Below are 72,089 nucleotides of genomic sequence, written 5' to 3'. Positions count from 1 at the left end.
AACACTACCTATAGAGTACAAGGCTACGATAGTTACATATGATTGATCACTACTGTTACAACACTACCTATAGAGTGCAAGGCTACGATAGTTACATATGCATGATCACTACTGTTACAACACTACCTATAGAGTGCAAGGCTACGATAGTTACATGTGCATGATCACTACTGTTACAACACTACCTATAGAGTGCAAGGCTACGATAGTTACATGTGCATGATCACTACTGTTACAACACTACCTATAGAGTACAAGGCTACGATAGTTACATATGCATGATCACTACTGTTACAACACTACCTATAGAGTGCAAGGCTACGATAGTTACATGTGCATGATCACTACTGTTACAACACTACCTATAAAGTGCAAGGCTACGATAGTTACATATGCATGATCACTACTGTTACAACACTACCTATAGAGTACAAGGCTACGATAGTTACATATGCATGATCACTACTGTTACAACACTACCTATAGAGTACAAGGCTACGATAGTTACATATGCATGATCACTACTATTACAACACTACCTATAGAGTACAAGGCTACGATAGTTACATATGCATGTTTTCCCTCTTTCCGCAGGCAATTTGGAATACGTTATCAGACCATGGACATAAGAATCCATTAAGAGGATCAAGATGAAGGTTCTGTACTTTCACGAATCTATTTGTTTCTGAAGAGTGCTAAGAGAGGTTCTCTGGCTATCCTTGATATGGAATGAACATGAGAGTTGTACAACACACACACACACACACACACACACACACACATATACAAACAGTCCTCCTCTGTGATCATAAGTCAGATTTGACTGATGAAAGCTGTTATTGTCTATAGAAATGCACCTCATATGTGCTAGATGTGCTGTAGAGTGGCAAGGACAAGTACCGTGAGATTGGTTGTATCATGGTGATGGTCGTTGAGATGGGTGTTGAATGTGACGATCATGTCAGAGTTTGTCCCTGGGTAAGTGGCGAAACAGACAAAGAAAGACATCTCTGTCATGTTATAAAGTTAGGAAGGATGTTATGAAGTACTGAAGAGAACCAATTGCAAAACAACGTCCCTTTCAGTAGGAGACTTTACACGAACAACCATTCCAATAGAATGTATTGACCAACGGCGGTCTGTTATTAGTCAAAGCATGTGATATGATTCATGACATGATTCATCTAATGCAATCTCATTTTTTATGGAAGTCGATCTGAAGACAAGGCCCAGTAACCTGATCCACTAATCAAAATCTTTGCTCGGTCAACTCAGGTTTTTTTCACTTGACAATCGAGCACATGTCCCGGCCAATCGTTGTGCAAGATTATAGGGAAGCTATTTGCTATAAATTGGCTTTAAAATGCCTTTCTAAAGCTACAATACAACATCCCAATCATGGCTTTTCTTGAATACATCACTCCCATTGAATACACAACGACCTTGCTGTTTAACTAGGAAATCTACATCCTGAGTCCTCATATGGAGATTGTTAATGTATGTGTTTGGTAAATCTCTCTCTCTTTCTCTCTCTCTCTGTGTTACATAACAGAAGAGACCCCCTGCGGGAATAACACTAATCTTCCACTGGCTCGTCAATCCCCACCAGGCCCTAGCCTTACCCAAATCCTGTGCACAGGCGCTGCACCACTTTAGCCTTCTATGAATGGAGTACTTAAGGAAAATTCCCATTCCGGAATCAACGGGCCGGAATGTGAAAATGGACTTGTTTCCCCGGGTTACAGTTCTCCCAGTCCTCCGGTTCCAAGGGGTAATGTCGCCTAGATGTGTGGCGGGTGGCAGTGTTTTTGTTCAGTGCGTATGTGTGTGTGTGTGTGTGTGTGTGTGTGTGTGTGTGTGTGTGTGTGTGTGTGTGTGTGTGTGTGTGTGTGTGTGTTTGTGTGTGTGTGTGTGTATGTGTGTGTGTATGTGTGTGCGTGTGTGTTTTACTCTTTCCCTCTGAGAGTATTTGGCTGTGACCTTGAACGAGTCGGACCGTTGAATTATTCCATGCGCCTGACATTATTTAATTCAGGTGGAGAGAGAGGGACTGTGTACACGCACCTCTACCCAAATAAACACTGTTGTCAAGAATTAATCAGTCTTACCTCAGCTGTCCTCTCACCTCCCTCTGGGTTGATCAAACTTGGCCTGTGCCACTGCCAAATAGGCCTTTGAGTGCTTGCAGAGTTGGGATAAAATGTCCTTTAAAATGTTCCCTTTCTAGTGTACTATTCCAAAGCATTTCTCACCAGGTTTATGCAATGGCACAGCGCAGACCTACTTCACACTATTGCCGTAAACCACATAAGCATAATTGCTTTCAAAATGTCTGAATATCTTTTGAGTGGCAGAAATCAATAAGGATGAGGAGGCGTATCAGAGCTATTAGTCATTATGTTATATGTTTCTACAAAAAGCCCTGAGCCTCTGAATGCAGTACCGTTTACCTAAGCAAAGTGTAGTAGCACATAATGGTCCATTTGTTGTGCAAGAATTGATTTACTGACCGTCTGCATGTAAAATGCCTTGTTTGCTCTCAATGCAGCCAGTGTGTGTGAGTGTGTGAGTGTGTGAGCTGTGTGAGTGTGTGAGTGTGTACATGTGCCCAGTGCAGTGTATAGTGTAATGGTTAATACCTAATGAATCATAGGGGTTTTTATATAAGTCCTCTCATCCTGCCAAGATGTTTCAAAGCATGTCAATGATTGAACTACTGTACAAGGAACAGTGGTGTAGCTTTGAAAGGAGAAAAACAAGAGCTGGAGTTATGTCATGAAGGGAATATTACTCAGTCTACAAGGACAACGGCTCTTTTTGGTGACTCAACACTTTATGAAAGGTGGCATTGATGAATGCCTCTCTTTGTTTCATGTTTAATTAAGACTGAATTTGAAGTGTTGTTGATGCTGTGTGATATCATAGATATAATTGGAATCCAAGACCTTGACCCAGTTGAAAGACAATGTTTTGTCAGTACGGGATAAAGCATCCAAACAAAACTGAAATCGTCATTTATGTTTTATTTAATTGTTTCCTTCATTCTCTTAACATTTAGTTCACCTTTTTATTCTTCCATTTATGTTTAATTTCCATTGAAAAAAAACAACAGATAGCCCCAGGGTGCTAACGCTTAGAAAAGCAGTCCCGCAGAATGGCTGTATGCATCCTACAGTTAATTTTTAGGGGGTTCAATGAGTTGGCATTGAGCACTCTATGGAAACCAGTAGGGAATGGAGAGAGCTACATCTAAGCCACTGTAGCTGATCATTACCCCCTACTGGGCAGAATGAAGTACTCCACTTTAAACTGAAACTAACTTAAAAATTCATTTTGATCAATAAATCAATCCTTGGTATAAAATGAAATCACAACTTCCAGTGACTCGGACAATGATTGTTTTTACTTCAGTTTACTTTTGGGTGATGTTCATGCCTTGCATGTTCCTTGACCATGCTTCCCTAAGCTGTATTCAGCTAATGTAGTGGAGGTGGTTCTCTGTGATGAATATCCTTGCCTGGAGACTTGTAAGCTCAAATGTCACAATCAGACCATGAGGATGTCCTCTGGGTCTACTAGTAGATGCTTGGGTTTGACGAATGGGACACCGCTGGGGTTTGATCATCATCAGTTACACTTGATCAACAACTTGATCACTAGAGCCTCACCTCAGGCCTCTTTAGCCTCTCAACCACCAGCTGCCTCCCCTCTCCAGGTCCAGAGGCCTTATCCCAGCTTACAAAGGGGGACACTGTCTGCAACTGTTGACACACACACACACACACACACACACACACACACACACACACACACACAAATCAACACTTATGGTGCCTGGCAGGCCATCCAGGTTCAGCTTCTGTGCCATCCTCACACCCCCACTCAGCCCCTGCCAAAGCCAGGCAGAGGCGGAGGGTCCTTTATCTGACCAGCTTCCTGTTGACCTGGCCTCTATGACTGCCAGGGCTAGAACTGGGCTCTGTCTATGTCTGTCTGGCTCAGCCTGTTTCAGTGAATGGGAGTGAGACAGACTGAGACTGTTACAACAGAACATATCTTTCCCCCAGTACACACAAGTCCACCATCAATGTTGCCAGCTTGCTCCCTTTGTCAATCTCTCTGGCCTTTTCTAATGAATGAGATAGAGCCCCCCCCCCCCCCCCCCCCCCCCGCATTTACACAGAGCTGACCGGGAGAGAGTAGACTGAAGGAATGAAAGACTGGGGAAATGAATGACTGATTTGTCATGATTGTGTTTGTGGGAGATGGTGGTTCAAGAATGGTGTTCACTACAATGTATGATGTCTGTATGGAAAATCTGTGTGTGTGTGTGTGTGTGTGTGTGTGTGTGTGTGTGTGTGTATTCTAATGAGCCTGTTTTCCGATTTCTACCTCCACCAGCCTCCACTGGCACAGCTGGCCCCTGTGACTCACAACAGGCCTATGCCAAAGCCTCTGCAACCGGTGGCTATTTCACATCTCCCTGGTATGAATGTATCTGTACAGCCAGTCCCCAGCAGGTCTTCCAGCATCCTCCTCCACACCACCCAGCAGCTGGCCCAGGACAGACCCACAAATAGAGCCTTCTGGCCCAGGCTGCTGGAGGCTCTTTCACATCCCCTTGGTAGGGAAATAGCAGGTGTCCTCCACATGCCTGCGGCCCTGTCTGTGTGTGCTCTGTTAGCTCAGCTAGCGTGCCTGTGCACTGGGTGTGCACTGTAAGTAATCCAGGCCCATGCAGAGAAGGACCCCTATCTCTCTGTCTCTCTTTGTCTATGTCCTTGGCTCTGGGCTCTGGGCTTTGGGCTGGGCACGCTGGGTTTAGGGAATGTTCGAGTAGGACCACTGTGTTACTGTAGGAGGCTAAGCAGTGCAAAAACCCTCCACACTGCCAGAGCTTCCTCCCTCTCCTCTGTTCTCATTCTTCTGGACTTGTCTGCTGCATTTGACACAGTGAACCATGAGATCCTTCCATCTCTTCACTCATACCAGGTAACGTGGAGAGGGCCCCCAGATCGTCTGTTGTTCTACCTGTCAGTTTCACTCTTGGCCACTTTGTAGCATTTATTACTCAAAGCATTACTGTACTAAGTATTTACTAACAGCGCTCTCTCTGTTGTTCAGTGTCATTCCCCGGTTTCTGCCTGCCTACCCGCCTGCCTGCCCTGCCTGTCCTGCCTACCTGCCCTGCCTGCCCTGCCTGCACTGCCTGTCTGCCCTGCCTGCCCTGCCACCCTGCCCTGCTTGTCATTCTGCCTTGCCATTCCGTTCCCTCAACTCTTTCATTAAAACCGGGTTCCTGTGATGGACGTGTCCTGACTCTGTATCCTGCAGTTGGGTTCTCTAGCTCTGACCGTAACAGTGCCATCAGACCTCTGCTCATCCGTAACACTGCAGCCCGTCTGGTGTCCAATCTCCCCAAATTCTCCCATGTCACCCTCCTCCTCCACACACTTCACTGGCTCCCAGTAGCAGCTCGCATCACATTCAAGTTGTATAGTTGTATAGTTGATTCACTTACATGTAAATGTAAAAAAAAAAACATGCCCCCAAGCAATATCTCACTCACACACTCCCTCTACTCTGACCATTCTGTCTCACACACCCACTCCCCCCCCCCACCCCCCACACTCTCTCTGTCTTTCATTATCGTTCACCTCCTTGGTCCATTAGTTTGTGCATCAATGCTTCACTTCACCTCTTTTGTTTTGCTTTCTTTCTTTCATCGTCCTCTCATTATGTCTTCATGAATTCAATGTTTGATGACACAGTACCTGGCCTAACAAACACCAACCTCAAACTAAGCAAGGCTTCACTTCAATGTGTTATTGCAACAAAAGACCATTCCTCTTTTCTATTGACTTTCTCAGATCGACACAACATTGACTTTACTCTGGTGGTCAGAGTATGGGGAGGTTCTCTCATATTGTACTGTATCAATAGTGTAGGCTATGAAAAGTACATGTTTGTGGAAATGTGGTGGACTGTGAGAAATTCCAAGCAGCTTTGACTGAGCTCAGCAATGTGGTGGCAGTATAATAACCCTCTCCCGTTTCCTTCTTATATATTTCTTATATTCCGCCGTTGCTACCACACCACAAGCACCGCAGGCTCCAATTGGAGCTATTTTAGAGCTCTTACATGACAGATTCTCTCTATTTCTGGATTTCTGCTGCTAAAATAAGACTTGACGCAAACGGTTCCAGGGGTGGGTGATTTAGCTGACGAGCATGTGATGGTGTCACAGGTCATAGGCGCGTGTGACCCTGGCTGTTTTGTGGTCTATGGCTTGAGCTATGTGGTTAGAAAGGCTGGAAGCCGGTCACAAGACGAATAGGCATGAGTTGGTGAAACAATCCATTTTCACGCACGTCATCACATTTCTTTCATTTTTTTTCTCTACAGTGTGATTGTCAATGGGTCTGTCTGTGTGTGGGTTGCCCCGAGCCAGGTTGGGATGAGCGAAGGTATAAATGCAACCGGAAGAAGAAACCATAAGCGTCAATGACTTCTGATGTCATTTGTGGCATTTGCTAATTTGAGCGGATATTGGGGAGGGACGTATTAATTACCTTAACTTCCTCATTACCGCTCCTCCTCCTCCTCCTCCTCCTCCTCCTCCTCCTCCCCCTCCCCTTCACACTTCACGACTGTGACAATAAGCTGATTTCATGTTTGGCAGAACGGAGTTTCAGAGGGGTGAATGTGTCTAAAAATGTGACAGAGCCTCCTTCTCTAAACCCCCCACTCCCCCTCAGCCCATCCATGGAGGAGGATGAAAAGAAGGATGGATGGTTGAGGAGGAGAGAGGTGGATAAAGAAAGGAGGGGAGGAGGAGAGGAAGGGAGGAGAGAGGGAGGGTAGTAAGCCCTTGTATTGTCTGCTTGACCTATGTGACAATATCACGTAAGACGCCTTAAATGTCCCCCGCCCAGCTGTTACCCTCCCTGTAGTGCTATAGAACAATCTGTGTTGTGGTTTGAGGGATTCATCCAGAGGACAGGTCACCGTGAGGGAGATCATCTGCAACACTGGGGACAGAAGACACAAAGCAGGATTAGAGCCTCGAACTCAGCCCCTCTCTCTCTCTCTCTCTCTCTCTCTCTCTCTCTCTCTCTCTCTCTCTCTCTCTCTCTCTCTCTCTCTCTCTCTCTCTCTCTCTCTCTCTCTCTCTCTCCCCATGATGTACAGACAGATCTGAGTGTGTCAGTATGAATGACAGAGAGAGAGAGAGAGAGAGAGAGAGAGAGAGAGAGAGAAGGGAGGAAGTACTAATATTGACTCTGTAAATGGCCAATGGAACGGTGGAAGGCTTCCACTCAGCTCTCTGCAAACATGTGCTCTCTCCCAGGCCGGAGCACAGTGTGTTTGATAAGTGGCAAGGGCTGTGTGAGTGTGTGTGCGTGCATGCATGCGTGCGTGCGTGCGTGTGTGTGTGTGTGTGTGTTTATGTGTGTGTGTGTTTATGTGTGAGAGAGAGAGATAGACAGACAGACAGACAGAAAGGATGGGAGAGAGAGAGAGAGAGCACATCTGCTTGCATCTATTAATGTGTGTGTGTGTGTGTGTGTGTGTGTGTGTGTGTGTGTGTGTGTGTGTGTGTGTGTGTGTGTGTGTGTGTGTGGGTGTGGGTGTGTGTGTGTGTGTGTGTGGGTGTGGGTGTGGGTGTGGGTGTGTGTGTGTGTGTGTGTGGGTGTGTGTGTGTGTGTGTGTGTGTGTGTGGGTGTGGGTGTGGGTGTGGGTGTGGGTGTGTGTGTGTGTGTGTGTGTGTGTGTGTGTGTGTGTGTGTGTGTGTGTGTGTGTGGGCGTATGTGTGTCTGTGTGTGTCTGTTTGTGTGTGAGAGAGCCAATAAGCAAAACATGGAACATAACAAAAATGATTGCAACCATAACAGGCCCAAGAGAAACACATCAGTGATGCTATTCTCAGACAAAAAGACACTCCTCACGCTCACGCTGCAACACACATTATGTCCAATCTCTAAACGTCTCGGCTAATCTCTTGTGAACAACAAACAAATGACATTTGACAAGCCAGTTTGATCTCTGCTCTCCAAAACGTGCCTGTAGCTACTCTTCACTGAAGGCCCTTGTTGCTGTCACAAGATAAACACCCGGAAATAAAAATAACCCACCAAATGACTCTCATTTAGTCAGGGAACTGTATGTACCACAAATGAAATAATTAGCTACTGATCTTCGCTCTATGTTCTCATTTGGAAGTACAAGTGAAGTACAAGAATACAAGACAGGGTGTTCTTTTTGAGATGTATCTCGTTTGTAGACAATGAGGAATCACTGGATATATCACCATCTTCATAACAAGAAGAGGAGCAGATTGAGCTTTGAGAAAGTTCCTGTTTCTGTTCTGTTCTCATGCTATCGCCCTCTGGAGATTCAGACAGTTTCAAACATTTTAAGTGCATTTAAACACTTTCAGGGTACTTCTTCTAAATCCGATATCATTATGCGCCTCTTAAAGGGACACTTCACCAATTTTTAACATCTCCAGCACCATACCAGTGTCTACAAACAGTATGTGTGTCGTCAAAAAGATCCGGTCCGAAGGAAATGACACCCTATGATATCATTGGGGGTAAAAAGAAAAATAGAATTAATTGATTTTCAAAACTACAGCCACAAACACAATCCCACTGTCTGGAAACTCATTGTAGTTTTTGAAAATAACTGAATGATTTTTTACTTATTTTTACCCCCAATGACTTTTTACATGTAGACACTGGCATGGTGCTGTATGTAATGAAGGTGATGTTAAAAAAAGGATCAAGTGTCCCCTTAGCCATGGCTGAATGGATATAATGAATGGACTGACAATGACTTTTAGCTCTTTTTATAGAGCTTGGCATTTCCAGGCAGACAGGTTGATGGTCCTGAAGTATTTGTTTTGGAAAGGAGATGACTCACACTTACAGTGGCTAAAGGTTCATCATGTGATTCTGTATTGAGGCCAACTAAAATAGGGCAGTTCCCATGTGTTTTCTGCTGTTTTCTGTGTTTTACTACACAGTAAAGTCAAACACACACACAGACACACAGACACAGACACAGACACAGACACAGACACAGACACAGACACAGACACACACACACACACAGACACACACACACACACACACACACACACACACACACGTGGAAAAACTGCATGAGCATGTTATTTCCTAACAGTTATTATCCAGTATCATTGATGTAATAAAGGGATCTCAGGGTTCACACAGCCGTCTGTACATGTGCACAAGGGTTTAACACACACACACACACACACACACACACACACACACACACACACACACACACACACACAGCTGAGACTGCCCTGCTGGTGTCAGACAGTGGAGACATATGCAGTTGCTCTCTGAGGGATTCAAACTACTGAGCAAGTAACATCATATGTTGGGTCATATGTTGGGTTATATATTGTAACTTGGTTTGCCAAATGAGATAAAGATAAAACTCCATTCAGCAATTTGTTTCCTTATTCGGAAAGCAGATAAAACAACATTTAAACAGACATGAATGTAGTTGTAGTTGTAGATAGCTGTTTATTCCAAGCTTTCTCATTTCCAATCATAGATAATCCTCTTTCCTGTGTAATCGTGTTGTCGGGGAACGAGATTGGAGCATTTTGGGAAATGTTCAGGAGGATTCCAGGTTGTGGTGTTACAGTAAACACCAATGTGTACCCGACATTCACCAACATCTCTTTCCTGGTCTACAACACTCTGCATCACTTTCATCATTGTTCCAGCTGTGCGGGTCGGGATGGATGGGGAGATTGGATTCCCTTCATATTAGTCTGTATGATGTTATCCCTTTTCTTGTTGACAGGATTTAAAAGAGGGGGTTAGCTCAGGGGTCACATGTGTCTGGACGTGTGATGGCAGCTGTCCTCTACACCTGGTAAATGTCTGTTACCGTAAAAGAGAGAGAGAGAAAAATGAGGGAGAAAAACAAGAAGAAATATCCACATGTATAGAATATAATCAACCAGCCCGGTCTCATTTCCTCCTCCTAAAACACCCATACAAACACGCATGCACGCAGACACACAGACACACACACACACACACACACACGGACACACACATATCCCTCAGCTCCAGCACCCTCTCCCTTCCCCTTCCCCTTCCTGAACCTGAGGAATGGTGCGGTGACATCATCCCTAGACTCCACCGGCTCAGGGGAATGTGAGGAGGAGGAGGAAGAGGAGGACAAGGAGGAGGAGAGGTCACTGGGAGGAAAGAAGGAAGCTGGTATTATGGCCAAATGATTCTTCTACAACATGTGCACTATATTACTGTCTGTGTGTTGCTCTACTGTTACGGCAGGAGACTAAATAGGAGAGATGTCATTTCCAGGGGATTTTGTACAATGATATTGCCCACCTCTCCAGCTTGTGATGCAAAGTTATTACATCCTGATCGAACATCTCTGTTTTTAAATCTACACTGAGTAATACTGCCAGTGTATTCATATACGGGTGTATTAGGTCATCAGAATAGCCAACATCTATCTGCTTTCAAACACTAACATCCGACCTCTTATGAGTGCAAACTGCCACATTTCCCTCTCATGCCCTTTTCATTTCCATTGTTTCCATTCAAATCAACTCCTTTTGAGTGTAACCAGAACAGGACGAAAGAAAAACACATCCTTTCTAGAAAAGCCACAGGCAGATACAACAGTGACATTTGACATTTGACAGGGGCATCAAAAAACCACTGTGAAATGCAACATTTCCATTTGGACTCTTGGAAGATTAGTCCGAATGAGGAGTAAAAAAGATACAAAAAAAGTGCTACATCTAAATGGGTCATTTCAGCATGGTAAGAGAGATCATGGTTTAAGAGAACATGGAATGAATGAAAGACACAGCACTGCCATGGTTTCTCATGGGGCTGTGGAGTTCAGAGTGAGTTAGGTAGATCAGGAGTCAGGAGAGGTATTTAATGTAAGAAATTTGGCAGGGGATAGAGAAAACAGCTAAAAGCACTGCTAGATTTAGTCTACAGCTTGATCCTCCTTATTTATGATCACACACATGTACGCACACACACACACACACACACACACACAAACAGATTTACTCATGCAAACATGCCGACATGAAACGCATGCACACATACACACAAACACACCCACAAACACGCATGCACGCATGCACAGACACACACACACACACACACACACACACACACACACACACACACACACACACATACACACACACACACACACATACACAGAGAGATTCACTCTACAGCCAGATCCTCTTACCGACCTTTATTGTAGAAACCAAATGTATTTCCAATTACATGGTGTCCTTGTGTTCCCTGTCATTGGATTAGACCCCATTGTGAGTCTTGGCTCACAGATACAGGATGAGTCATCTCCTTAAAGGCCACAAACAGATGTATTAAACTCCCCCAAACGGAGGGGACACAGAGCAGCAGGCAGCAGTCTGTGTGTGTGTGTGTGTGTGTGTGTGTGTGTGTGTGTGTGTGTGTGTGTGTGTGTGTGTGTGTGTGTAGGAACAATGGACACATTCAAACCCTGTAGAAAGAGTTTTCATGGATAGAGGAATAGGAGGATAGGAATGTATTTGTTTGAACATTGTGTATGAATAAAATAGCATAAAACCAACTGACTAACCTAGGACACAAGATGCTGAAAAGTAAAGCTCACTTTTTTTTCTTATCCATTTCCTATTGGTCCTTGCAGGGATGACCTCATCTTCGTTGGCCTTCTTCTCACTTCGTTCCAGGTTGAAGAGAGGCCATTGATCCACAGTATCCGGTGTTACATGTTCCTTCCATCTGCTCCTCATGCTCACAGTCACAGTGCTGCAGGGACGTCATGAACACTCCCACACCTGGGGTCCAGGCTCCAACACCTTTCTTCCACACGGACCCTAACAGGCTGGTCTTCACCACATGATCTTCACGGGTCGCGGTGCATACATTCATTTTACACGTGTTGCGGGATGGTTTGCCAATTAAATCTGCCCTGTGTGAAAATATCATGTTAACATGTTAAGTTGATGATACCAGTCATCTGGGTCTGTGGGCGTGCGTACGTGCGTGCGTGCATGCATGCATGTGTGTGTTAAATGTGTCATTTCCTCTGAAAGAGGAAAGAACAGTCAGACTGAAGTTCCTTATAATACACAAATGCATAATAGCTGTTGCAAATACAAATGTTGGTGTCAATAGATATTGTTGCTCATCTCCGTTTACCTGCACGGTATGGCACATTGTCGAAGGTGCAGATAGTTAGGAGATTCAATCTGTTTTTGTGGACAGGGACACAATACATCTCTGTCTTGCTCAATGAAGTTCTGTGGAAAGAATCTCTGAAAAGTCACACCCTTCACCCAAAGAGAAATAAAAAGTTCCTCTGAGAACATCACTCAGCTGTAAATCACCTGACAGAGCTATTTTATCTGTGTTTCACATGAATAGTGTTATTTTCCATTGTTATTTCTCACCTCAAGCTATTTCTAGACCCCCTTTTGGGCAGCTAGACAAGGCCTGGAACACAGCCTGGATAGACCTGCAAAAAGGTTCTGATGGCTGGCATTATGGTGAGAGAGAGGGGGGAGAGAGGGGGAGGGGGGAGGAGAGAGAGAGAGAGAGAGAGAGAGAGAGAGACAGAGAGAGAGAGAAAGAGCTGTGGAGAATGGCCCTGCATCAACTATCTAACACTCTCTGAAAATAGAAGCATGGAGATGCGAATTAAATGTTGAGGTGCTAAACAGCAGAGAGCAAAGCAAAGAGGACAGAGACTGGTGGAATGTCATTTTCACTAACAACAGGTGATTGTATACACAATATGGTCAGGGCGTGCGCTGGGCAGCTGGCCGAGGTCTTCACTGACATTTTTAACCTGTCACGGGTCCAGGCAGTTGTCCCCACGTGCCTCAAGTCAGCAACCATCGTGCTGGTGCCGAAGCATTCTGCTGCAGCGGGCCTGAATGACTTCCGCCCCATCATGTACTCACTCCCATCATCATGAAGTACTTTGAGAGGTTGGTCCTGGCTCACCTTAAAGACTACCCCCCACACTGGATCCCCACCAGTTTACCTACCGCCCGAACAGGTCAACAGAGGGTGCCATCTCCATAGCACCACACTCTGCCCTGACCCACCTGGATAACACCTACGCAAGGATGCTGTTCATTGACTTCAGCTCAGCATTCAACACCATCATCCCCTCCAAGCTGGTCACCAAACTCCTCCACCCTCCTCCCATCTGGGAAGTGGTACAGGAGTCTCTGGTCCCGCACCAGCAAGCTCAGGAACAGCTTCTTCCCTGCAGCTGTTCCTCTGCTGAACTCAGAATCCCAGCGGTAGCAGACAAAAAATATACACCACTTGTCTGTTTTTAAAGTGTATTCCCATCTCCATAGCAATGATAATCTTAGCAGTGTTTGCTATGAAAACAAGACAAACCAACTCTTACCAACTATCCGTCTTGATGGTTAATATGTAGCTATAAATTCACAGACAATGACTGGACCCTGCTTAGTAAGACCTCTCAGGAAAGGGGGCGGCTGAGGTCATAGGGAGTTTTAGTTGCCTTATTGAAATACCAGAGAGGGCTATCATGGGCTATTCTACTGCTGCTGGCTGACTTTGTTCTATTTCGTCATGACACACACACACACTCACCTCCACAGTGTGAAACTTCAACAAGGAAGTTGTTTTATTTCTACCTTTCTTTTTTCTTTTTCCTTTCTTTTGTAGGGCTGTGTATCTGCGAGGCCCATGAAAGAAAGGATGGAGGATGATGTCAGGCTGGGTTCAGACTGGGTTCTATTGTTAAACATACCACCACGGTCAATACATGCATTTCAGAGGCAGACAAAACAATGAATACAAAAACAGGAAGACTGGGAACTAACAGGAAATGCCATTTTTTCATGATCGTTTCATGAGATTTGTGCCGCCAAGTTATCAAGTTGTAATGTGACCTTATTTGGAAGTTGTTACAGTAACACCTAACCAACTGAAGCTGTGTCTTACGCTGTGTGTCTCGAGTGCTGTGGTCTCTCACTCTGATCATAGAGAACAACTACTGGTCCTGACCAGATAATGATTATAGAATTAATTTAAAATTTTTAATTTCGCTTTTTTTAGGCGCTTAAAAAGAACATTACATAGTATTGAGGGAAGGGAACTCACCTCATAGACTACTAATTAGGACATTCAATTAAATAGTTTGGCAAGAGGTATTTCCTTTGTGGTGGATTTGAACAGACCTGCAGAGGTACCTTGAGGTGACCCTGTCTGATAGCTATCTTATCTCATACAGCCCCCATCAGCACAGTGAGGGGGCTATCTCTGGTCTATTCAGGAGAGTGTCCATTAAATCCACACTCAATACACTCCACAAAGGGCCTTTTCCATGTTCTGGAGGTGATAGGGAAGGGCAGGTCTATTCAGCATAAGTCTATACCCTCTAAAATTGCCCAGATGACTGATTTTGAGTTGACCTGAAGCGACAGGGAAGGAAGTTACGACAATATACAAAATTAACACCTTAGTTCACAGACCAATTTGAACAAATTTTGCAGATTTGATAAACACATAAACATAGGTACATACTCTTGATGTGGAAAAACAAATGTGTTTATTGATTTCCCACATGGAGGATGCAGGCATTCTCCTGTCTGTCCAAAGTGCATCCGCTAACCGAAACCGCTAAACCTTGCCTCATCAATGACTTAATGGCTAGCCAAATTCTAATGACTCTGTCCCACTCATTCACAGTTTCCAAAAGCTTAACATTCAGCAATAAGCCTTCATGGTGTCAAAAGTTTTATTGGAGTGTTTTTACACCAAACCCATGGTGGTAAACACACCCTCAGCAGCCCCGGGGTAGACACAGCTAGCGGTCGTGGTGGAGTAGCGTAGGCTAGGCTAGGCTAGGCTACCACCCCCTGTCTGTGCCAGCTCTCCTTCACACTGTCTAGGTCTGGGAGTTCAGAAGCCCGCCGTGGGAGTGACTAGAGTTGTAAATCTGACATATACACAACAACCCATTGAACTTCCAGCCTTGTAATGTTGATTTGACGTTGTGGCTTTAGTTCAGCGGTAGTGAAATATGACACAGCGCAACAACATCTAAATGTGGACAGTGAATAACTACAATTAACTGCAGACAGAACTAGAACCATAATCAAAGAGACGTTGTATCACCGTGTGGGTTAGACTTTCTTTAAATACATCCTCCATATTCTGTATTTCCAATGTAGATTTCCATCATAACAATGGCCGCCGTGGCATCACCTAATTAGGTGCTATACGTTGGTTGTGATGAGTTGAGTCCTCCTCCCCCCTTACCATGTGAGTGCCTTTGGTGTCTAGAAAGGCGCTATATACAATCAATCGGTATGGAGTTGTGAACATGGTGGTGGGTGACCCCTGGTTGGTTAGGGAGCTATGTCAGATCCCTTCTGTTTTAGTTTCTGCCTTGTCATAACTGCAACGATGACCCCTCTCTCTCTCTCTCTCTCTCTCCCTCTCTCTCTCTCTCTCTCTCTCTCTCCCTCTCTCTCTCTCTCTCTCTCTCTCTCTCTCTCTCTCTCTCTACCTCTCTCTCTCTCTCTCTCCCTCTCTCTCCTCTCTCTCTCTCTGTCTCTCTCTCTCTCTCTCTCTCTCTCTCTCTCTCTCTCTCTCTCTCTCTCTCTCTCTCTCTCTCTCTGTCTCTCTCTCTCTCTCTCTCTCTCCTCTCTCCCCTTTGCTAATCAGATGTTTCACGTTGGTTCTAAGATGGGATATGACGTAATGCAATCACAGCCTTCTTTGTGTTAGGTTATTGTGACCTAACTAGTCATTACGAGGGCGACAGAAGAAGAGGCTTTGATTGGGTGATGGTTGGGGTCACAACCGCACTATACTAGAATAAACAGGTTGCTACTCAGCAGTCCAACTCTGTTTTATCCTAGCTTAGGCCATTCAAAGTAGCTGTTATTGGAACAGTGCTAAGTCCCTGCTCTGTTATTACTGACAGGTGGGGTAAGACAGTAGCGTTTAATTTTGGCTAAGTGTTGATTTACATTGGCGACTGCCTACTGTATCAGACTCCCACTCAACTACTGCAGGCTGAAATTACCTACTATATTAATCCTTACTTCTAAGTCTTTACAGTTGGCATTGAGACGCACTGTGTTGTTTCTGAAGGCGCTGGCCTGTAATTAGTGACAGGTGGCTTAAGACAGTAGCATTTATAGTGTTTAAACCTTTTGGCCGTGTGTTGATGTTGATTTACATGGAGGAGTGTTCATCTGACGCGTTAATCCTCCTCTCTCTTTCATCCGAGCACGAATGACCCGCTATATCGAGTTTGAGTCCTTCTGAGGAGGTATTGTATTACCTTGAAGTAAAACACTTTGAGATTGTTTTGGCAGGCTTCCTGGATAACTCAGTGTAAGAAAGTAATACATTGTGAAGTGTGAGGTCAAAAAGATCAAATGTGATAGATGCAGTCTCTCTCTTGCAAATAACATGGTGCCCATGGATAACGCAGCCGTGTCGTGCTGCACTAGGCCCTACACTGTAATTACTATCAGAAGAGCCTAGCCAATGGACAGCAGCGGTGAGGGCATTCTCTTGCTTCTGCTGCTGGTGTCTCTCTCTCTCCTACACAACATGTTCCAAGGAAAATAAAGCAGGTCAAATGTAGCGAGCGAGAAGTACAAAGGTACACATCACTGTTCTACGCCCTCCATCATGTGCAGGCAAGAACAGGTGAAGGGAAAATGTGCACTGTGGCCTCAGATGAATCTCTTACTTTAGGACAGAGGTATGTGCACGTGCGTGGCTGACTGGGAAGAAAAGAGGCTAAACTGTGTCTGTATTCTGTTATATCACTCTGAGGACGACTTCATACCATGTGTGCTACAGCCTCGCTATCTAACAAACAGACAGACAGCAGGCAGCAGGCACAACATGTGCCTCATATCTGTCCATACTGATTGGATGAAACTGGAAAGATAAACTGGAGAGATAAATCTTGACAGTCTGGTTGTTGTTGTTGTTGTTGTTGTTGTTGTTGTTGTCTACACATCTTTATTTTGAAATCCATTCAATCAATTTAACATGATTGGCTTGTTTCTGTTTCTAAAATGCATGTAGCAATACAAGTATGTTGCGGCTTGTATATGTGTGATTTGGATTTTTACACATAGAGTGCTACATCACACTTTGAAGACTGTGGGTTTGAAGACTTCTGCTTTCAATGTGTGTGCGCGTACATGTACACACACACGCAAACCCACACACACACCCACACACACACACACACACACAGACACACGCACGCACGCACGCACGCACGCACGCACGCACGCACGCACGCACGCACGCACGCACGCACACACAATATCTGGTTCCAATCACTAGCCTATTTATATACTCTGGCATTACCTGATGGGCCAGCTTTTGTTTTAATAAGACCCTTCTGCTAACCCTGACCCTCTGTTCTCTGAAGCTGCTGCCCAACACTGGCACTTGAGCACTGTAAAAACACACTGCTGGTTATGTAACCAGTTCTCAAGTCCACCTACGTGAGGAATAGCCCTGTCTCCCAGTGAGAAGAGGTTGGCTTTTACTCCAAACAGAAAAAGGCCTCAGCTATTGATGAGGGCTTATGTTGAGACTTTTCTTAGGATGTGGATGGTGTCCAAGGGTCAACTTGGAGCACACGTTGTCATAGTATAACTTTGTGTTATTACGTCTTATGTTAGCAATGTTCACCAATAAGAATTGTTTATTTCTCACGAGCTATACTACAGTCTGTTGGAGTGAATATCCTGAACAGAGTGTTATTATGTAAGAACAAACAGTTTATCTTGTGAACCAGCACTTCCCCATGCAGATATGCTGCGAGGGTTGGGTGAGTGCATCCGGCCGTGTCTGTACACTACAGGAAAGAGAAAGTCAATACGCAAACCCGGGATTTCTTCTTTCTACATTTCTGTCTATGTTTTCTTTCAGCGGCCAATTAGTGGTAGTGTTAGTGTGTGTGTGTGTGTGTGTGTGTGTTTGCATTTTTATTCCTCTGTGTTTGTGTTTGTTTCTGTCTGGGCCTGAGTGGACAGTGTTTGTGGATGGGCCCCTCTGTTTGTGTTGTGGTTGAGGGATTCATCCAAAGGACAGGTCACAGTCACATCTTCTGCAACCATAAACACTGGGGACAGAAGACAGAGCAGGATTAGCCCCCCCCTCCCACCATTTGCATGAATGTGTGTATGTGTGTGTGTGTGTGTGTGTGTGTGTGTGTGTGTGTGTGTGTATGTGTGTGTGTGTGTGTGTGTGTGTGTATGTGTGTGTGTGTGTGTGTGTGTGTGTGTGTGTGTGTGTGTGTGTGTGTGTGTGTGTGTGTGTGTGTGTGTGTTGGAGGGGGGGTCAGCGCTGACCGCTGTAACCCAATATTGTGTTATCTCTGGGGGAAGGCTCTGCAGGAGCCCTGTCCCTGGCGCTGCGTGGGGCTAACGGGGAGTTGGAGCTGGAGACAGATCATTGTTCAGGCTCAGCATGGCACTGGGTCAGGGAGGAGGAGATGAGCCGTGCCCAGAAGACTCTCTCTCTTTCTCTCTCTCTCTCTCTCTCTCTCTCTCTCTCTCTCTCTCTCTCTCTAGTTGTAAAGTGGGCACTCTATGTCACCTGTCATTTGGTCATGTAGGAATTACTAAATTGTCTACATTTACATTTATGGCATTTAGCAGATGCCTTTATCCAAAGTGACTTACAACAAATACATGTGTTTAAGTAAGTGAATCATCTATCCATCAGTCATCATAAGAAAAAGCAATCAATGCTCGGACCAGGGGCTATTGGCAGTCACAATGCTAGAAAAAGGAAAAAAAATGTATATATATTTTTTATAATGTTTTTAACAGGAGAGAAACTCGTACAGGGGGGTAGTGGGAATGAAGAGGTCTTTAGGAGGGACCTAAGAGGGATGTAGCCTGAAGAGATGGGTCTTCAATCTATGGCGGAAGATTGTTAGTGACTCTGCAGTCATGACAGCAGTGGGAAGCTTGTTCCACCAGCGGGACGCCAGGACAGTGAAAAGCCGTAACCGAGTAGTGCGGCTGCTGAATCCACGTCGAGGCGGCGGTGCCAGGGGGCCAGCCGAGGTGGAAGAGCAGAGTGATCGGGCAGGGGTTTGGGGGCTGACCATCGCTTGCAAGTAGGGAGGGGCTGTTCCCTTTGCTGCCCGGTAGGCGAGCACCAGGGTCTTGAATCTGATGCGAGCTGCTACCGGGAGCCAGTGAAGGGTGCGGAGAAGGGGAGTGACATGGGAGAATTTGGGGAGATTGAACACCAGACGTCCTTCTGATGTTGTAGAGGAAGAAACTACAGGAGCGTGCTGTCACTGTGATGTTCGCCACACAGGATGAGTGGTTGTCAAGGATCACCCCAAGGTTCTTGGCTGTATGGGAGGAGGTCACAATAGAGTTCTCTACTGTGATAGCGAAGTCTTGGAGAGGGCAGACTTTATCTGGGTGGAAGAGCAGCTCAGTCTTGTTAAAGTTGAGCTTGAGGTGGTGGGCTGACATCCAAGTAGAAATGTCTGCAAGACACACAGAGACACATGTTGCCACCTGTGAGTCAGAAGGGTGTAAAGAGAGAAAGAGTTGAGTGTCATCTACGTAGCAGTGGTAGGAGAAACCATGTGAGGAAATTACTGAGCCAAGAGATTTGGTATAGAGGGAGAACAGTAAGGAGACCCCAGTGGTGAGGGTTCGTGGAGAGGACAGCAATCCTCTCCACGTCACCTGATAAGAGCGATCAGCCAGGTAGGGTGCAAACCAGGAGAGTGCAGAGCCAGAGATGCCCAATTCTAGTTGTTGATGATGTGACACATGATAAGTATGCTGTGTCTTTGTTCTCAAAGCTACCAGAAAAAAAAAGCTAAGCTATGCTAAAGTTGACCATGTCAAATTGTAGCACTATTATATTGATCTAAAGCTAGGGTCAGGGTTAGGGTTAGCCCTATGTCATATCAACATGAAAGTATGAGATAATTATCATATTGTTCCGTTATTAGAGGGGAATCCACTCATATTTTAGGTGTCAGATTATTCTCTAAAAATCCTGCCAATATTTGTCACTTTCTTCTTGACAGAGCATAGTCAGCCTTAAGAGAAGACCGTTTGGGTGTAAAGGCATGGTTGTTGCTTATTCTGTCCTTGATAGACATGCCAACAATTGTTCTCCTTTTCCCTTTCCCCCCACTGACATTGAATGAAAGAATAGCAAACTTCTCTCTCTCTCTCTCTCTCTCTCTCTCTCTCCCCTGTGATAAATGCTCTTAAAGGCCAGCATTAGAGCCATGTGAGAGGAAAAGGCCTCTTGGGCAGAGGAATGTTGTTTTTCAGACATGGGGGCTTCCCTCCACAACAATAAAAAGACAAGATCGCTATCCTCCTATCACCCTTCATGCACATTCTGTCATTCTCAGCCCATGTCTCTCCTTAACCTGTCATGTGAGCTCCCAGTCTCTTTTGTTTTTGTATTATTGGATATTTTACATTTACATTTATGGCATTTAGCAGAGGCCTTTATCCAAAGCGACTTACAACAATACATTTGTTTAAGTAAGTGAATCATCTATCCAACAGTCATCATAAGACAAAGTAATCAATGCTCACACCAGGGGCCATAGGCAGTCGTAATGCCAGTAGGCTATATATATATATATATTTTTTTTTTTTTTTTTTTTTTTCATTAGCAGGAGAGAACTTGTACGGGGGGGGTAGTGAGGGTGAAGCGGTCTTTAGGAGGGACTGTTAAGATGTAGCCTGAAGAGATGGGTTTTCAATCTACGGCAGAAGATTGGAAGTGACTGCAGTCCTGACAGTAGTGGGAAGCTCATTCCACCAGCGGGGCGCAAGGACAGTGAAATATTGGATATTAGTGATGCATCTACTTTTGAAAATAATAACTTTTTGCATGACAAATGGGGCTCAACTTCGATGGCCAACTCAGGGAGACGCACTATCTGATATGTAAACAATGTATGGATCTTGGTTGGTTTCTATAATGACGTTATAGTTATAGGATCGGAGATCCTTCACTACCTGACCTGCCACCTTATTTACATGTAATTCAAATCTTATCCTCAAGGTGGCACTGCATGCGCCTCCACACTCCAGACAAGTAAGCCACCGATTTTCACCAATGAGAATCCCTAAAAGAGTATGTTTATGAATTCTGATTAAAGTATTGTGAGTATTATGGTTCTGCTACTTATGTATCAACACATGGTTTGAGAGAGCGCTACGTTGTCCTCTTGTTGCTGGGAGATGGAACTACAAGAAGTACCTACACAGCAGTGGTGGCTGGTGGAGGTAGAAATCGAAGGATGGGCTCATTGTAATACATGGAATAAAATGAGGAATGGTATCATACACGTCCTCCGATTTCTACCTCCACCAGCCTCCCCTGCTCCACAGGTGATAAGGTATCACACATGGTGGTGGTGCTCTTGCATGATTCTTGTATGAATAAGATCTTGGCTGTGAAGCTAGCTAGACATTACAGCTACACAATAGTAATGTGGTGCCTATTAGCTCATATTCTAGGCCACAACAAATAGTGTACTTCTACTTCTATTCAAGTCAGTGGTACAGTTAAGATTGAGGTGATGTGTTATAAGTTTGTGGATCTAGATTTGGCCATGCGTCTTATTGGCCTCAGTGTTCAGTTAGCCTACATTGTCAGAATCAGGGTCGGTCGGCGAGCGGTGAGCAGCGAGCAGGAGCGTGTCCGTTGATTCACGGGGCTCTAGAGCATTGTTGTGGAGGTCTGGCAGCTTGCTGGTTAATGTAGGTCAGGTAGAGTGAGAAAATAGCACCCTTGTTGTCAGCCCCTTACCTGTTGGCATGGCAGCCAGAGCTGCCTGGAGGAACGTGTCCCTGGTAAGTGGTACAGCAAGTAGGCTGAAAAGAGGGCAGAGCAACCTTAAAGGCTGGTATAGAAGTATGAGTCATCTTCGGTGTTTGAATCATCTGTAGGGGTGCAGTATGCTCCTTTTCTTATACTTACTAAAAAGGGAATGATTATAATCTCTTCTGATAGGCTTTTTTCATGAGTTATCACACATATAACATAAAAGCATACTGGACCAGTAGTACCAGTAGTACAATTTACAGTACACAGTTCACCCCCCACACACACACACACACAGACACACACACAGACACACACTCCTTTCTGGTGTCCAGTCTCATTACCATCTGTGACGCCAGAAAGAGGGCAGCTTCCAAAAACAACGATTAAGATTTTGAGCTGCTGAGCTGGAAGGACGAGGATGAGGTCATTTACCATCTAATACCCCCTCCTCTACCTCCCACTCAAGGCCTTGGCAGTAAGGGAGTAGGGGTACTCATGTTTCAAAACAACAGAGGTAGCGAGGTTGAGCTCATGGCTTCCCATCATTTAGGAGTGAAACTCCAGGGGCGGAGAAGGTGGATGACAGAAATACAGCAAAGCTGTCTGTTTTATTAGTGACAGTGTGTGTGTGTGTGTGTGTGTGTGTGTGTGTGTGTGTGCTTGCGTGCGTGCATGCATGTGCGTGCGTGTGTGTGCATGCGTGTGTGTGCGTGTGTGTGTGCGTGCGCGTGCGTGTGTGCGTGTGTGTGTGTTTGGATGCTGCCCACTATTGGCATTGACCCCTGTGATGAGACAAGAGTCACAGGAATAGTGAACATCTTTATTTGTTTATTTGAGTACGGACAGATGCAATAACATTGACATATAGAAATGACAACAGTCAGATGCATTGCACCATAACACATGAGCTCGCTAATGAGCCCCCGTGCCTAAAGACAGGTTTGTGTGAGTGTGTGTGAGACAACAACAAAGAGATGAAACCAAAATGATCCCACACTCCATCTGCAGGTGTGTGTGAGTTGGTTCACGTCGCCTTCGCTAGGTCTGCTACCACTGCAGAGCTTTCAACAGAGACTTTCAACTGAGGAACTGAGCGCAAAAGAAGAATTTTTGGTGGTGTCTTGCTTCCCTCTGCTGGATATATATGTTACTGCAGTGCATACGGCTTTGAGTGAGTGCAATGTATTTGTGGCTCACCACAAATTACCCCTCAAAAAAAATTGTTGCCAGCCTTGAGACCTGCAAACAATTTCCTCAACATTTACACCAATATTAGATGTGATGTTTCAATGTCAGGCAATTGTTGTTGTTTGTTTATTGGTTTTCGATAATACCTTTTCAATATTACAGTTCATGATAAATTATGATTGATGAATTGTGCTGATTTATTAGGATGGTAATTACGATTTTAGTGTCTGCACTCTGCTGTGATTTTGAAAGGCAGTTCAGAGCATCAGGCTTGGGAATCTATCACAGCTATGGGGAAATGTGACACAGCAATGGCTATTGATAGACAAATAGATTTACTCTTAACAAAAGAGCATGACATTTTTTAGATGATTGATTATGTGAACAATCATTATTAATGGTCACCGACATGGGTCAAATAGTATATAGTATAGATACAGTATACTTTGAATGTTTATTTGAACCTACCCGGAGTGCCAGATGGGCAGGATTTACACTTTTGAGACTATACCATTGGTTGCATTGCACCAGGTAAACTCAATAAAGCACAGGAAAGTATTGACTGTCATGGTTAAGCTGATGACAGGTTAAACAAATGACAATTGTTAAGGTCTTAAACCCTTCCAAATGTCTTTTAAGGTATGCATAAGTAAATGTTCTACAATATAAAAAGAGACAAAAGGATTATGTTAAAGCGCAACATGTAAGGGACCAGAGGTTACAGTATATCACCATTTATGCAGTATAACTTTACCGAAACAAATTATTTGCGAAATGTTTATGATGTTATGAGACAACTGGCAGCTGTAATGAAATTAATAATTGAAAAGAGAAAGTCATGTCGAACCATAGATAGAATATGCAGATCCTGCTATTTCAATGGCTCTGTTGATGATTTCATAGAATGAAAATGAGAATGTTGATTTGAATGGGCATGTCAGTTCTAATCATTATAATTCTATGGATTGTAATAACTATCCTTTGATAATTCTAATGGCTACTCAAGCCAAATGCCATAAAGACCACTGCAATAATATACTGTAGCCTGGAACCTCACAACATGTTGCTTATATTTCTTCAGTGAAATTAACTTTGGTTCTAGGCTACTGCCATGAGGTAAACAAAATAAATAACATTTGACTTAGTCCAAAAGGCATTTTCACTGGCAGCTACAATTATGTGGAAAGTATTGCACATATGTCATAAGTGATTAGTGTGCGAGTGGCTATGATCCTCTCAGTGGTGCTGTAGAATCGAACGTTAGGACTGCATCTCTCACATTCCTCTGATGGTATTCAACAAGCTAGCACTAACAATAGGCAGAATTATCATGAATACTATTGGTAGCTTATTTTAGAAAATATACATATTGGTACACATTACATGTACATTGTACGACATGTACATGGACAAAAGATGATATAAGGATATCATTTCAAACAAAATTACATTTATTTCTAATGCTAAGACGTCACTCTGCCGCCCCCTGTAGGTTTAGTTAGGAAATAGGAGCTCATCAGCCTGTTCTCTCTCTTGCTGTTTCATTGGTCATTGACTGATCTTTTGGCACCTCCTCCTACTCCTCACTGCCAGTTCAAGGTTTAAGTTTCAAGTTTATTTAGTTTAAAGCGTATTTTACACCTGGTCAGAATTCACTGGACAACACACACACACACACACACACACACACACACACACACACACACACACACACACACACACACACACACACACACACACAATGCAACAATAGGAATGTGTCATTCATCCTGTCTCTCCTCTGTCCCTTCTCTTCCTCTCTCCTCACTTCCTTCTCAAAATGCAATATCCCAGAGCAGGGACCTTGGCTATTCTCCTCCAACGCCTTTTGAGAAGGAAGCGTGGAGAGAGGATGTGAGGAATACAGTCGGCCCTTTCTCAATTGTTAGTTGTTGTTCTCAATTGTTACTCACGTGTGTTCCGTCACATCATTTGTGCAGGCATAAGAGAGCTGTCAATGTCTAGAATTGATTCTAGGCTTTGCATTTGCCTTTGGAGTTTGATATTGGTGTCTGTCAACATGGGGACCAAAGAAATGTCAATAAAAGTCAAGGAAGCCATTATTGGGCTGAAAAATCTGAAACTATCAGAAACAAACTATCAGAAAGCCAAAACCTTAGGCTTGCAAAAATCAACAGTTTTGAACATCATTAAAAATAATTTTAAAAAATGTACTGGCGAGCTCAGCAATCACAAATGGGCTGGTACGCCAAGGAAGACTTCCATGAGGACCAAAGAATGGTCACCATTATTAAGAAAAACCCCAAAACAACTGTCCCACAGATCAGGAACCCTCTCCAGGAGGTTGGTGTTAATGTGTCAGAGACTGCCATCCGCAGAATACGTCACCAGCAGAACTACAGATGCTTCACTGCAAGGTGCAAACCACTAGTTATTGTCAAAAAGGATGGTCAGGTTACAGTTTGCTAAAAAGTACCTAAAAAGAGAGAAAGGTTTGGAGAAAAAAAAGATCTGCCCGAGATTTACAGTATACCACCTCATCTGTGAAACATGGTGCAGGGGTGTTAGGTTTGGGCACGTACAACTTGTCTTAATTGATGATTGTAACTGCTGACGGCAGCAGCAGAAAGTATTCTGAAGTATACGGAAACATCTTGTCTGCTCGAGTGCAAGCAAATGCCTTCAAATTCATTGGATAGCACTTCATTATACAGTAAGACAATGACGCAAAACATACTGCCATAGCAACTAGGGAGTTTTTCAGGGCCAAAAAGTGGAAAGTTCTTGACTGGTAATCTTCAGATTTCCCGATGATAAGATTTGAGGCAAAAATACCTCAAAACAAACAACAACTGAAGATGGCTGCAGTGTACAGCAGGCCTGGCAGAGCATCACTAGAGGAGATACCCGGTGCAATGGGTCGCAGACTTCAGGCAGTTATTTCATGCAAAGGATTGCTTTACTTTTGGGTACCATGAAAAAGGGGATAAAAAGTGTTTTAGTAATTTCTGAACGGTGAAACCAATATGTAAATACCATCAAATAAAAGCTGAGGATCTCTATTTTAACCTTGTAGGCTTTGTTTGATTTAAAATCCAATCTTTTGGAGTGGAGAGCCAAAAGAAGAAACAATGCTACACTGTCCTATTACTTACGCAGGGCACTGTATTTGAATAAAACTGTCCAAATTCAATAAGTCTCTCCTGGCTGAAGTTTAGTTATGTCCCCCAAGGACCCATATCCATTGACCTGTGACCCTCCATTGCTCAGCACAACACTATAACCCCAATGACATCAATGGGCGGTCAATTATGGGGGCTACATACAACATTGACCTTTAGAGAGACTGTTTTACCTGGAACTAGAAGCCCTGTTGATTCCTGATAATACACCAGAATCAAGCCTTTTATTCTCTGACATCTGATTGAACAGAAGAGAGAGGAATTTGTCATGTCTTTGGCAGACTGTATTGGAGCCACAGCGTCTACCTATGGAGGTACATAAGCTGTTCCGAGGCAGCTTCTACCTCCAGGCCAGAAGGCTACTGGACACCCTAGCTGCCCACCTGCTGCTCACCTGCACCTTAAGAGACAATTTGCACTGACTCTCTACACATCATACACATACACACGCACACACACATATGCATGTGCACACGCGCGCGCGCACACACACACACACACACACACACACACACACACACACACACACACACACACTTCCGTCATTGCTTTATTCATACTATTAATTACTGGCTAATTGTACACCATTGCACTTATATACTAGTAATCAAACACCATATTACTGACATGGCACATTTCATAGTACATATTGCATAAGTATCGCACCATATTTAGATGCTCTACACCTTATTGCTTGTACACTGATGCTTTCTACTTATTATTGAATTGGATTGTTATTGTGTTGTTATTGACTAGTACTTTTATTGCACCTTTTCACTTATTGCCTATTGTGTACAGTAATTGTTATTGTATGTTTTTTTTCTCCTTGTTATTGCACTGCACTGTTGAGACGTAGCTCGCAAGTAAGCATTTAATTGCACTGATTACATCCTGTATATTGTGTGTATGACAAATACACTTTGATTTGGTGTATTTGATTTGCGACAAAGGCATGCCCATAATAATCATATCAGTTCATTGTCAGTGTGAGGGTATGTAATGTGCTTTGAGGTATTACAATGTTCACATGATATCCTCCCCAACATTTGTAAAATGTGTCAAATATTGTTCAAGGAAATGCATGTTTGCCAGATGCAGCAATAACTCCATGGAAAACAAATCAACCAATCAGAGTTGACAAGTTTCAGACCAACATCCCCGAACATGTGTTATTACAGAGTTATTTCAGATTTAAAAACTCTAATTACAAAATCTTCCCTGAATTTTGAAATCCTGGCCAACCAAATGTGTTGGCCAACCAAAGGATTACCCTTGAATAATAAGGCATAAGACAGATATGCTCTGTAACATACATGCATGCATAATAACCATAAATACATACAATACATAAAGTAAACATTTCTCATATAATTTCATTACACACTTTTTTTTCATTTGGACGTTTATATGTTGGCTAGTCAATAAGTGCATGCTGAACAGCACAATAAACGTATTAGTCAATAACTACACCATAACAACACAAAATAATAAATATAATGTATCAGTCTACACGCAGTAAGGCGTAGAGCATTATAATATGGTGTGATATATACAGTATGCAATAATTGCATGAAGCATAGAGAATATAACCCCGTAATGAAAAATTGGAATTACATTTGTTTATTTCTTCTATTAGCATTCAAACATTAATCTTCGTTCAACCCCTACAATATGTCATGTCACGACAACAATCAGTCATCATGGGTGGATAATAATATAGGAATAACAACATGTTTTGAATGTTCAACATCATTGTTAGTGATAACATGCAGTGTTTCAAATACTTTCATCAACTCTCCAACTAAACTTCCGCGATTAGATAAGGGACTTCTATTTAGTGTTTTCCAGTCTCACTCTCCACATTTCCCTGCGCAACTTTACGGTCGTTCTGCCGTTTCTCCCCTGGTCCCAGAATATTTTTGATGTAATAGCCAACAGGCGCTGCAATTTCGGAATCTGTCCTTCTATGATGGCGGACGAAAATTTCCATTGGAGGAACCGCAAAGCAGAAATCATACCCTGAATAGAGCAGAAACCGAGGCACCGCGGACCGAAAAAACCTCCTCAAAACAAATCCGCATACGCCCGGACTCATGTCGGAAGATGTCAAGGTTGCAGGCACGGAAATAAAGCTGTAGTAATTTTGACCATTTTAGATTTTTGATAACTAATTTCATTTTTAAACCACATAGTTGTGCGGTCACCTTTGGACGAGGAAGAGGATTTTCGAGCTCGGGCAACCCCACTCTCTGAGAGCTGCATCTTTTTGGGAGGTAACGTCAATTCTAGCTTCCTTTCGTATTTTTTTCTGATTTAGAATTCTGAAATTTTAAAATTTGTACAGGCCGCAGTTGTAGTTTTCTTGCTCCTCAATAATTAACAAGGTTGAGCTGTCTGCGCTAATGTGCATGGTTGGAGAGCGTGCCACTTTAACAAGGGTGATGGCTGTATCGCAAATAATCTGTTGATTTTTGAAAGCGATTTCAAAGTGAAGTTTTCAAGTGCTGCAACGAATTGATTATCAACACTTGTGTATACAGCTAATTAATCAATGTAATTATATTTGATGACAAATGTATTTTGTTGCTCGTAAGCGCGTGGGAAATTGCGGTAGTGACCGAAGGACGTGGAGGAACATTCTATCCAAACACAAAATGCTATTGCAGCCATGTTTTAGGAATTTTTCTGCAATTGTCTATCACATTCTGCTGACACGTCTGTGGTGTTGCAGTGTTTGTTCATGTTGTTATGGTCCATATTCAGCCTGTCAACTTTCCTATAAATCGACATGCTTTAGAAAATGCCTCAAATTTGGAATATTTCCTACTTCTGTTTTCGGAATGGTTAAGGTTTCTAATTTCCATTATGACATTGGCGCCACCTTTCGGCAGGTATTTTGAGAAATTGCAATTTGTCCTGTTTCAACATTTGATTGTAACCATTTGAATGATTGTGGAATATGGAATTCGATATTTTTTAGGACATTATTGAATACAGGTGTATTTGACTGAAAATGCATGCTCTATTTTTCCTTGTAGTATATTTGGTAGATTGCTGTTGGCTCCAGCCTAGAGGATTAGAACAGAGACATTCATATTGATATACATTTGCCTTAAAAAGTCACTTTTATAAGGCATTGCGTGTATGTTGCTTCTAATGATGAGAAATAGGTAGCTGCAGGGTGTGTTAACTCAATCTGAACGTCTTGTCACTTTGACAATCTTTATATATATATATATATATATATATATATATATATATATATATATATATATATATATATATTGCAAAAGGATAGAACTGACTTGAGTAACCTGAGTAGAGTTGCATATTCAGCCTGCTGTCTCATAAACCAACCATATGCATGAGTGGTCTGAAGTTCATTGGTGTGAGAGCCATAAGAAATACTCGTTGTCTAGTGTTTCATAATCAGGAAGGTTATTTAGATACATTTAACATCTGCTATGACTTCTATGGGATTCATGTACATTTGTTTTTAGTACCAAAATGTAGTAATGCAGGTATTAAGACATAAATAACATAACAAGTAAAGGGCTCTGTGTGCCTCTGTGTAGTATTAGACAAGGTATGAACAAGTCTTACATCGAATAAGAAGAAGGAGAGGTAGCGAGGGAGATGGTGACACTGGACATCTGAGTAATGTCCATTGCATTGCATTCCTCTATTACAATTCCCTCTGAAACCAACTAGAAATGCATTGTGTTGAAAAGGCCAAGGTTGATTGTTTCTCTGTGTTTTGAGAAAGGAGGTATTAGAGAGAGAATTCATAGGCTGGATGCAGTGGAGACTGGTGGAGGGAGACATCTGAGGAAGACGGGGCTCATTGTAATGCTTGAAATGGAATAGGGAATGGTATCAAACACACATTTGATACCATTCCTCATTTCATTCCATGCATTACAATGAGCCTGCCCGAAACAAGGTATGAACTGGATTTGATATGTCTAAACTTTTGAAATCATAATGAAAAGAAAAAAACTAAACACTGACCAAACAGAAGGGAACAGAACAGCACACACAAGGGGAAAAATGCAGAGGAAGAGACAGTCAGCACATTTTAGGAACAGGAAAACAATCATAACCGATTTCTCTGCTGTTTACATTAATCCCGTGGACACAAAACAATTTCCCGTGCTGCATGGGTTGTTTTTGTAAGTCAATCTGGGGCAGCCATTTTGCTTTAGTAATTTTGAAGCTTGCTGACCTTTTAGAACTGCTATAAATTTGAGCAGTTGGTGGAAAATGTGTGCTATGCGTGCTAAATCTGAATGTGAACTCTGACCTTTCCCCATTTGCATCTAATCAGAAACACTGGGGATATAAATTGCATGAGGAAGCAATTCCATGTTTATAATGGAAGGAGGATACATGTATGAATGATAGCAATGTTTGTATTGAATGACAAGCCATGAGGAATGAAACACGTTTTGGATTTGTTTGTTTATTTGAGTGTTGAAGTGAAAAGCACCTTTAGCAGACACACAAATTCCACTTTGATTGTTGATTTAATGGAGTGTTGGAGACCTATGACCTGATGTGCGTGTGCCGTGTGTTTCAATGAATCCAGGAGTTAGGCGTTGGCGGGAGTACACCTTACAGAAAATGTCATGCTACGGAAACGGACAAGATTTCTCTGCTTTATATATGCTATTTTAGAGAAATAGGAATTTAGATATTTAGAGAACTTCAGGCTTAACGTGAAATCACTGTAACTAACCAGACTTCTTTTCCACAGGTGACTGACTGCTTGGCCCCAGACGAAGGGGACAGTGAGAGGACTGATAAAGGAAGACCTGTTTGTACCCTCAGACTCATCACCAAGAGGTAGGCCCAGGTATGGCGTCCTGGTCAGCTTGTGAGCCAAAACTGGCTTCAGCCCCAATTCATCCTAATCGGCTATATTCTTCTGAATTTCAGTTTATTTTGTTACAGGCATAAACAAACTCTAGACAAGCATATTTTACTCTGCTTGTCAGGTGATTATTGTCTGCTGCAGTGCAATTATGTAGGCTGTGTCAACCTACCTGTATTTAAAAGAAAAAGTGGGTGTTTCAACATAGATGGTGTTTTATGGTGAGGTTGTATGTGAAAGAGGATACTTGTCTGACCTTATTTTTTGTCCTAGTATTGAAAATAAGAATACAGTTCTTAGCCTCGCATCTGTAAGTACTTGCTAAAAGCTATCAAGGTCTTAGCAATTACTCTTTTTTTTGTGCTCTCCTTTTCTGTGCTGGCCAAGGTAAACCATTGGCATTTTTCCAAATTGGCTAAACACATCAGCAATTACCCACCGTATATAAGTGTTGGTGTCCTGAATAGAATGAACATCTCTGAAAATGACATCACTCGAATTAGGCCCGGGAGAATGGGTTTTTTCAGCTTTTGGACTGCTACATGAAAAGGGTTTTTGGCATTGGGAGAATATGTGCATTGCATATTTCCTTCCATCCTTCCCTCGCTTGTTCTCTCTCTCTCTGCTTAAAATGAACCTTATTGGCCTCATGAATAATGCACAAGGACACCCAATCGATGCAGCAAAGAAATTAGGCTTTTTTTCCAGTGTAGTTATTCACATAGAGCTAGTCAGAGAGTTTTTTTGTCCATTTTCTAAAGGTTTTGCAGCTCAGGTTGCCTTTCTAAAAATAATTTTTTTTTTGCTCAGAGAATCTCATTTCATTTCTGAGAGCGAGGGGAAAGAGAGGGAGAGGAGAGGGAGGGAGGGAGGGAGGGAGGGAGCGAGCGGGGGGGGTGAAAGTCTCCTCTTGGTCTAATGAATCCATAAATCATAATAGGGCAGGTTTTCCATGCTTGCCGCAGTCTGCACTGCAATTTTGATTTTCATCAAAAATTTAATCTGCCAGCGTACAAGAGCTTAGCGACAGACCGGATGCAACCCTGAATTTCTAATTTTAAGGGCTGCTCTTCAGGATTTATTTTGGTATAATTCAAGGCTGCTTTTCAATATCTGAAGTTATTAAATTTTAATTCACAACATTAACATATAAATTGAAAAGATTTTACGGGGGTTTCGGAGAGCATGCGGAAGGAATTTTACGAGGTGCTGCTGTTTCTGTTTCCAGACCATTCCAGCTAATAGAAGGAAATTGAAAAAAGGAAAAAAAATAGATTATTCTGTTTCTCTGCATTATTGCTTTTTTTTAAATCACTGGTTGGAAGCCATCTTGGGGAACATTTATTGCATAGAGGATGATGTGGGGGAAAATGTGGTATAGATTAAGGAGAGTGGGAAAGCGTTTCAGGCTGAAATAGGTTTTGGTCACCTCTTTCAGTGGGTGACAATATTCTGCCCGCCACTAATGCTCTGCATGGTAGAAATGTAGGAAATCTATTTATTGATGTTATGTTTATCTTCACATTCAATTCTCCCATCATACTCTGTGTTCTATTCTCATATTTCTGTTTTATTCTTCATGTTGCAGATCCTTGAAATTGGATATTGTTTGCACAATATGACAATAATTCCGCAAAATTATTATTATACAAATATAACAGATTTTCCTTTCCTTTGCAAAACTCTTGCTCAAGAATGAAATCCGATGCCTAGCATACTGAACGATTACTTCTGCCGTTACCCCATTACATACCGTCCATATTTGTCTAGTATTTTTAGTATCTTGACTAATCTCTGTGCTGTTTTGAAATGATATCAAGTTCCTTTTCCCCAGACATCTCTAGCATTGACAAACATTATCTTAGGCTGTAGCACATTTTGTTGAATACCCCATGCAATGACATTTAACAAGACAGCAGCCTCCAATCTTGGGGCAAACAGTCTATTGGTAGTTTTGCATAACTGACATTCAGTTCTACATACACTTTATGTAAAGATGCACACAGCTTGCAGAATGATGCAGGCCAGAGCTAAATCCCAGACATTTTCATGTGAAAATGAAATTTGATTGAATAAATGTCCTTATTTAATGGTTGATGTGACATCACGAGTATTGATTTGGCTTCTTGATGGGCTGTTTTATTGATTTGTCAGCGTCTGTGATGGGATGAAAAGCATCCATGTAAAATGTGTTGTCTGAATTAGAACTTGCCTTGTGAATGTCCTTTACAATTCCAATGCCCACATTTAAGCAATTAAGGCCTCAGATCAATGAAAAGCCTGATGGTTTGGTTTTGCATGTTGAATTTGATTGGAAAGAATAATACAGCAAGCAAATTTGTCTCTTCATGCATGATATGCACTCCCAACTGCTCCGAAAATATTACATGAGAAATGTAATGTGGGTGGTAACATGATTAATCACAATTCAGAGACCCATCAAATAATTTGGCCTAGCTATCAAGAGATGAAAAGTGAGACATTTGTTCAGCATTTTGCTTAGAGAAGTGACGCCATTCATAATCCGGTTGATTCCTGAGAATTCTGTGCTAGCTTGCTACCTTTATCTTTATTTTATGTTGAATTTACCTTTCTTCGCCATTTGAGCAAATCCTTTTTAAATTGGCTGTGTGATGCATGCATGAGCAGTATGCTCGATACAAAACCTTTTGACCATCAATTGATTTTCAGCCATTTGGAGCTGATGGGGCGAGGATCGATGCTGCTTTCCCACAATGTAATTGTTCTCTTATCAATAGCCGTAATGCTGCGTTCCAGGTTTCCCAGTGTTTTGCTTTTACTGACACACTGTGACATCCTGAAATGTGTTTCAGTTTTACAGCATCAGGCTATTATTTGAGCATGTCATTCACCTGGTTTGTTTATATATCTGTTCTCCTGAATTGCCTAGCCATATACTATGACAGATCCAAGACTTTCAAGTTGCATAATGTGAATAGAGGTTCAAATCCTCGATTTCTACTGGATATGAAAAAAACATGTCAGAAGTGCAGTCTCAGTCACCAGCCCATATGGTGGAATTCTTTGAACTGTGAGAGGATGGAAAGATCTGAGAGTGATATGATGATACCTATATTCTTCCTACTCACTCAAGTGCTGTTGAAAACATCTGTTGCCTATCGATTGTGTAGTGGACAGAGACATTCCAGGAAATGGCTCATGGTTTTGTAAATGTAGCCTACCTCTTAAAGAGGATGTTTTCGATGGCCTAGCTTAAACCCTGGGTTCACCCTTTCCGTGGTTTATTGCTTTCACTGACATTTCATCAACTTGATTTTTCATTTGAGTAATTGTTTTGATGCTTCCAGGTAAGCCAGGCTCAAATAACCAGGCTATCGGTAGCTAGGCTAGCTGCATAGCAACCAGCACAAAATTAATGCCTACGTGCACTAAAGGAATTCACTGAAGGATTTAATCACTGTCCGTCATTATGGGATGAAATCCAATCATGTCGAACTCTGGGAAGGAATTCCAATTTTGCTCTGGCTTGTTTTTCACTCAAGCTACTGTGTTTTTTGCTAAACGCTCCTGTCACGAACTCCAACCAAAAATTGCCATCTGTAAAACAAAATCCTGTCATAAAATTCAACACAAACTGCCCAGATGTGGAGAATTTGCCTCTGTTGAGGAGCATTATTAGAATGACCAACATTTTTAGGCTAAGCTTTGTTGGCTACAGGGGCCAGGGGTGGGGGTGGGGAGCATGATCACTGAAATGCAAAGAGGACCAATGCTGTTCACCAACATTAGAATAAGCCAGGCTGTAACAAAGGTGACCAGTTTCCTCACTAACAGTGGTCTGTTGTAGTCATTAATTCTACTGTCAGTCGTCATTTCCCAGAAAAGGTGTTGCTCTCATGAAAAGGCTGATTGTTGCTTTTTTGTGCTCTATTATTAGTGGTGTTTTTTCCTCCCTTTTCCACAAAATCAGTCTTCCAGTTAGAACTCTGTCGGTTGAATTTTAAATGCAGCCGCTCGACAATCATTTGAGCTTCCTCATTATACAATAGTCCTATGCTACTTTTACAGTTTGAGGCTGGAAAATGTGGATGTTTTTCTTGAAATTGGAGCACCTGGGTGCTGTGAGTTTATTGTCATCAAAGGTCATCCATAAACAATGAAGCTCTGTTTGCCAGAGGGCTAATTATAGATAATAATGGGTATCTAGCCTCTCCCATTTATTTAACTCATTTTTTTTTTTTAAGCGCTGTCGTGACTGCTTTTTTCCCCCAGTTTCTTTTCTAGTTGCGATTGGTTTTCCACGGCTTTGGTCATAACAAATCATATACAGTATCTGTCTATATCAAATAGCAAACCTATTTTAATTTTTCACTATTCAGAGAAGGAGGAACTAGCCTATGTGTCTGGTTTCCGGATTTAAATATTTGAATATATTTCTGTTCCTGTTATATATTTCTGTTTTCCATATTGAAATTGTTCCTTATTCATACGGTTACCTAACATTGCCGTTAAATTGTACTTTCTCATTGGTATGCCAAGCTCTCTCCCCTCTCCTCTCTCTGAATTCTGAAGTGGCTCAGTCAGACATAGCAGCATCCATCCAAGTGTGTGGGTGTTACTGAGTGTCAAGTGCTTTGCCATAGAGCTGAATAGAGATATGGTACAGTAATAGGCTTCTCAGGGCTAACCATTGATGTTCTCATTACTATGGGGTATGAGAAAGGTAAAGCCCTCCGTGTGTCTATCATCTGCACCTATTCAAAGCAAGGATTCAGTTATTCAAGAGTTGTATGAATCTCTCTCTCCCCTCCCCCCCCCCTCTCAGCTTTAGGAGTGCTGGCCCAAAGTAGGCGTAGTCATGAGTGCTGCTCAGGAAGTGCCCAATCCTGGGCAGGAACAGATGGACACAGAGGGTGGGGTTCCGGATGGCCCCTCCCCTACTCCAACCACAGCTTCCAACACCACCAAGACCCCAGCCCAGGTCACAGTGAAGAAGGAGCCTGGTACTGGGACAGGCACTGCAGGGGCTAGCAATGGGAAGAGCCAACCTGCAGAGATCTGTGTTACACTTGGAGACAGCCGGACCCAGGGTATGCCCCGCCCGCCCGCCCGCCCACCACCACCAGCACCTAACCTCAACACACTCTGTCAACTAGGACAGACTTGGTCAAATCACTGACTTGCAGGGTTCATTTGGTGAAATACAGTGTGTTGGAAAGAGGAAGCATTGTCTTCTTTTAGCTCTCTACTCCAACAGTTTTGATTTGAAATCACACAGTTACATAGTCTCCCTATTTCAGGGCATCAAAATTATTAGAAAAGGCATGGAATGCAATGAGGAATGGTATTAAACACCAATGATACAATTTGTCATTCCATTCCATGCACTACAATGAGCCTGTCCTTCGATTTCTACCTCCACTGTTACACATCCACCATAGATACAGTAGAAACAGGAAAAGACAATGTGCAAGAAAAATATTCGAGCCAGCACAGTACTGTATGGTTTGGTTTGGCTCGGCCATGTAGTGTGTAAAGCCCCCAACTTCAATTAAGCTTTTGAACTTTGAGCCTCGCTCTGTCTCACACAGGATCCTACGTTTGTGGGATATGTGGGAAGAAATACAAGTACTACAACTGCTTCCAGACGCACGTCCGCGCGCACAGAGGTAAGGGCTACTCCCAAACACTGGTTCTTTTGTGTATCAACATGCATATTGTTTGATATGATTAACATAATCAACTCAAGTAGCCTCATTTTAACGATTTAACGTCACCTCATGTTTAATGATCTCCTTCTGGTGAATATATGGGCATGAAAATACAAGCCCTTATCCATGAGTCACATGAATCCAATTTCAGAAAGATATAAATTTGATTTGTAGCACTACGTTATATTTTTGCGCTCATTTCTTAGCATTAACTTGTCAGCCGCATTCTTCCACTAATACTTTTTAAGTAGTCTCTTTTTTTCCCTCTTCCTGACATCCATTATTTTAATGTGAAGGATGCCAAATGTTTTGTATGTGTGGCTCAGACTGAGTCAAGCTGTTGTTATAAGTGTTGGCACCGTTCCAATGGAAGATCTCTTATGAATGTATCTCTTTCTTTCTCTCTCTCTTTTTTTCTTTCTTTCTTTCTTTCTTTCTTTCTTTCTTTCTTTCTTTCTCTGCAGAATCGGACGGCATGCCAGTGGAGGGGGCACCCCCACCTCCCAACAGTGAGTACAAGGATGTTTAGACACGAACCCAGCTACACACGTACGTGCACACACACACAGATGGAGTTATCTGAATAATGAAGTTATCTGAAACAAGAAGGGAGAGATGCTGTAATCTTACTGTAAGTAAGATTTGATGCTATTGGTTGCCCATGTGTACCACAGATAGAGTCTCTCAGTACGGTCTCTGTGTGTCCGACTGCAGATAGCTTCCGCTACTCCTGTGACATCTGCGGCAAAAAGTACAAATACTACAGCTGTTTCCAGGAACACCGGGACCTACACGCCGTTGATGGTAATTACCCCTCCCATCTCCGTAACTACCCCTCTCGTCTCCGTGACTACCCCTCTCGTCTCCGTGACTACCCCTCTCATCTCCTCTTCATCCGAAAATCCTCTCACTACACAATTGCCCTGGGGGAGGGGGTAGGGTTTGTCTTTGTCTGTTTGGATTGTAGCTTGTTTTGTCCCCAGGCTAATTTTAGATTTGTTTAGATTTGAATTGCATCAGAAGTTCACATAGGGGATGTACACACTATAGGGATGACCTGACCCGTACCATACGGTGCTGGCTTGGATGTTTTCCTGTCATGTTATCCTTTCACTGTTTCAGCAACTCTGGTGGAAGAATAACCAGGCCAGCTCGGCTCTGTTCAGCTCTGTAGTGTGAATTGGGTTATGTTACACTGCTCTTGTGGCTCCCATTAAAGCATACTGAATGGGAGATGACCTGCTGTGTGTCATCCAGGGTGAAACTCCTCAGCACTGCAGATGTAAATGTAACGGTTGGAGGTCACTGACAATCGAAGCAATCTTCCCCCTTTCCTTTCACCCTCAACCCAGACCCATATGAACAGGTTGAATTACCTGTGGAGGACCTCAAGGAGGAGGAGCCAGTGGAACCCTACCAGAAAATAGGACCAAGTAAGACTGCCCTACATGCTGGTGAACTGTTGCTAGGCAGAATATGTATTGGGGATTTGGCTTGGATAATACATGACAGTTAGGTTGAGCAAATATTGAGACTAATATTAGTAACTGACTTCACTTTATGACCTAAAAGATGATGAGGTGTTGGGAAATGATTATTATGTCTCAAGAATGTCCTATTGATGAAAGCATGGGTAAAACTAAATATTTATATAGCACATACACAAAGGCAATTCAAAGTGTTTTACATAAAATAGATAAAAAGGAAAGAGCATAAATAAATAACAGAAAAAATAATAAAAGTCACAGTGCATTTTAGGATCAGAGTGCAATTATTAGCAGCAATTTAGTTTTCTTTAAATTAGAATACCTGTTCCCTGGGTTTTTGGGACTCTAACCCAAATTCCTTAGTTAACTTAGTAAAATACTCTAACCCAAGTCTTTATTTGGGACTCTAACGCAAATATTATTTGGCCAAATCTTTTATTTGGGACTCTACCCAAAAAGTAGCCAGAGTTGGGGCTGATCTAAGATCTTCCGGAAGTTCATTCCAGCTATGTATAGCATAATAACTGAATGCTGCTTCACCATGTTTTGTTTTAATCCTAGGAACAGTTAGTAGACCGGTGCCTGATGACCTAAGAAGTCTAGAGGGTTCATAGTGTGGAAGCAAGTCAGCGATGTATTTTGGCCCTAAACCATTAAGTGATTTACAGACAAGTAATAGTATTTTGAAGTCAATTCTATAACATAATGGTAGCCAATGCAGAGACCTGAGAACTGGTGTAATATGTTTAGCTTTCATAGTCCTTGTTAGAACTCTAGCAGCAGCATTCTGAATGAGCTATAACTACTATGTAAGTGCTTTTTTGGGAAGGCCTGAGAAAAGTTAGCAGCTATGTATAATTCAGTGTCGTCCGCATAGTTATGGTATGCGATTTTGTTCTCTTGCATAATTAAGCCTAGTGGGAGCATATAGAGGTTGAATAAAAGAGGTCCCAGAATTTAACCTTGAGGTACCCTACACATCATGCTAGTTCGCTCGGATGTGTAGTTGTTAATGGAAACTACATTTTAGTGATCCACCCAGAACTTTGCAGTAGTTTGTTTGTTGTCATTATAATCCCTTGTTTGTAATATGCATGATTTAAAAAACTAATACGTCTTCATTTTCCTCAGAAACTGGGAGCTACGTGTGTGAGTTCTGTGGGAAACAGTACAAGTACTTTAACCCCTACCAGGAGCATGTTGCTCTTCACACACCAATGAGTAAGTCTATCATCTCAGAGGTCCTCTTATTTGGGGTGTTAATGATTAGACGTTGTTTTTTATCGCCAGCTCCTCCATTTAGTTAACTTCTCTATCGATGTTTGATTGAGGCAGAGATTCAGCCAATTGCAGATAGCAGATATCCTCTTTGCAGATATTTTCCGGAACACACATTAGTGTGAATGCGACTGCATTTAGGAAGCCGTAGTGTGGAAAGTTGCTGTCTGCAATGGCATTGAATCCTGACCTAAGTCACTGCAATCATCCGTTTGAGGTGATACTGACAGAACGTCTCCCCTCATGCAGGCTCCTCCTTCGATCTGAGGTTACCTCGCTCACAGCACCGTGGTAACATGGAGGTCAACAAATATGCCGCCCTCAAACTAGAACACAGCCAATCAGGTGAGGCGACCTACTGTCTCTCAACTGAAACTCTGTCACGATCTCTCTTCAGTAGCAATACAAAAGGGCTCTAAACAAAACCATTTTAATAGGCGTCAACATTTAGACCAAGATGAAACGGTCTTGTTTGTCTTCATCATCCATCCACAGATTGTTGTATAACTCTACACTTCGCTCCCTCTCTCCTCTTCTCTGTCCCATCTCTCACCTGATCGTTTCTCTCTCTCTGCTGAAGAGTGTCCTATAGAGAGGGTACAGAGCTATTTAAAGCGTGGCACACTCTCACATAAGATTTGGGTCAAAGAGATGGCATAGGGTGGATAAATATTAGGCCTATATTCAAATTCAATATGAAAATGAATCCCCCTTCAATACTGTTCCGAAAGAGCATTGTATCCATCCAAGATCACAATCAATGCTATATGATATGCAGTGTCCTGACAATGGTTGGGCCTCTGATTGGGCCTCTGATTATCGAGCATCAAAAGCATCACAACGTTCCTTAAACCTTATTTATACCCTACGTAAGAACACAGTTAACCATGTGCGATCCTGGGTACTTGCCTCACTGAAATATGCAGAAGTGTGCAGCCCAAAATGTCTCTCCCAACGCCAGGATCGCCATTTTGCATAGCTAATTGCTACGTACATAGGGTACACATTGGGCTTTGCTGTATTATGTCACGGTGAGCATCCAACAGTTTTCTGCTGGTTTGGACGCCATCTTGTTTTATTGAATGCCTCAACTATATGTCTCTCACAGAAAGTCCTTTTAGCCGGAAGATAGAGAGCAAGATGCAGTCCAGTCTGGTTGACACCAACAGCTCTCAGAATTCAAGTGGTGAGCAATGAGGCGCGTGTGTGCGTGTGCTTGTGTGCGTGCGTGCGTGCGTGCGTATTATTTGCCTGTATGTGTGTTTATGAATGTGTCTGCTCGCATAGCACAGGGAACATTGTTTTCAGCTCTGCTTCTCCCTGAATCCATCCACTGTGAATGTCAATAAACAGGCAGACACTGCTGTAATGATGGAGAAAACAATTTGACCACCATTCTCATATTCTGAGGTGTGTGTGTGTGTGTGTGTGTGTGTGTGTGTGTGTGTGTGTGTGTGTGTGTGTGTGTGTGTGTGTGTGTGTGTGTGTGTGTGCGTGTGCATGAGATGACGCCTTTTCCTTCTCTCCCTCAGGTACTCCAAGCCCCCTGGTGGCGGGATCATTTCCTGCACCACAAACACAGAGTGAGTCCAATGCTGCTGGAAACAGAAATGCATACTGTACACATGCATGCATGCATACAGTAAAACAAAGCTCATCATTTCACCTTTTCCATTTTGTTTATTTGTTTTACACAAACAAAAGCTGCTGCCGGTGACCATGTTTAGCTCAATCTTCATTTATTCTCAGTTTCACTGTTTGTGTGTGTGTGTGTGTGTGTGTGTGTGTGTGTGTGTGTGTGTGTGTGTGTGTGTGTACAGCTGTTTACATGTCTATCATCTGAAAGGGTGTATTTGGGCAGGTTTCTGCAGAGCGACTCGGCTAAGGAGGAGTTTGGGCTAGGTAGACAGGCATGAAGGAGAATATTTCTGTTTCGTAGCATTGCCGTGGCAGCAGAGCAGTACCATGAATATTGCTGATAGGGCTGTGATGGTCATGGGATTTTGGGTAGCGGTCGATCGTCATGCAAATCATCACTGTTCAGGTCCGACTTTTCATGTTGTAATCTGTCTGAGGCTGACCCTTGGTGTCTCTGAAATGCATTTTACAAAGAGAACTGTTGAAGGGAGGATGATCTTAGTGTTTTAGCAATACCAATATTGTGTTCCAATACCCCAAATTTAGCGTGTGATACTAATTTTACCGGAGTATACAGTGATATTGAGAAAAATATGTTTCTGAAGGGACACACAAATTGCTCCGAACCGTGAGGAAAAATGTGTCTTGCAAGTTTACAGTAGCTTGCTTAATGTCCTTTTTTTTAAATATGGATGCTGTGAAATCTATCAAAATGTGGATTTTTTGAGGGTCTGTGTTTCAAAAATGTTGACTTGAAACCTAATGCAACCTCCTGACATTATCGCATGACAGAGCCAAATTAACCTTGTGGTGGACTGCTGTTTCTATTACTAAACAACTAATGAATAGTCATACACATCCCAAGTTTTTAAATAGAATACAGATTTGTTTATTTAACAGATAGCAAGAGCATCTGGCATAAAAGAAAGTGCACACATCAGATGAAAAAGTTCACGCTCTTTCCCTCAAACTCCTTTGGGAGTAGGAGATGGAGACAGTTTGATAGACGGATTAAGGTAATAAAACAATAGTTAATAATGATTCATTTACACTCCTGCTATTGGATAAAGTATATCTATATAAAAATAGACAATTCTAAAATCAATGTGTTCAAACGGGGGGTTGAAATTATCAAAGCATTGAACATCTCACTAAAAGCTTCAATCATTCAAAAACTATACTTACATCCAAACTGATTCTCTAGCAGAGAAGCTCATCCTCTATTTAAAAATGGCCTTTTTGCCTTCATACAGATTACCACATCAAATTTTTGGAACATCAAAAATGAAATACTGTAAAGTATCATCCTTTTTAAAACAAGCCATACAAAGCTCGTTACAATTTCAATTTTATCCTCCAGATATTACAGCAAATAATCTGGTTAAACTCAAATATACTGATTTGAAAGAAAAAAAAAATATTATGAAGGATAAACAACTTTTAAAAGAATATGGGACTGTATGCTCAATCCAAAATTACAATCAACTGATTGAGCTTTGCCACACAATTGGGAAAAAGAGAAGCTAAGGATTTAGTTTGCCTCATATTAAACATCACAAATGGCTGAAAAAGATTAGTATAAATAGATCAGTATACCAGTTTAATAAAAAGGGGGAAAAAACAGACTGCTGCGCCATACAGGATACACGATTACTGGGAACAGATGCAGTGCCCTCCATAAGTATTGGAAAGAGGAAGCATTTTGTCTTCATTTAGCTCTATTCCAACAGTTTGGATTTGAAATCAAACAATTAGTATGGGGTCAAAGTAGAGATCAGCTTTAATTCAATGAGAGGGGTGGCGGGGTTCTGATTGGGTTTACCATTTAGAAAGTATACCATTTGTATAACACCGTGTTTAGTATATGGTCGACAATCCTTTGCATGCAATAACTGCCTCAAGTCTGCAACCCATTCACCCCCCCAGACGCTGGGTATATTCTCTGGTGATGCTCTGCCAGGTCTGTACTACAGCCATCTTCAGTTGTTTGTTTTGAGGTCTTTTTGCCTAAAATATTATCAGGAAATTAAATGCATGTTCAATTGGATTTAAATCTAAAGACTGACTTCAGCATCTTCCCTTTTTTGGATCTGAAAAACTTCCTAGTTGCTATGGCAGTATGTTTGGGGTCATTGTCTTACTGTATGATGAAGTGCCATCCAATGAATTTGGAGACATTCACTTGTAGTTGAAAAGGCAAGATGTTTCTGTACACTACAGAAAACATTCTGCTGCTGCTGTCAACTAGTAGCTTTAAGATTTAATTTAATATATTTTCAGATTGTTTTCACCATTTAGAAACCCTTTTTTATACATAAATGCTGCAAAAAAGCGTCTGTGTAACCGTCACAGCCCTATTTGCTGACTCACTCTTTGCTTCAGCAAACTGTTTTAATGACCTTCAATAATAACCTGCAGTTAATAAGCTGGGTGGAAGTGCATAATTAAAAAGCTAAATTTTTTGTTCAATCCAAAAACCAATCAGTCAAATGATGTTATGTTTAGACAGGCCTACATCTTATTACAAATGCATTTGGGGAAAAAGGACACAGCATCCAGAAACTCAGGCCCTGGCCACATCAAACTATCAGAAAACAGATACAAACATATACATATGAAATCACTATCTGATTCGATCCATGGAATTCTTAAAAAACTTGATACAAAACAGTGTTTCTAATTGGCTAAACAGACCACAGGACTGAGAAGTTCAACTGTTTCTTTCTGTCTTTTTTGGTCCGTAAAAAACCCTTGGCATCTCTGTTCTCCATCAACAGATGACTCCCATAGAGAAACCATTGGCCCAATCCATAATTAACGGATAGCATGGACTGGTGTGGCCCAGGCCTTTGCATTTTGTTTCCGTACGTTGTTTTGAGGCAACCCCCCTGCTGGCGGTGCCACAATAGCAATCTAGAGGATGTAATGTGAAACCAAAGTAAAACTGAAAGAACTTGTTTCTCACTTTCAGCCTCAAACCAGTCATGACTATTCAAAATAAAATCATAACTGATATTGATGTTTCTCTCAAGCAAATGTCTTAGTTACATGACTGTATGACTAGCAAAGGTCATTGGAATTAATGACATCCGACGCAACATTGGAATTAATGACTTCCGACGCAACATTGGAATTAATGACTTCCGACGCAACACAGTCCGTTGTGACACAATGGTGTGCTTGGGGCGTAAGCCAGTTAGCTGAGATTGAAATGCTCCCTAGACATTTAGACTCATAGCTAACATTTAAAAAGCATAGATATGGTTTCATTAAGTAGGTTTAACAGTGTCCATTAGATGTCCCTTTGTGTGTTTTTTATGTGTTAAAATTAAACATCTAGTCACAGTAGGAGGCAGTGGCCTAGATTTACACAGCTCAGGGGATATGATAGGCTGGGCAGGTCCAACTGATGCTGTTGTGTTTCATGGATTCAATTCCAAGAACCCTGCTCAGATAGAAACGCCATTGTGTAGATTAGAACATGTGTTTGAGTGTCTTGTCTGGCCCGTAGAAGAGGAAGTCACGGGTTGGTGTCAGCTGATTTTATTCTATCTATATATTCCATTTCTATCTTCTATCTGGGCCCCTTGTGTGTTCTAGAACCCTACACATGTGGCGCCTGTGGTATCCAGTTCCAGTTCTACAACAACCTGCTGGAGCACATGCAGTCCCATGCTGGTGAGTCTACTGTAGATGTACGAGAGACTAGTACTAGAGAGGCCGTTCACATGAAGCCTCGTAGCAGATGAATAGGTAGACCAGGCAGCCCTAGCATTTTGTCTGATCTGATTTTCTTCAGTCCTAACTAAAGTTGTAGTCTTAAACTCCTAGCAGATATTGTTATGGTATGATGTGGTCAGCAGATGTTGCAATGGCTTTAACGCCTTTTGATTCTGGGTTGTCTTATTTCTATTTGGATAGTCCCAATTCCCTATACTGTAGCAGCTGTTTTAGTTGGCCTTCCTGTCTCTGTCTAGTTAGCAGCTTTACATCATATATAATACTCTTGAGGACAGAGGGAGAGCTAGAGGATGTTTCCATCCTTTCTTTGGATAATGCTTTTTTTTCTCTCTTTTTTTCCGTTTTCAAATTTCATTTTCATATGACATCAAATTGTTTTTGCTATTTATTTTTGTTATGACCATTGTCACACCTATACTTTTATGAGATGTGTGTACAAGTGTGGTTAGCTAACCCTCTGTAGTTGTATGCAAACAGCTAACCAGTTGTAATTGTTTCTTTTGAGCTTAACCTCTGCTAATATTAGGCTCTTGGCTAACACCTCCCTCCCTCCCTCTTTCTCTCTCTTTCTCTCTCTCTCTCTCTTTCTCTCTCTTTCTCTCTCTCTCTCTCTCTGTCTCTCTCGCTGTGTCTCCTTAGCTGATAATCAGAACCACAACCAAGGGGAGTCACCAAAGACTTCCCCAGGCACGGCAGCCTCACAGGACCAGCTATGGAGGTCTGGCCAGGTCCAGGCACAGGCCAAGACCCAGGCCCAAGGCCAAACTCATGCTCCAGTCCAGCCTCATGCTCCAGTCCAGCCTCATGCTCCAGTTCAACCTCATGCTCCAGTTCAGCCTCACTCTCAACCCCCATCTGCACAGAGAAACCACTCTGTCAACCGTGAGTACCCAGCATACAACCTATATAATTCTCCATCTTTTTCGTAACCTCCCTCCCCTCTCTTAGTCCATCTATATACCCTCTCTCTCTATTTTTCTTCTCTCTCTCTGGCCCCGTCCAACAGAGAACAGTGGGCTACCAGAGAAGGAGCGACAGCAGGTGGCAGAGCGCCTCCTCAGGGTCATGTGTTCAGACCTGGGTCTCCTCAACGTCCTCAACAGCAAGGACTTCCTGAAGCTGGCCCAGACCCTGGTGGACACGGGCGCCCGCCACGGCGCCTACTCCACCCGCGACGCCCTGGGCAACATGTCCACCCTGGCCCTGCGCCAGCTGCCACGCATGTACAACCAGGTCAAGGTCAAAGTCACCTGCGCCCTGGGCTCCAACTCCTCTCTGGGCATTGCTGTGACCTGTCACTCTCAAACCATAGGGCCCGACGCCTGCTATGTGCTGACAGCCTATCAGGTGGAGGGGGTGCGACTAAAGCAGTACATGCTTGGAGCGAAGGAGGCGGACCTGAGGGAGGGGCCTGAGCAGGTGCACCAATGGGTGCAGAACGTGTTGTCAGAGTTTGTGATGTCGGACGTTCGTGTCGCATACGTGACTGATCCGCGGGTGAGCGTCGCAGGGATGGGAGGGTCGCCGCTGGGGGGTGGTGGCCGCGGGAGGGTGTGTCTGCGGTGTGCCGGGTGCTCGCTGGGCGCCGTGGTCCAGGCAGTGCTTGGGAAACGCAGCCTGCAGGCGCGGGGGCTCCACGAGCTCACCGAGCTCCTTGCCACGTGCCGGGACATCGCCGCCTCCACCAGCCTCTGCTTACGCGACGACCCCGCCTCCAACACAACAGACGAGGGCACATCCTCTCCCCCCAGCTCCACCCCTCCCTGTTGGGATCGAACAGCAGAAGCACTCCTCCAGGTCCACGCCCACTTTGAGCAGATCTGTGAAGCATACGGGCGGAGCAAGACCACAGCTCCCGTTCTCCAGGGCCTGAACAAGCACCTGTTGGGGACCCTGGCCTGCCTGCTGGCCCCCCTCCGCCTGGCCGCCCTGGAGCTCAGCAGCCAGAGACGCCCCACCCTGCAGCAGGTCCTGCCTGTCTACATGCGCCTGGAGAAGCTCTTCACCTCCAAAGCTGGAGAGGCCGGGGCGGGCACCGCCTCCAAGCTCTGTCACTACTTCCTGGAGGCCCTCAAGGAGAACTTCAAGGTGGGGGGGGGGGGTAAATGCCATTGTATTTTCTCATGGTTAATTTCACTACATTTTTTTTTTTTAATTACTCAATGAATGGTGTACTTCAATATATACAGTGCTGCTTGAAAGTTTGTGAGCCCTACAGGGATGGTCATTATTTTTGTATAAAATCTTAAAATGAAACCCCAATTCGTAATAAAGATATTCCAAATAAAGGACACAAACAAACCAAAAAATGATATTTTCAGTTAATTTAACAAAAAAGATTTAATGTGTGTAAAATATGTGAACCTCTTCAATCAATAGCTTGTGGCACCTCCATTAGCAGTGAATACGAGATGTTTACTTCAAGTTTAGCCACTAATCAGTCTGAAATCTGTTTTGAGGGATTTTTGCCCACTCCTTCTTACTGAACTCAGCCCGCTTCAGGTCTGGCCACAGCATCTCGATTGGATTTAGGTCAGAACTTTGACTTGGCCAATCCAAAACACAAATCTTCTTTCTCCTGAGCCATTCTTTGGTAGATTTGCTTGAATGCTTTGGGTCGTTGTCTTGTTGGAAGACAGATTTTCAGCCCAGCTTTAGCTCCTTGACTGATGGCTTGACGTTCTGTTCAAGAATCTCCTGGTATACCTCAGAATTCATGGTTACCTTAATGATGTGGAGTTGTCTAGGTTCAGAGGAGGAAAAGCAGCCCCAGATCTTGACATTCCCACCACCATGCTTGACTGTTAGGATACGGTTCTTTTGGTGGTAGGCAGTGTTGGGTTTTCGCCAAACATAGTGGTTTTGTTTGTGACCAAAAAGGTCAATTTTGGACTTCCAGAAACCTTCAGGCTTGTCCAGGTGGTTTCTAGCAAAGTTAAAATGGGCAGTTTGGTTCTTTTTTGACAGCAGAGGCTTCTTCCTAGCAACCCTCCCATGAACGCCATTTCGATTCAGTGTTCTTCTTATTGTTGAAGCATGCACAATTACCTGAGATGCAGCAAGGGAGATCTAGAGATTTTAAGACGTTATGTTTGGGTTGGCTTTTACCTGATTTATTATTTTTCTTGTGGCCCTTGGGGATACTTTGGAAGGGCATCCACTTCTAGGCTGAGTTGCTGTCATGTTAAATGCTCTCCATTTGTAAATTATTTGCCTCACAGTGGACTGATGGAGCTCAAATCTTGAGATGATTTTATAGCCTTCCCCAGACTGATGTGCTCTCACTACCCTCTTCCTGATGTCCTGATTCTACTTACCTACTTGATTTAACCAGTGCAACTTGTGGGTTTGCACCTGCACTAATTTCTTTATAATGTAGTTTTTCTACTACACACATGATTTCCTCTAAACCAACATATGGAATTGGTAAATCTAAACCTGTTATGTCAGATAAAAAAAATGAGTTTTAGATTGGTTCTGATTAAATAAAGATTTCATTGTAAAAACAAACAAAATCTATAATTGCACAAGGGGTTCACATACTTTCAAGCAGCACTGTACATACTATGATTGCTTTTAATTGAAACATTTCCAATTTACATCAAGGCATGATTTAACACGAAAGGTAGTAACAGAGAACACACACACAGATATTTCACTGTTAAGATCATTGAGCCCTTACCAGACCCCCCCCCCCCCTTGTCTGTAGGTGGAGAAAGCCCACCAGGTTGCCATGGTTCTGGACCCCCAGCTAAAGCTCCGCTCCGTCCCAGCCTATCAGCATGAAGAGATCATCGCCCGCGCCTGCGAGATGGCCACCGAGACCCGTGACGGGATGCATGGCGCCGGTGGAGCCTCTGGGGGCGAGGAGCGAGATGGAGATGGGCCCCCCACGCCCAAACGGAGCCGCACTGACCTCACTGGAGGCGGAAGTAGCATGGGGAACCCCCGAGCAGTGGCAGGAGCATCTTGCGCTGTGTCGGGTGGAGACACGGACCCCCAGACCCAGAGCCAGATCAGACAGGAAGTGTTCCAGTATCTGGCGGACCCTCTGCTCCAGGGAACACCAGCCCCTGACCTTTTCCAGTACTGGGGTACGGCGGCTGGCCAAAGGTACCCCAGACTGGCGCGCCTGGCACTGTGGCTCCTTGCCGTCCCCGCCGTTGGGGTCCAGAGCGAGTGTGTGAGCGTGTGTGAGCAGAGTCTGGTGATGAAGAGGAGGCAACAGGTCACAGCGGACGAGATGAACAAACTCATCTTCCTCCGCTCCAACATGGCCTGAGACTGAGAGACTTGACCAAGGGTGTGTCCCAATAGTCTTCTGTTCCTCACATCCTCCCTCCACGCTTCCTTCTCAAAACGCATTGGTGGAGAAGATCCAAGGTTCCTCCCCTTAGATATTCTGCTCCAATGTGTTTTGCAAAAGCGAGAGAGGATGCGAGGAATAGAAAAAAGACTGTTGGGCGTAACCAAACACTAACCAAACCACAACCATCGCTCAACCAATGACCAGACTACATACAGTACAGAGGAGTCGGGGGAACAAGGGAGGCCGAGGCAGATGTCATGGATTCATACTTTTGTGAGAGAACCTTTGCTGTAAAAGCATGTCAAAGTATTGGTTACTTTATGGGAACATGTATCCAACATAGTGGAGGCTGATGGATATAGAAATCGGAGGACGGGCATGCATTACAATGAGCCCATCCTCCGATTGCTACCTCCACCAGCTTCCCCTGATCCAACACTGTAGTGTATGGTGATCGTAGAGGAGGATCTCACTAACATACCATGATTTTTGGTTAGCACCATTTGCAGCAAATAGAAAACGGATCGCCAAAAGGTTGGAGATGAGTTTAGAACGAAACTGGGACACAACAACTAGGAGACTCAGTATGTACAGGATAAAATGCCCTACAAATATAATAATGTTTCACATGCATCTTGGCTTTATTGAATGATGGGCCTACAATCAGATCAGTTTCACCCCATTTAAAACTGACTTAAGTGAGTTTTGTGAAGCATTTCACAATGTTTGTTCCATCTGGTGCTAGCCATTTACTGTTGTCATTCAGGCCTTAAAGATCTATTTTGCTGCATCACTGCTGACCCTATAAATTCTAGATTATATAGAGTCAACTTCATGCCTTTACATCATTAACAGAATTGCCTTCTTTTCACCATCTCTTCCATGGCTTGTTAGTGGTTAGACTTCAGTAGCTCCCACAGGGACTAAAGGGACAATGGATGGCCAATAGGATATACTGCCCTCTAGAGGTTTTTACTGGGTAGCTCTCTGCTCAGTACTGCCCTCTGGTGGTTGTATACAGGGCCTTTCTCTGCTCAACTCTGGACTGTGTAGCCATGCCATCAGACTTTACTGTGTTTCATCCCCAAGTGACTTGAGGGTTTGGGCCATGTTCAGTTTGTGTTTTTAAAAACATTCTTTAAACTGCTTCAAACTCCAAAGTGTGTCTTTTCAATGTTCTCTGTTATATCAGCTTGGTTTATTTATTTCTTTGTCACCCCAAGTCTTTTCTTTGTCCCTGGTTCTTTTTACTTGGAGAATGGAATGGATCCGATGTAGTTAACTCTCCACATTTCAGTAGTCCAAAGAAACATAATGGTATGGTTGTTTCGGTTTCATGCTTTTAATTCATGCACTGGATTTGTTTTCCTAATGAATCTGGTAAGATTCTATTATTTTGTAATTTATTTATGTCCAGTACTAGACATTGTTTGTCCCCAAACCCCACTTCATAACTTTTTAAATTACATTAATGACATTTCAATTGCATTTTATTTCCTTCAAAATATCCACTGTTCAAAACCTTTTATGAAATAGATGTGACTTGCACAAATCTTACATTGTGATGATTTGTTAAATTTGTTCTACTGTGGACTTGGAAAGTGTGTCATGGGAACGTCACATTTTATATATTTAAGCAATAACACACGAGAAGGTGTGCTTTATCGTGGATATCGGAACGGCTGGGATGCCAGTATTGGTACAAGGCCCAGCCGAGTGTGTTATTGCTTTTATACAACGGGTTTACACCGACAGTAACAATTCTGACAACAAGTAATGGTGCTAGTGGGTTTTTTCATGATCTATTGCCCTCCGCCTGTAAAAGAAGGTTATAAAACTGTCACTGTCGTTAGTGATGCAGGTTGGTTGATAGTTTTGGAATGCATGGTCTAATATGATTGGCATGGCAACCCAGTAAACAAATCTCTACCTGGCTGGCCTATAAAAGCTAGCTAGCCAGTTTTTTAGTTTTTGACCTTCCATTGGTATAGCAACGTTTTAATTATTGAAAAACATGTTTTAAAAAAGCTACAATATCCTGAAGGGTGTTTTATGGCATATGTGTATATATTTTGGAAGTGAAAGTGATGACGTAGCCATGCTAATATTGTGGATATCGGAACGGCTTGAATGCTTCTCGGCCAATCACAGTGTTTGATTTGATCAACCCGTTGTATAATAGTGAGAGAGTGTCACACATTGGTTCATCTTGATAACATGCCTACTCAGTAGTAGTGACTGTCTTCAGTCCAACACATTTCAACAAACACCTAGGCATTTCAAGTGCTTTTTACCTCAATTTCTACAGTGACAGGAAGAAATTACCAGGTTGATTTCTAGGACCGATCCCAACTTCAAATAGTTAGCTTACTATAATGGGCAATGCAATTGACATGTTGAAATATTTGGGTTTGGTTTTTACCAGTGGTATTTTGTATGCCAATTGTGAGCAGATTTTAACTGAGGATCTCACGTTAGGATTTCAAACCAGAACATTTTTCAGGACTAATGATGTAATGAACTCATTCTATTGCCTCTAACACTTTTTTTGCAGAGATGAGAATAATGGCAATTATATGCATGCAATCAATATTATAGTACCAATCTATATCACGTAAGCCAGAGTGTTTCTTCTGAGATGGAACAGATTCAGCGGGCTGGGGGTAGAAGTTGTCTGGAGACTCAGATCTAGGATCAGCTTATCATTCCCAACAACACTGACCTTAGATCAGTGTCTCTAGAGGCAACATCATGCTACTCCTTTCAGGGGTGATGGACTACAGTGTGTAAATACAAGAGAACTGCTTTAGCTAGTTGCACCAGCTTTGTGTAAGATCAAACTTAGCCAAGTAATAACTTAAGTGTTTACTAAATTCAGATTTACACATTACTAGATTCAAAAGGGTTGCACCATGTGTCCTAACCCTAACCTAAAGATTATAAATACTGAATATTTACTGGGTGTAGCTCTTCCTAGTGAATGGTTTATAATGGAAATTATATGAAAACCCAAAACATTCATATTATAGAATGTTATTCAACTACTTGAACAGTTCACATTTGAATTCCCTGACTAGAATCTGTGTTTGCTAACTTGCTAGCCAGACAACTAACTAGCTAGGTAGGCATGGTGATGGAAATGTTCCTTTGATTGATGGTTGGCTACAAGGTGATTCTTCTCTCTTAGTAAACAACTTACACCCTACTAGTTAGCAATTTCCCCAAGTATGTGTGGTGCAACCCAATTTAGTAAGTCAATAGTTTTAAAGTAACTTATAATCACTACAGACTTAGTAAGGACTTTACACATTGCTGGTGCAACCCTGCTGTTTTATTCCACTAGGGGGCGCAAGTGTTGCAGAAATGGACATAACACCATACCTCTTTTTATAAACTAGCATTTCAAAGGTTTTGATACATGGAACTCAAGCTAGATACTGTTATAGAGACAAATATTCAGAATAAAGTTTTTATTTTCCGGTGTTAACTTATTCAGAGACCATATTATGGCTTCATAGAAAATTGTTCTTGTTACTTTTCTGGTGGGTGTGTCGAAAGAGGATGCTGATTTAACTGTGCATACGAGATGGCTAACATGAATACTCTTTCCTTATCAGTCTACATTTTTGTCTGATATTCTGAAATCTAATTGAGCATCAATGTTGTGTTCATCATACTTTACAAAGACGTCAAATGTTTGTTCTTTTTGAACTCTGCTAGACTGCAAAATAAAATGCAATTTCTTGTTCATTTGATTCTGTCATTTTGTTGTTTTTTTATCATGATTTGGCAGATAGTTTTCTTCTGTTTTGTGGATCTGAGTTCTCTTATCAGTAGACCTAATTTATACTTTTGTAGCAACACTATTTTTATATACTGATGATGATGATAATAGGATTCTAAGTCTTTTGTTGGTGAATGTGCCGAAGAGGCAGCGCTGTACAATGTTCTTAACAACATTACCCACTTGTAGTATGTGCTCTGTGAATAAACTCGCTCAAATTGATGTATCGTCTCCCTGTGATCTTCATTTGTGTGTGTGTGTGTGTACCCCTCTTCTCACAGACACACACACACACAATCACACATAGAGGTGTGGTAACACCCTAAGAGAGAGGAAGGCTGTTAAGAGATGCCACAGGATCTCTATAAATTCATCCACTACTTCTAAAATGAGCGCTCATGAGCCAAAAACAGGTCCCTAAAATAGACGAATATGTTCAAGAAATTACCTGATTGGTTAGAGAGGGGCACGACACCAACTCCCATGAGCAAACTTTTGATTTTCTTGGCCTTAAACTGAGAACTGTGTGGTCTAATGAGATCAGACATCAATTAACATTAGATCATGAACCATGCAGTCAACACTTAAGCCAAAATTGTGTGGACAGAATTAGCACCAAAAATCTTGTAGCATTTCTGACATTCAAGTTTGTGAGAGTCCATCCATACACATGAACAGTGGAGACGGATAGCTGTGTTTCAGTGACCGTGTGAGAGAGCGTTCACACATGACTGAAGAGAAAATAAGAGCAAGGCCCTATGGTCTTTTACAGTGGCTACAGAGTGAGACAGAGCAAAGCCTTACACAGTGGCTGAGCAAGAAAGATTGAGAGTTCACACATATGTAGCAGGGGAAAGAGAGGGGCCTTACATAAGGGCAATACGAGAGAGAGAGAGAGAGAGAGAGAGAGAGAGAGAAGACACGTAGGGAAAGAGCAAGAAAAGGAGGGAGGGAGAGAGAGAGAGAGAGAGAGAGAGAGAAGACACGTAGGGAAAGAGAGGGGCCTTACATAAGGGCAATAAGAGAGAGAGAGAGAGAGAGAAGACACGTAGGGAAAGAGAGCAAGAGAAGGAGGGAGGGAGAGAGAGAGAGGCCTTACAGAGGCGGGTTAGAGGTGCGTGCGAGGGTTCCCTGGGGGCCACTGGTGGGGTGAAAGACGGAGGGAGTGAGAGCGAGAGAGAGAGAAAGAGAGCGTGGGTCTCGCTGCCTCTCTTCCTCCCCTCGCACCCAGGTCACTGAGCCCCTGAGGCGCTGCAGACTGCAGCCATGCAGAAACACCCGCGCTGGTTTCCAAGGTTACTCCCACCACAAGCCTGCCCGCAAAGGCTAATTCACAGCACATGCGCCCGTCTTGGCCGCGTCTTGCCCCCCCTGCCCCCACACCCCCCATCCATCTCCCCCTCCTCAGCCCCCCTCCCACCCCACTGCTGAAGGTGGGTTTTTCCAAGTCGTTTAACCACAGCCCTGGATGCTACTGCTAAGTTCGTTTTTGCTTACAGCACAAGTGTTAAGGTAACCCTCATTTTCAGTTATTTAGAAAGAGAGAGGGAGGGTGTTGACAAAAAAACAACCCAACAATTGCTTCCGTTACGTGCAGGCTAAGGAAAAGTTGGACAGCTCTTTCACTGACATGGTAAGGAGAGTCCACTGCAGGGCTGGTGTGCACACACAAACACACACGCTCACATGCTGTTACATGGATTTCAGAGCCTCCCATATCACTGGGTTTTAACTGAACCCCAACTCTTGTTTCAGTTTAGTGTACTCTGCAAGGCATACGCAGGAGTTCAAATGCAGCGACTATTGGAATGTGAGGGGATCCCCTATATTTACACCCTGTAGCCACTAGGTGTCAGTCTCAGGCTTTAGCTGGACTGACTGATGTACTGTACCATTCAGGGGTGAACTGGGAACACTTTGACAGATCACCCAACTCCAGGTAACCTCTTGTGTCTGCTGAGCTGGGCGTTCGCAGGCAGGAAAAAGGCCCATGTATCCCGCCTTCCTCTTCTTCCTCTCTGCGTCTCAGACATAGTGAACACATCAGGACTGGAAGCAGAGCCGGATTTATTGAACAGGTAAAGGCTGCCAAAGCCCCCAGGCTCAGCCAATCATAATTGTTTTGGCTCTGTTTCTCGGGCCCCTGTGCAGCCCTGTGTATGTGTACATTTCTTTTATATTCCATATACATTGAGACAGGAGTGCAACTCGATCTGCAGGACGAGGGAAGCAGGGAGACGGGGTTTGGCACTCTCTCACCGTGTTACTCCTACTTATGTTAAACGTGAGACGACTCCTTTTCCTCCTGAAGGGGTTTCTGCGGTTCCAGGTGCAGCTGAATTCACCTCCAGAGCGACCCGAAGTGAAAACCCATGGGTTGTGATGAATGAGATGAAGTTGTGATTATTATTACACTCCAGTACCATGCGTGTGTCATGAAATAAGCAGGCCACACACACATGGGTCCGATCTGGAGACTCACTGGGCGTAGTGCCATACCATACTTCTGCTTGTGCTGTACCAGTAAAGGCTGTCGGAGGTCGAAAACCGAGGACGGGCTCATTGTAATGCATGGAATGGAATGAAGTTTGTTGCCATTCCTCCTTCCATTCCATGCATTACAATGAGCCCATCCTCCGATTTCTACCTCCACCAGCCTCCCCTGTACTAGCCCCACGACTAGCCCCTTTGCCAGCAGGGTGAAGCAGCCTATATACTCCCTGTGCTCCTGACTGTCGCCTACCTCATCCACACTAATCTTCCATAACGTTATGAACCTGTTTCTCAGACTCCGATTAGGCTTCCAGAAGAACGACAAACCATGGAGGATTTACATTGAATGTTTTCCTAGGTATTAACTGGGCCTGAGAAACCAATTCAAAAGGGAAAAAAGTGGGTCCGGATGTTGCTTCCTAGCAAGCACAGTTCACCTTACCTGCACCTCCAAACAAAGGATACACCCCTCAGGCCCTAACTCCAAGTCCTTGTGAATGTCATGTCTGTTACATAAGCACAAAGTCCCACATCTGGCTTCTCTGTACCTGCATGGCATAGCTACAGCGCCATGTGACAGTGACAGGAAGGTGTCACCTCCACCTGTACCTGCACCAGCCACCTGTCCAGCTCTGTCTGCTGTCACCTCACTGAGCCGTGGTGAGACAGACTAGTGATGTCAGACAAGGGATGTCTCTCAGGACTGTCTTTCTCTCCCTTCTCTCTCTCTCTCTCTCTCTCTCTCTCTCTCTCTCTCTCTCTCTCTCTCTCTCCTTGAGGATGAAGGTGTTCTCTCCCCCCCCTCTATCTTTCAACCCCCCCCCCCCCGCCCATCTATCTCTCTCTCCATGAGGAGGATGCCAGTGTTCTCTCCTCTGTCCTCTCCTCTGTGCTCCGTATAGAGGACTCTCGTCCCCTGTCCCTGACCGATGCCGTAGTTCCTCCTCACAGACGGTGACTTTATCCACAGTGACACAAACCTACAGAACTGCCATGCCGCATCCTACCAACCGCTGTCAGGTGTCGCCCCCGGTAACACTCCATCTAGCCCCTGACCTCACAGGCACCCATTGTGCCTGAGGTAGAAATCGGAGGACGAGCTCATTGTAATGCATGGAATGGACTGAGGAATGCAAGCATGCACACATGCACACACACGTGTGCACACACACACACACACACACACACCTGTCCTGGATTCAACTTAGTCGTAGTTGTGCAGCTTTTCCCAAAGTTCCAGTTGGTAAAAAGGGGACGCAGTGTATCAGGGTATCATATATATATATACACCTCTATACAGTATGTATCGTGTACATATGTTTCTGTCTTCCATACAGTAGATATAGTGCACAGCGGTTTGTGATTAGCTATCAGAGTTATAGCACATAGTTCCATCAAGCTTCAGTGATGAAATGCCCCCCCCCACCCCCACCCCACCCTTCAAACATACAGTACATCCACAGTAGCCGCCCCCTCCACACACACACGTACACACACACACATACACTCACCGAACACTTTATTAGGAACACTATACTAATACTGAGTTTGAGACCACTTTTGCTTTGTGACATGGTGCATTATCATGCTGGAAGTAGCCATTAGAAGATGGGTAACTTGTGGCCATAAGGGACGCAGATGGTCAGCAACAATACTCAAATAGACTGTGGCACTCAAGCAATGATTGTATGTATGTTGTACGATGATGTATTAACGGACCCAAAGTGTGCCAAGAAAACATTCCCCACACCATTACACCACCTCCACCATGAGAAGGTGTACAGGTGTTCTTAATAAAGTGCTCAGTGAGTGTATGTATGTGTGCTACTTACAGTAGCTACATTAAGCTGTGCAGGTGTTAATATTTTATCACCGGCAGGCATCATATCCCCAATCTTCATCAACTTTTCATTTGAAAGTTACCTAATTTCATTCCCTAGTAAATGTCATTAGGTTTTTTTGTTGCATACAGACGAGACCGTTTTTCAGATTTTGTATGGAATTTAGACACTGTTGAGATTTCAGTATCCGTCTCTTCAAATCAAGGGCAAATGTGAGGAGGTGACTGTCTCAATATTACCGGGCTATGATACAAATTATCCACAATATCCCAGATGGATAATTGCAGTCGCAATAAACCTCATAAACACACGAATCCACCAATAGACCTCGTGGCATTAGTCAAGTCAATCTTACCATGATGTGAGAATAAAAATGCATAAGTGACAAAAAAAAAAATGAAATATGACTGAAAGCCACTAAGAGCCGGCACTCCGGCTCTGACCCCATGTGTTCTGTCATGAGTGAGTATGTTGTGAGAAGAGTGGAGGTGGTTAAGAAATGCCTTTCACCTCTTTAACAGCCTGGCTCTTGGCTCCACTCCAGCTTTTGTCATCCTAAGGGCCCTTCTGGACCCAAGGTAATGCAAGTACATTTTTAATGATTTAGCAATGAGTGGCTTTTTATACTATTCCATCATCTCATTTCGCTGATTTGTAACTACTGCCTCCCTGAAATTAATCTTTAGGGAGCATAATTCACTCTTGGCTCCAGAGACCCTCAGAATACAAACTGGGCAATTTGTATTGGCAAGGCTACAGAATAACAGCCTTGTTATCTGGCTATTCTGATAATATGTAAAATGTGACGTATCATTTGCATTTTCTAAACACATATCATCGAAAAACTGAAAATTAATTTGGACATATTTCGCAAATTTGTCCATATGTGCATGGGCCGGGGTCCTAATTAGATGGAAATCCACTTTTGTAATTGCAACATTGTGGTTATTCATTGCACTGTTGGCCAAGATCATAACTTCCAATCTGTGTGCACCGAAAAAAAATCTTTGCACACGTTTCCCTTTGACATCAATGTATAATTTGCAGGAAAGCTCAAGTTACACAGACACACATCTTAAAGCATTTCACCCTTGTGTTTTGGAGTGGTATAAGATGGAGGTGAGTTGGAGTTGTTAGATAAGTACTTGCTTGGGTCAGAAGTACAATGGCAAAGTCAGTGTAAGGTTATGTAAGTATGAATGTCTGGAAATGTGGGTGTTAATGCAATCAGGATGTGTGGGTTGTTGATACAGCAACATATGGACATGGTTAGCAGTGAGACAGCCAGATCAGCCGTTAGGCCTCTGTGATACAAACCAAACACACCAGGACCCCAGGGCACTACAGGTGCATCACGGTGACGTCAGCGCCCATCACGGCCGCAGTCCGTGACAATGTCAAGCAAATACTTAAAGGAGAGGGGAGTCTGTTCTGGAGGGAAGTTAGCAATCTGGAAGAGCAGAAAGCATAACATTCTCTGGGCCGGGTCCAAGGACGCTAGGGTTATACTGATGGGACTGGTGGCGACTAGGCTACGGTTGGAGTTTGGTTATTACAACCTGGACATCAATTTGACAGGATTTAATTCTGTGTGGGGGTGTCCAGGGGTGCCCTTTGTTCTATTGACGAGAGGGGACTCTCTCTCTCTCTCTCTCTCCCTTTCATTCCATCCCTCTGTCTTTTGTTTTGTTGTGAGCTTGTATTTGGTTGGCTGAGATGAAAAGGCGTTGTGATCGATCAGGCAGGAGGTGTATTGATCAGGCCGATACCCTAGTGTAACCCTTGATCTCTGATTGACAGGGCCGAGGATGGGGGTTAGGGACAGTCTGTGGCAAAGACCTCAGAGGGAACGGGACAAAGACAGACTCAAGCCATTGTGCTTGACCCACAAACAGGAGGCTCTCCCTCACAGTCCTTGAAGTTCCAATTCATATTTGAAATCATGCTCAGTATACCTTTCTACATGGCATATAGTATAGTATGTGTTACCCCCCCCCCCCCCCCTCCCCCATCCCCTGCCACACACACACACACACACACACACAGTGTAGGTATGTGCTTTGTTTACCTCCCCCAACGCAGTGAGGAATGTGTATTGTTGTGTCAGTTCAAAGGTAAACTGATCTGTCACAACATGAAGGGAAGGAGATGTAATGATGTTTGTAGTATGGTGGATGCCAGGCTGCAGTATCATCACTGTTCCACTCTGGTGGTCCAGAGTATTAGTTTATCATGTCCCTCTGATCGCTGAACAGCACAGAACATTCCTGCCTCATTCAGACAAGCATAATGCTCCCAAACACACTAATACACTGGGGAGTCTCTCCTCTCTTCCTCTCCTCTCTTTCTCTCCTATCTTCTCTCTCTCTCCTATCTTTCTCTCCCCTCTCTCCTCTTTTCCTCTTCCTCTCTCTCTCCTATCTTTCTCTCCTCTCTCCTATCTCTCTCTCCTCATACTCATCCCCGGTCTCTCATTGATTCGCTTCATGGTGTATACGAGCCTCTCTCTCTCTGCATGCAAGCCCCTCTCACCCACTATCTCTCTCTCTCCTCAGCCTCACGCTTCCCTTGTCTTCCCTGTCCCATAGGGGAGGCTGGTGGAGGGAGTCATCGGATTCCATTCCTCATTCTGTTCCATCCACTACAATGAGCCTGTCCTCTAATTTCTCCCTCTCCGCCAACCTCGCCTGGTCCTTCCTATCTGTTCTATCATATTTCTTCCTTTGTGGCGCTGCATGTTGCACTACGAGCGTCTCTCTTATGCACCACTCCTGAAACACCATTCCCAGCCTTGTATGTATGTCTCATTGCACAATTGTAACAGACTACAGGCCTTGTCATCTGTGTTATGCACCTTAACACACTCCCCCCCTCCCCCCCCCTCCCCCCCTCCCCCTCTCGGTTTGGGTATTTCCATTATTTCTGCTTACAGATAAAACACACTATGTGCACCACAGCAGTCTTTCTGTAGTAAGGCTTGTTCAAACACGGCCACACAGACCCACACACACGCCGCTCGCTCCGCACACACACGCCGCTAGCTCTGGCGCCGCTCGCAAATCGGATGCTTTGTTAACAGTTGGCACACAATTTATCTTTTTATTGTTCGTATGAAAGTAAATATGTCTTGCCCATCGAAGAGAGAGAAAAAAAAAAAAAACCCGAACGATATTGCGCAATAACTCTTTCTTGGTTGAATTAAAGGGAACACTTGCATCGGTGTTGGCGTTTGAGATGTACACACAATGGATACTTTAGATGAGCGTGTTGACGGACAGGTTCCTGTGCTCAACTTGTCCTACTTTTGACAGCATCTGATTTACTTACTTGCATTCTTGCATCTGCTGGTAGACGGAGCACACAGATACTCATACATTCATAGAGGCATCTGCACACATGGACATGCTCGCACTGACAGATGTTAACACACACTCCTCTCTCTTCCTGTCACACACAGGCACACGCACACATTTGTACGTATAGGCACACACACACACACGCTTGCATACGCACACCGCAGGCCGCACATTGACCCAATGCTGGGTCCAACAAACCTTCCTGATAACCTTTATTTTATTCACATTAACAATGACTTTGCATGTAGAGTACACATAGCAATCAACAAGTAATGACAAGACAGTATTTGTTTCAAATATCCCAAACATTTGTTACATTAGTTTGAGTGCACGCTCTTACTTGTATTTTGTAACAAGTCACCTATTTACTTTTACCAATAATTTCTTTGTTTCTTTCATGTTTCACGTTTCACGTTCTGTGTCCTGGTATGACCGGTTTGACAGGCATTAAGAACAAAATGGAGGTGTGTTGGGCCATACCACTTCATTCAAATACAGAGGGGGAAATGGATTCCCTTTTTCTCAACAATTAATGTTTTGCTGTTTATCTTGACTGTCGACATATTTATGATAGTTTAACTATAATATAATGGACGCAAATGGCTTGCAGTATTGTGACTTCTATAGAAAGGGTTGACTGTATTTTTATGAATGTTTAGCTCCCCTCCATCTGTTATGTGTGGAACAGGCCGAACATATATACAGTATATATACCCACTTCACACCCTGAACAGGAGTTATGTTCCTCTTTATGTTTACAGTTATGTTCTACATTTAGATCTGTGGACTGTTAGACTGAGAACAGTTATTTTCTGATACAGTTTGTTTCATTTTGATTTTATGTTACACCTATTATGTTACACCTATTTTCCAAAATTTTGTTAAACCGATTTTGTTTTGGGAATGAACCATTAATTCTTTGCACCCTACTCCTGTCTCTCGTGTCTTACTGTGCCGAGTCCATTATACACACACGTGCACGCACGCATGCACGCACGCACACACACACTCAACTGTCTGCGTAACATATATAACACCTAATGAAAACCATAGTTTTTATTTCACTTCAACTGCTCAGTTGTCTGATGAGATACAAAAAAAAAGAAGGCCAGTGAATACCATGTGTCCACCCTTTCACCCTGTGTGGGTGTGTGTTTTGGTGTGGGAGAAACACTTTGCACAGAGAAGCGGACGACAATATAACACTTTCTCCTCCACTGTGACCCCAATTAGATCCCATTGTGGTTTCTCTAACCGCGTCTTTTATCTAGAGTGTCTGGGGTTTTCAGTTTTACGGCCTGAGGCGGTGTTACAGTGGTGCCCTGTGGTCGCTGTTGTCTAACCTGATTTATACAACAGCTTTTTCTACACATCTGCACTCACTGTACAGTAGAACAACTCATTTCATAGCAATAGGATCATAGTCGATGCAGCATTTAATCTAGCATTCGGCTGAATCTACGGTATTGAAATGTTTTTGGTGGTTCTCCTATGAAGATGGCTTAGGTCTCGAGCCAGAATCATCAGCTACATTCTCTGAAAAAAAAGAAAGAATAAAATGTGATAGTGAAATGACTTCTTTATTGTATTTTGTTTCAATTTTAGAGTGCAAAATTTTTGTGTGTGAACAGAACACCTGCAACTCTCCAAAGATGAATGTGACGCCATGTGACGTTTGGTCTTCCAAAGGGTGGCAGTAGGAGCTACATTAGGATTCATTTGAGGGTGACACACACACACACACACACACAGCGAAAATCTGGAGTGTTGTTTGATTATTAAAGCCTCTGAATAGCCCTGCATACTTTGTCCTGTTTGTAGATCTTACAAGTTCAGGGAGCGGCTGTTGGCCTGGCCTTTCTCAATCTGCAGCTCACCAAACAGATCACGACTCTTGGGGTCTGAATCACACACGACTGCAAATGTCACTCAGACACATTTTCTGACCCCTAAAACTAATGTAGGCTAGACATAGGGAAAAACACGATGACATCATTGGCCGTAATTTTCGAAGGACCTATTCATCCTATCTTTTTGACTACAGAACGTAGACAAATGTCGTTTTCACATATGAAACACGTGTGCCCCTTTAAGAAATGTGACTTCACCATTTGTAAGCTCTAAACCATAAAAAGGAGAACAGTGCACATCACTGGAGTTTTGTCGCACTGGAGCAGTGATGTACAACGTGACCAGTGCAATATGGGACCATGTCACGTCGACATTATTTTTGCACGTACAGTAACTTAAACCATTGGTCGCTGCACACGGGCTCCAGTTTGAAGCAGAAATGGGATGCTCCATTGAAAGCATACCCTTACACTCTAGCACGTAGGCCTCTTGCTTCACGTGTTTTAGTGAGAGACTTTCCCTAACCCTCAAGCTAAGACTTTTGTGATACTTGATGTTTTCAATAAAACCAAGCAATTTTTCTTCCAACGGACCATATCCTGTACACCCTTACATTTTCCCACATTTTTCCATCCTTCCTCACCCAAAGATGGATCAGAATATCCCCAAACGAAAAATTCCAGAAACCTTCCAAGAAACTGCTCTCTTTCTCCCTCTCTTTTCTTGGAAAATAATCAGGTTTCAGCCATCACTTGCGAGTGGAGGCCCGCTCCAGATTGTCCTCAGTCTCCGGGGCTCGATGCCTCAACCTGGTTAATGCTGCCGCAGAAACCACTCCACTTTGGTGCTTTTATGGACGAAGCGTCACTGCCTAATGAGGCCTCTAACCACCTCCATATGGTGTAGGCCCTCGCGACTAGAGGAGATGGAGAGGAGAGGGGTAAGGGTAGGGGACAGGGACAGGGACAGGGGTAGGGGTAGGGGTAGGGGTAGGAGCAGGGTCAAGCCCTAGCAATTAGATGAGATGGAGAGGGAGGGGGTAGTCAGCGATCGTACAGTAACCACAAGAGATCCTATAGAGCCTGTAACCCAGAAAACCTGTACCCCACAAAACCAGTCCATGTCTCACAGACCCAATACAGTAGTCTGCTTCCCATACATAGAGCCCACACAGTAGCCATGGTGAAATGTGGAATGTGATGACGAGAACCATACAATCAGATATTCTGAACTCTGATTCCATGACGAGAATACTCTGGTTCTGTGGGTTCTGATTCCGAGGTGGTGCAGTCACTGTATGTGGCCTGGGTTGTTAGTGTATGTTGATGAATGATACCAGTCTGATGATGACCATGGTTTTGGTTCATGGTCTTTGAAGACTGAAGACTTGAGATTCTGTCCTCAGGGTATTATTATTATCCGAAAGCTTCATAGCACTAAAACACATTTTTCAACCAGCACAAAACGGACGCCTGTGTTTGCGCTGACTGTTTTTTACGCCATTCAAATAGAGCCATTTAAGTCCAAGTCCATAAGATGATCTTCATAGGACAAAGCTTTCTGGAATCTCTGTTCTTTATGTTATGGCAACCGAATCCTTGAATCAATATGGCTTTGATATGCAATGATACCTGTACCATTCAGACCACATATCTTAATATACACATTCATTAGCTGTCCTGTTGCAGTCATGCTTATGTTTAAACCAAAGGTCTGTTGAAGGGCCATCTAGAAGGGAAACACAAGAGTCTGCTTCCCCTTGTGTGCTGCAGTTTGAAATTCTAAATATGGTGAGTTTATTCTTGTATGTCCTTTGCTTGTTATCTGTCCAGACCAAATCACACGTGGCTCATTCATCACAAACAGCAGAAAACAACCTCAGTGACCCAACCAAGGAACTCTACTGTAACACTGTCACCAGTGTGAAGCCACAGACACCACTAGGCAACTGGTTTGACAACGTTTTGGGACATTTTTGGTGTGGACTTTGGAAAGTTGGAAACCACAAATGCCAACCGACTGCTGGTGAGATCCGTTTTCTTTAAAAGGGGGATTCATGTTTTGGGTTTGTTTTTTAAACCTACCTCTTGCCGCTAACATACTATATCACAGCATTTCCTGAAGTTAAAACATAACAGAATTTGAGAAACAAGCGGACTGTTACACTCCTCTCAATTACAGTACGCCTTGACCTTTGCCCTCTAGCCCTACAGCCCCCACTCCTCCAGCTGTCTGGGGCCAACAACCCCCGTCTCTCATTGCACTGACTTGTGGGACTGTTGGCTAAACTCGGCTCCGTTGGAATAGCGTCGGATTGTCCCTGTCATGTGTTTGAGATTAGGACAGCAGCACTGGAAGAGGCGAAGCCACCAACTGTTTGGACCGTGTGATTCTAATTAGCGTGTTGTTTCAGTGTTGTTGTTCTCAGGAGCAGAGGTGACCCACATGTTTGGGCAGAGGGGAGGAGAGGAGAGGAGAGAGAGAGAGAGAGAGGGGAGGTTAGGAGGGGAGATGACAGGAGAGGAGGGGAGGCTTAGGGAGGAGTGGAGAGGAGTTTGGGGAGGGGAGGGGAGGTGAGGAGGAGTGGAGGGGAGGATAGATGAGAGAAGAGAAGGGGTGGGTAGAGCAGAGGAGAGGAAAGGAAAGGAGGATAGGGGAGAGGACAAGGGAGCGAGAAGTACTGTCACACGCAAATGTCGCCCTCTCCAGCTCATCCTCCTTCTTTCTGTTTTTACCTCTCTCTCCCCTTCTGTTCTCTCTCCCCTCTTTTTTTGTGTCCTGTACACTTACTGTGCCTCCTCTCTCTGACACTCTCTCTGTTCCTCTCTACCTCCCTCCCATTCACTCTCTCAGTTGCTCTCTATCTACCTCCCTCCCATTCTCTCCCTCTTTCTCTCTCTCACCCTCTCACTCCTTCTCCTTCTCTTCTTATGGAGGTAGCAGTAATTAAATACTTTATAGTACCTTAGTTACATTAGGGGGAATGTATGTATGTAGCCCATATTTTAAAGTTATGGAGTAGGTGTGATTCAACAATTCATTTGCCAGGTTCAATTCAAGGGACCCTGTCTCCATCCACTCAGCAAACAATTATCACTGTTTCCCCAGGTTCCAATTCATTCATGTGTGTGTGTGTGTGTGTGTGTGTGTGTGTGTGTGTGTGTGTGTGTGTGTGTGTGTGTGTGTGTGTGTGCGTGCGTGTGTGTGTGTGTTCATTGGTCAGCTTCCAGAAGTGTTTGGGAGATTAATGAAGTGCCCTATAATGGGGGTACATACCAATCCAATAGTGCCTATAATGAAAGTGCATCATTCTTTAATATAAAGTTAAAGATGTAGCTAAATTTTGGGAAGAAGAATAATAGCCTCTAGTGCATGTCTCAGCAGATTGTCCTGTCTTTGTGATGTTGTGAGCAGAGGACAGTGTGTGTGTGTGTGTGTGTGTGTGTGTGTGTGTGTGTGTGTGTGTGTGTGTGTGTGTGTGTGTGTGTGTGTGTGTGTGTGTGTGTGTGTGTGTGTGTGTGTGTGTGTAAAAAACTGATTTGTTTCTCCCCAAATTGAGTTAATGAGTGACTAAGCGGAAACTGCAATTTCTGTATTAACCTTTAAGATGAGTTGTGATTTGCTGCCAAAAATCTGCACAATCGGAGGGGCTGGTTTGGATGACAGCAGGAAATGGGGGAGTTGTAATGTGATTGGAGTGTATGAGGCAGGGATTCTCCGGTCCGGTGACAGACAAGGTGAGAGGCAGAGAGACAACACACTTCCCTCTCTCTAAAGCTGAGGGCTATGACTCATTAATGATGGATCTTTTGTATGAGGTAATGATAAGAAAAGACCCAGAGAGATTCACGGAACAACAATGGAGTGTATGACTCAACAGGATCAGACATGTAGAAAGATGCACATGGATAACAGTAATATGATTTGGTGAAGAGTATGATAGAGTCATTGGTAAGCTGAAGATGAGGTCATGTAACCGCCGGGTTCAAACCTCGGTCTTCATCATGCTATGTGTATAATAGATATGTTAACAGACTCAATGCTGATGTGAATGTTGGTTCACTGTCATTAGATTGGTGTTTTGATAGCGGTGTCATGTTTTTTAGCACTGAAGATCACACCAAGAAGATCAACCCCAATCCAAGATCCAATTCATGTCATATGTGCTTTAATTGTGTCATGGCTGTTTGTGTGGAATGAATCCATGTCATTGGTACTTGACCAAAAAATTTTGACTTGACTACTGTATGTGGGCAACTGGTATATACCGGTAGTAATTTGAAATGGCCTGCTGTACTTGTTGCCCTTAAATGCAAGGCATGCATAACTGACAGCTGTCATCAGCTTTAGTAAAGATTACACTTATATTATATATTATAAACCAATATTTTTCATTGGTTAAATAGATGTCTTTGGTGTATTTTCTAAAGTTCATGCATTTCAATCAGGGTCGGCACTAAATTCCCATAATTCCTCTCCCAAGAATTATTTAACCCTAACCCTTTTTTTTCCTGGAAATCGACATTTGTGCTGGTTTTTAGTGTAAACATGGGGAGTTTGTAGGTGGTGTGGGATAATATTCTTAAGCCGGGTACACATACAACAGCAGAGACAGACACAACGGTTTTAGACAGTAAAAATGCAGTTTTATCGATGTGAACGACCCAGTTTTAGAACATCTCATGTCAGCTTTGGCGTCTCCAAGATTCATCTGCTCAAATCTTAGCTTTCAGTCTTAAAACGAGATGGAGCTGTCACAGTAATTCTGTTGACAGTTAGGTTGTTATAACTAGCTTTCTAGCTAGTTAGATCACTTGGCTAACGTTAGCAAACATTTGTTGTTGTTTCTGTGAGGGAAGTTTGGTAAGCTGGCAAGATATTTTGAATTATATCATTTTCTACAGTTGTGATCAAAACTGAGTTGCTGAATCTTATCACAACATTCTGAAACTAGGCAGTCTCGTCTCGGGCTATTGTATGTGTACCTGGCTTTAAAGACTTTAATGGGTGTTCTATAATTATTTACAAAGATCCATGTTCTTATTTAGAAGGTTCCAAGCACCATTCCAGAATCCCATTGCTGCATACAGGTCACTAGAATGTTAGCCTCTAACTAGCATTTACCCACAATGTTATATTACCCTTACAGAACATCTGTACATGACAAGATGACGTTACCACCACTAATCTCCCCCTGCAGTATCACTGTGATCTACGTTTGTTTCTCTCTTCTGGATCATCCTCAAAGACAAGTGGAGAGCATTTAGGTTTGCACTTTAGAGCCGCCCACAGTCGCAGATTAAGCCTGGTGCATTAATGGATTATGGAACAGTGTTTTTTTGTATTTGTACAGTCACTCCCCGTTCATTCACTTGACTGACGTAGCGGGATTACCATACTACTCTTCTCCCAGCAGTACTCGTGGGGAGAGGGGATAGGGGTGGGAGTGGGATGTGTGGGTGGTCAGATGGCTCCCTTGGTTCGTCGGTTGGTTGATTTTAACATTTTGCTGGCAACACCAGTGTTGCGGGCCTGAACTCATATGGCCCTCTCATATCTGACTAAATATAGTTTGTGTTTACTGTATACTGTAGCTTCGGATAAGTAAGATCACTCTGCTAAGTGACCATGCTATTATATATACTGTACTGTACACACACTTTGTTGGTGGAGTCCTCTCTCTCTCTCTCTCTCTCTCTTACACTCTCTCTCTCTCTCTCTCTCTCTCTCTGTCTCTGTCTCTCTCTCCTCACGTGTGCATGCTGTTTTTCCAATGATGTACCTCTCCAAGCTGTCACTGCCCTCCCAGATTGTCCTCCTCCATGGAAGAATTAAGCTGTAATCTGCCGGCATGGAGCGAGCAGCAGAGAGAGAGAGAGAAAAGCCAAAATGTGTTTTCATGTGTCGGAAGTTGAACGGTAGTAATAATCCTCGCTGCATCCATTACTTCAACAACAGTGTTAGTGGAGTCTTTTATTCTGGTCACCGTGGATATTACCATAGAGACGAAGAGGCACAGTAGAGTAACTGGACTGTGTTGTCTCCGGTATGACCATACCTCTCCCCTCCTCTCCTCTCCTCTCCTCTCCTCTCATCCCCTCTACTCTCCCCTTCCCCCTCCTCTCCTCTCCTCTCCTCTCCCCCTCCTTCTCCTCTCCTCTCAAGTCAATCTACCTGGTAACATAAAGGTAAACTATCTAAATGGCTTCAGAATCCTGAATTCAGAATTGTTGTACTGGGATTCTAGGTGGAGGAGGTCTTCTCCAAATGGCTGCTTTTCCATGATCTGACTGTTCTTTTTGCACTGTTTTTGCACTGTTTAAATTATTTTTATTGAATGTTTTACTTTTAGTATGTCTTGTCTTATCTGTTGTGCCTGGGCACTTTATCTGTCTCACCGTGGGAGAGTGAGAAACGTCCTCTCGATTCCTTTGTATGTCTTGACGTGAAGAATTGACAATAAAGCCACTTTGACTTTGACTTTTGACTTTGATCTTTCTTTCTCGGCTTCTACTTCCAAATCGATCTAATTTCCGCTGAATGTTGACCCCCCTCACCCTAAGGTCAGTGAAACGGACACAACTTTGGTCAAGGTCATCAGAGTAAAGTTTCAACAGCCATTGGTGGTGTTAATCATTATGCAATCACCGTACAGTATAGACATTGCTGAATATAGCCTCTGAAAGAGCTGTTACAAGAGATCTAAATGATTAAGCAATATCCCCCCAAAAAACGTCTGTGCACCATTGCTTGATTGACTCATCAATCGGGCACAACGTACTATAGATGTAAGCAATAAGCAATCTGCCATGTTCCCCTTAGTAATGCAGATATCAGGATGAGGTTTGCATATTTTTTGCTCCATCCCTCTCTTTTACAACCGTGACCCAGGGTTGACCTTACCTACTACCCATGTGAGCGAGAGATATTGCGCGCCCGGCGAGTTTCAGTTCCTGGAAAGACTTATGACACGAAGGGGTCAGGGGGTAAGTTGATCACGTTATCATCCTCTCCTGTAATCTCCCAGGGTAGAGAGAGAGTGCAATTGGCTTATTTCAATTGAACCGGAGAAATGTGATTTCGCATGAGAAAGCGTGCGTGTTCGTTCGTTCGTTGGCATGTTCTTCTGTGGCAGGTTAGCAGGAGGAGTGCTCTCCCTGTACCATGCACTGTGAGGCTGAAGCATGTCCCCCCCCCCCCCCCCGCCCCCCCCCAGTGGGCAGAGCTGGGGCATTGAGAGGTGGGTGTTAGAGGAGGCTATTTTTTTTATGAAATCTGATCTCAATCTGCTTGCATAACCGTGAGATTGAGAGCGACCTTCGTGGTCAGTGCACGCGGCATACAGCATCCCCTGTTTTCTCCGGTCGGGACATAGTGTGCCAGCGGGAGGACAGTTGACCCCTGGACTCTTAGGTCACTCGCTTTTTTCTTCTTTTTTTTCCCCCTCCATTCTCTCACTTTCCTCAACAGTGGGATAGAGTGAGGAATTAGGAAAGGAGGGATGGAAGAAGTCTTTGGGATCGGAGTCTCTAAGGATACAGTATCCTTGCGCAGTACAATAACGACCACAATCCCTTCTAAATTCCATTTCAAGTACAACAATTGATATTTGACGACTCAAGTTAAAACAAAAACTTCATTTCTGAACTCTCTCAACCTGACATGGTTTTGACCCTTGTTCCTCTCCCTCACACAGACTAACCTCTTACAGCAAAACTCTCACACATTTCAAACCTATCTGTGGGTGTCAGTGATAAAATTGCAGTGCAATCTGTCTGATGTGACCCATAAAACATGCATTCCCGCAGGACATGACTGAGACCTCAACTGAGGCCTAGACTGTGGTTACCAGGGCAGGGGAGGTCAACAGACAACCATATCCTAAAGGAGCTAACTATAAGTGCACTGTAGTCACTTAATGGGGAGGGTGTAGCTTTACTCAACTGTATGGGTTTGCACAAGAGGAAGCCAATTATCGTGTCCTTTGGCTGAGAAGATGCCTCCTGACACTTAGTGGTCCAGATGAAACCTGTTCCCAAGACTGTGTTCTGCTCTGGTCTGCTCTTCCACCATATGTCATTTCCCCTTCTGAAGGCACAAAGGGAGATATGTGGCCCCAGTTTCTAACTGCCATGGAAGAAAGTCACAACACTGTATGAAGAGTGAGGCAAATATTTAACGTTTGTTCCCTCTTGGCTTTATGGTAGGTGGCCATTTTCAGCTGTCCAAGCACACATTTACACCGAACAACCGCAGGGAAGGGGAACCGTTGACATTCCTCTCTGTCTCTGGGGAGACTTTAGAACCATGAAAGGGTACCTGCCATAAAACATTACATTTCTGTCAACTTAGGTGGTGGGAAAATAGGCGCGCTGCTTTCATATTTGAAAGGGATGCATTATAGTACAGAGAGTTCAGGCAGTGTTGTCGCTGGGACTGCTGAGTCCGTCGAACAAATGTGCATAGTAGGCTATGTACAATATGTGTTTTGTATTAGTTATGCAAATATGTGGCCACACACATAACTGTGAGAACATACTGTTCAAGACACCATCGGCCTACATTCATTTAGATTGATTATGAATTTAAAGGTTCAAAAAGGAACACTTTACTGAGTATATTGCGCAACCAGCCTACTCAGTTGTAGCCCCCCCACTCTTGAAAGAAAGGGTTTTCCCTTCTTGCCAGTTTTACTTACTTCCATCAGTGGCAGTTGGACTTAAGACTAGATGATATAAAGAAAGACAGGCTCATGAAAATCAACATTGTGTTTAATATCGAAGAGAAAACCGGATATGAATAACTTCCAAGAACTACACTACACTAGGCTGCTTTGCCCTACGGTCCTCCGTCTGCTTTGCTTCAGAATCAGTGAAAGTGTGTAAAAAAAAATGTGTCGGATTGTTTGAATTGTAGCCGCTAGAGGGATACACATACGCCTTCCAAACTCCGTAAACACCGTCCCATCACTGTGTGCCATGGAGAAATGGAATCGCCGTCAGTGAGTACCTGTGACTTCCCACTTCAGCAGAAAAAAAAAACCCACACAGCCCCGGAACGTTGGAAACATGAGTTGCTCGCTCTTAAAAAGACTTACGGAGAAACTGCTCTTAAAGCGGACGACCAGTTCTGGCTGCACTTCTCTCCCTCGCAGTGTTTCTCTGCTTCAGGCAAATCAATGAGGATCGCGATGCTTACTTCTTCTGCTGCTGCTCTCTCTCTCGCCTTACTACAAGATCATTTTGTGCATTTCAACTTTTGAATATCAAAAAGCAAGTTAAGGAATTTATATTTGGTTCCTTTTTTTTGGTTCCTTTTAATAAAATATGACAGGTCGGTTTATTTTCACTTTTCTTTGGAATTTAATATGTGGCATATTTTATACGATTTTACGGGTAGGATAAGGAGACAACTAAAAGGTGTGACAAGCGCTTGGCGGACAACTGTGG

The 72,089-nt window shown here is 43.4% G+C and overlaps 1 protein-coding gene across 2 annotated transcripts; it reads left to right on the top strand.

Moving 5' to 3' along the window:
• Positions 1-28,263: 28,263 nt before the first annotated feature.
• Positions 28,264-53,321, top strand: znf618 (zinc finger protein 618). Of its 2 annotated transcripts, XM_083669519.1 has the most exons (15): positions 28,264-28,569; positions 31,053-31,141; positions 35,977-36,241; positions 36,743-36,820; positions 37,327-37,371; positions 37,577-37,666; positions 38,215-38,295; positions 39,481-39,570; positions 39,877-39,972; positions 40,736-40,813; positions 41,160-41,210; positions 44,866-44,943; positions 45,646-45,888; positions 46,013-47,094; positions 48,716-53,321. In XM_083669519.1, exons 3-15 carry the CDS (start codon positions 36,010-36,012, stop codon positions 49,286-49,288), a joined length of 2,817 nt encoding a protein of 938 aa, XP_083525645.1. In that variant the 5' UTR covers positions 28,264-28,569; positions 31,053-31,141; positions 35,977-36,009; the 3' UTR covers positions 49,289-53,321. The 2 variants fall into 2 exon arrangements, with proteins under 2 accessions (XP_083525645.1, XP_083525646.1); XM_083669520.1 differs by lacking the exons at positions 28,264-28,569; positions 31,053-31,141 and having other exon boundaries at positions 36,052-36,241; positions 37,537-37,666.
• The last annotated feature ends 18,768 nt before the right edge of the window (positions 53,322-72,089 follow it).

This window comes from Argentina silus, assembly GCF_951799395.1.
Source record: "Argentina silus genome assembly, chromosome: 5".
NCBI lineage: Eukaryota > Metazoa > Chordata > Actinopteri > Argentiniformes > Argentinidae > Argentina > Argentina silus.
The sequence above is the reverse complement of the archived record's forward strand: the minus strand, read 5'-3'. Positions and strand labels throughout refer to the sequence as shown.

Coding starts and splice junctions, on each gene's coding strand:
- znf618 (XM_083669519.1), top strand. CDS start 36,010: ATGAGTGCTGCTCAGGAAGTGCCCAATCCTGGGCAGGAACAGATGGAC. Junction 37,372..37,576: donor GGCACCCCCACCTCCCAACA/GTGAGTACAAGG, acceptor GTCCGACTGCAG/ATAGCTTCCGCTACTCCTGT. Junction 47,095..48,715: donor CCCTCAAGGAGAACTTCAAG/GTGGGGGGGGGG, acceptor CCTTGTCTGTAG/GTGGAGAAAGCCCACCAGGT.